Source organism: Salvelinus fontinalis, chromosome 13 (assembly GCF_029448725.1).
Source record: "Salvelinus fontinalis isolate EN_2023a chromosome 13, ASM2944872v1, whole genome shotgun sequence".
Classification (NCBI taxonomy): domain Eukaryota; kingdom Metazoa; phylum Chordata; class Actinopteri; order Salmoniformes; family Salmonidae; genus Salvelinus; species Salvelinus fontinalis.
Window position 1 is genome coordinate 26,813,363 of NC_074677.1, and position 65,260 is coordinate 26,878,622.

The window sequence follows — 65,260 nt, forward strand, 5'->3', positions numbered from 1 at the left end:
CATTTGCACTATGTTTCAGGGCTCTGTCTGCAGGTTCCTTACGAGCTGAATGAACGAGTCCGTGCACGCTTGTACCAGATATCTTTACTCTGAATAAACTGCCGCTTGTCATACAATCTACCACCTGTTCCGAATCCATCCTTGACCGACTCTCCCTTCTCCAATATCTCATTATCAACACAACTTTAGTCTGTTCTACAACAGCTTTGTGCCTGTCTGTGTCTTAGTCAGGACAGTTCATCCCATGTGTCCCGGTGGGTCTATGATGGAAGTGGAGGAGACAAGATGGCCATGACTGTCACTGCCAGTACAACCGTCTTGTGAATGTTGTTGATATTAGAGGTAGGCCTTAAATCAAAATTGGAAACTAAGACATCTGGCTTCTTTACTGTCTAGCAAACTGTATCAGAGCATAAAGTGTAGCAGAACAATACTCAGATATGGTTCTCCCAAGCCATAAGACTGTTGATGAAAACTGGACTGACTCTTTGCTGCTATGGCACCTACTGTACTGTACTTAATATACTGTAGTCATCTACTTATTTCATTGTATTGTGCACACTACGCTGTATTCCTGCTCAAATGACAACTTTGATTTAGATTTCATTTGATCTAGTTTACCATAACCCTGTTCACTCTTTTGTTATTGTAAGAATATTCAAAGATAAATACACAACACATAGGTCAAGAGGGAATTAATTATCAATGGAAATAGTTGTTTTTCTGTAATGGGGAACTGAAGATTAATGGGTCAGGGACACGGGAGGAAATTTAGTCCAGGACTCATAGCTATATGTGGCAAGTTCTCATTGATCCAAATTGTCTATTCATTGAGCCTGAAATTAAATGGGATACTTGTTATTTGGCACAATTTTACTGCAAGGAATTCTAATTGATCAACCACAGGCTAGGGTTGGATCTTTGTTCGGGGGAGAAAACTATGAGGACAGGGAAGAAGGACCATCTACTTCCCAGCATAACAATTATGATTTATGATTTATTTATTTATTTTTATTTGACCTTTATTTAACCAGGTAGGCCAGTTGAGAACAAGTTCTCATTTACATTTGCGACCTGGCCAAGATAAAGCAAAGCAGTGCGACAAAAACTACAACACAGAGTTACACATGGGATAAACAAATGTACAGTCAATAACACAATATAAAAATCTGTATACAGTGTGTGCAAATGAAGTAAGGAGGTAAGGCAATAAATAGGCCAATAGTGGTGAAGTAATTACAATTTAGCAATTTACACTGGAGTGATATACTGTATGTGCAGATGAGGATGTGCAAGTAGAAATACTGGTGTGCAAAAGAGCAGAAAAACAAATATGGGGATGAGATAGGTAGTTGGTTGGATGGGCTATTTACAGATGGGCTGTGTAGACCTGCAGCGATCGGTAAGCTGCTCTGACAGCTGACGCTTAAAGTTAGTGAGGGAAATATAAGTCCCCAACTTAAGTGATATTTGCAATTCGTCCCAGTCTTTGGCAGCAGAGAACTAGAAGGAAAGGTGGCCAAAGAGGTGTTGGCTTTGGGGATGACCAGTGAGATATACCTGCTGGAGCGCGTGCTACGGGTGGGTGTTGTTATCATTGATCATCCTTGAGATGTTTCTACAACTTGATTGGAGTCCACATGTGGTACATTTAATTGCTTGGACATGGTTTGAAAAGGCACACAGTTGACAGTGCATTGTCAGAGCAAAAACCAAGCCATGAGGTCGAAGGAATTGTCCGTAGAGCTCCGAGACAGGATTGTGTTGAGGCACAGATCTGGGGAAGGATACCAAAAAAACTCTGCAGTATTGAAGGTCCCCAAGAACACAGTGGCCTTCATTATTCTTAAATAGCAGAAGTTTGTAACCAACAAGACTCTTCCTAGAGCTGGCCAGACGGAAGCCACTCCTCGGTAAAAGGCACATGACAGCCAGCTTGGAGTTTGCCAAAAGGCACCTAAAGGACTCTCAGACCATGAGAAACAAGATTCTCTGGTCTGATGAAACCAACATTGAACTCTTTGGCCTGAATGCCAAGCGTCACGTCTGGAGGAAACCTGGCACCATCCCTACGGTGAAACATGGTGGTGGCAGCATCATACTGTGGGGATGTTTTTCAGTGCCAGGGACTGGGAGACTAGTCAGGATCGAGGGAAAGATGGGCGTTGCTATGGTGACCAGTGAACTGAGATAAGGCAGAGCTTTACCTAGCAAAGACTTGTAGATGACCTGGAGCCAGTGGGTTTGGCGACGAATATGTAGCGAGGACCAACCAACAAGAGCATACAGGTTGAAGTGGTGGGTAATATATGGGGCTTTGGTGAAATAAACGGATGGTACTGTGATAGACTGCATCCCATTTGCTGACCGGAGTGTTGGAGGCTATTTTGTAAATGACATCGCCGAATTCAAGGATCGGTAGAATAGTCAGTTTTACGAGGGTATGTTTGGCAGCATGAGTGAAGGATGTTTTATTGCGAAATAGGAAGCCGATTCTAGATTTAATTTTGGATTGGAGATGCTTAATGTGAGTCTGGAAGGAGAGTTTACAGTCTAGCCAGACACCTAGGTATTTGTAGTTGTCCACATATTCTAAGTCAGAACCGTCCAGAGTAGTGATGCTGGTCGGGCAGGCGGTTGCGGGTAGCGATTAGTTGAAGAGCATGTATTTAGTATTACTAACATTTAAAAGCAGTAGGAGACCACGGAAGGAGTGTTGTATGGCGTTGAAGCTCGTTTGTAGGTTTGTTAACACAGTGTCCAAAGAAGGGCCATAAATATATTTAATGATGTTACGTTCCCAAGTTTCTGTGTTGTTTTGGGTTTGTATGTGTGTATTTCAGGAAATGGCTTCCTGGATTCCAAGCAGCTGATTGGTCGGTCCCATCGATGATTGGAGCTCTGAACCCTCCCGCTCGTCAGGGGAAAACAGCTGTTTTCAATTACCAACTCCTTCTCCAGCTGGATAAAAGCCAGTGTTCCTTTGTCAGGAGAAGAGAGAGCTTCTTTGATGTCCTGTTTTGGTTCTTGCTTAGTAACACTTTTATTGAAAGTATTTTGTTGCTGCTATTTCTGAGGTATGTGTATGCCTAAAGGACTGTGTTTTCGATTATTGAAATTGTTTACTTTGTTAGTAATTATTCTGTTTTTGTTCACAGGGGGGAAAAGTACCTTGAGTGCTTAGACAAGAGGCCTGCGGGCGTACATAACCTGTAGTATTTACTGTCTATGCACACTATGTAAGACCTGGGTGGCCCACACCCTGTATTTTGGTTAGCGTGCCAGGAGGTGCTAAAAGGTTAGGTGGGTAGGCAGGTAAGGTAGGAGAGGGGGCTCTTTAACTTGAACTTTCTTTGCTTTGGTTCCTTCCAGACCCTTTTCCCCACATCAGTGTTAAGGAAAAATTCCCTGTAAACGGTAATATTCTCTGCCTCTGGCATCCTTACCCCGCACCTATAATCACATACCTCTTTCACTCCACGGGGAGTTGAGTGTAGCAGGGTGTTGCGTTCCCCCCTCCAAGAGGCGTACGTAACAAATTAATAAATATAGTTTCTCCTTCTGATTTGCTTTGGGGTCTGTTATTGAAGAATAACATCAACTGCTAACATTATGATGAAAATATGGAGTCATTTTGAAAGTTCATAAGACATGCATCGGATGTGATGTTTAGCAATGCAATCTAAGAAATTGAATGTCCTCATTTCAGGAAGAGCTCATGATGTCTGGGTGCAGCTGTGAGCTGGAACCTGTCACCCTGGTCTGCCGCAAACAGTTTCAGTGGACATCCTGCGCCAGTTTGCAGCCCTGCAGCTGGAGTCTGGTGTGTCTTTGAGAGTGATTACCTTGGCTTTCCGAAAAATCTAATACATGCTGGAAGTTATTGTATTTTAAGTTGGAAATCAAACCATACATGCAAGTGTTTTTTACTATGAGGAGTAGTTAATCTCCACAGTTGAGCTCTCCCAGAAGCTCACAAATGGGTCATCCCTAATTTTGTAGAATTAATTTGCCTCATTGCTTTAGAAAAAACGTCATCAAATTATTGCAGCTGATGCACTATTTAGGTTCCCCATGAAAATATTGTCGGCTACCGGAATTGACTGCTTTGTAGGAGGAGCATCAGACATTTTGAAGAAGGGGCTGTGTCTCTCAATCGGTTAGTTTCACTAGCCCTCTTCTGTGACTTGTGTGACGTTTTTTCACTCATGCTTATACACTTTATTTTACAGGGGTACCCAGAATTTCAAGCCGGGGATGCGCTGCGATCCAAAACCCAGAAACTGGATATAACTGGTGTGTTTTGGCTGGCGTGCAGGCACGTGCATCCACTGAAGTTCCTGAACCTGAGGAGAGAAGTATGTGGATGGATGCTTCAGATTTATAGCTGATGTATTTTAGTTATATATGACATTGTCTTCAATGACTGATGTTGAACTGACTTTTCCGACTCGCAAATGCTGTTCCTGCTGGGGGGCCTGCGAGGAATGTAGGGACTGAACATCACATTTCTTCACTATGACATTGCTTGCTAGCTGAAGCCTCATTTACAGGTTAAATTGCTAGGTTAATCTAGGTTAGCTATAATAATACATTAGATAATGTATTGAAATTTTAACCACCACAATGTAAGTTTCATGAATTGCTTGATACGGTTTTATGAATAGCTTGAATCGGCTTCCGCCATACCTGCTTTGTAATCATGAGTAATGTTTTACACAAAAGAACTAAAAAGAACTGTTACACTAAATTATTTTCACATTTAGATAAACAGTCCCGATCTGAAGGTTGGACACCACATTTTCAGTCCAGGACTTTCATGCCATGCTCATAATGCTGACTGTCAGGTAATTAAACCTTTTATTTATCATTTATTCTGTTAAACACCACTTTAGTTGCAGAAAATTACGCTAAGTGTTAAGAAACAGTTGTAATTTGTCTTAGTCCCTTAATTAATCATCACCCATTCTAATGCTCATTGGTTTCTGATTGTACATTAAGTTTCAGGTCACTGATGATACCAAGTATTTGACTGGTAGTGGGCTTACTAACGGATAACAGATGGAGCGGTTGTGGTCCAACCTTAGAACATTTGGGAAGAGCACAAAAGAGATACCATCTCATCGCATTGATGCCCTCACCGATGCCTTCTAAAATGCTGCCAAGGTCAGAGAGAAACAAGATATAAACGTTAACAGGAAATCAGTTAGGTATTGAGATGACACAGGATTGTGTTAATATCATTTTGCAAAAATAAACGCGGATGTATTTTAAACAATCTGTTCAACTTCATGTGTTATAGCACTGGCAATACACCTCTGTCAGCAGAAGGCCATGAAGGAGAAAACCAGGAGAAGTTGGTGTGGCTAGACAGCATTCCAGGTTAGATTCCATGTGTTTTGCGCATAATTTGTTTGTGTAAGGATCCTTTTCTGCCCATTCGGTCAGATGAATTGGAAGCATGGCTTCAGTAGCTGGAGGCAAGTCTTTCTTCTACAGAGCTCCTCTTTATGAAATGGTTTGCCAATGTGATAGAATCAGACTGTCTCAACCTTCAAGTATAGACTGAAGACTTCAATCTTCTGTCAGTCCTATGATTGAGTCTGGCCCATGGGTGAAAGGAAAGGTACCAGCAAAGGACGTTGTGGGGGCTAGTACAAGCCCACCCTACATCAGTTATAGGTGCTGTGAGGTTAAGAATTGTCTCCTGTCCTTCCAAACCTAAGTCGGTCACATTAACGATTACCTTTCAGCCATTCAAATCATCTACCTTCTCGGTGCCATTCTTGTATCTTTAACACTGGCACTCATCAGAAGTTAAAGTGAACCGAGGTGGGTTGGCCGAGTACTTCAATCTGGCCATCCCAATCCCTGTACAGTTATTTGCTTTCCTAGGGAATTGTTTAATGTTTACCTTAAATCCTACATCTTGATCTTCTTTGACTCCTTATTTTGTTAGTCAATCATCAGTGAATTATATAGTTTATCTTTTACTTCTTATTAATGACAATGGCGTCATATAATTAGTCCTGACAGGTGGTGGATTTGGATGTATCAGAAAGGTTTCAAAGACTAGGATGCAGCTCAGAGCCCCTACTCTTCCCAAAAACAGCCAACCCTCTCCTGCCCTTAGTCGGTCTGCTAGGTACCACCCCATACTCACACTTCTAGGAGCACACACAGTGATGAACGGTCGGGATAGGAAATCTTCGTTTAAGGAGGTAACCCCCGGACCCTGTTGGTTCTCGGTTCTTCTCCAAACTGTGTGATCAGTAGTGCTTATATGGGTACATACCTTCTTGCAGTGGGTAATGTGGACCCAAGTGACTCTCTCAGCTATTCTAATGGCAAAGGCGGTGGTTTAACAGAATCTGGTATGGGCCTTCCCAACGGGGCTGCTTCCCGTCTATTCTCCTCAGGGACTGGATCCACCCCCAGTCTCCTGGTTGGATTGAGTGAATCACCTTCTGTCATTCACCCATTGAACACAATCTTGGACATACGGGTTTGGTTACCAGAAAGTCTTCTCATGGGTTCTGCTAGTATATCTTCAACTTCTGTCTACATGTTCTGGTCCCTAACTCTGGCATTTTATTTGTTCTACCTGATTAGCTAAAATGTCATCCATTATTTAAAGACATATATCCTAGTAAACCAACTCTAGGGATAATATCTTGAGCTAATATTTTAGCTTATTTATAAAAAAAAAAAAAATGGCACTAGGCCCTCATCCCTCCGGTTGATACCTGGCTCCGCCCATGTATCAATCTTGCATCTAAACAATGACTTAGGTAAAATAGAGAGGTTCCCTTTGCCAAATTTCTCTTGTCAACAGCCCCCATCTAACTTCCTTAACTGGGGCTCGAAGCTGACTCCCTCAGTAATTCTGTGTCTATGCTAACTTCCTCCTTCAAGTGAGACTGTGTGGCTTTCCGCCAGCCCTTTTTGCTTCCTCTTCTGCCTTTCTGTTCCCAATGCTGACGTAGTCAGTGCCTTTCGTATGTGCTTCGCATTTACAAATCGCTACCTTCTCTGGTAATAAGACTGCTTCTAGCAAATTCAAAATTAGCTGCGCATGTGTAATGGGTTTACCTGCCGTAGTGATCATACCCCTGTTTCTCCACTGAGCTGCAAATATATGGACGCTGTTAAAAGCATAAGCACTATCAGTATGTATCGTAATGCATTTACCCTTCCCCAATTCCCAAGCCCTGGTAAGGGCAACAATTTCAGCTTGTTGAGCAGAGTAATTTTTTGGTAATGCTCCAGCTTCCAACACCTCAGTAAGAGTCACTATTGCATAACCAGTGGCATTTGAGCCATCTGGGTTCTTTCTAGAAGACCCATCAACAAACATAGTAATTTCAGCATCTGGCAAAGGCAAATCAGTTAGATCTGGTCTGGGGAGAACTACTTTCTCCGTCTCTGCTACATAGTCATAAACTGATTCTCTGCCTCCCTTGTCCATATAATTTTGTCTTTTGCTGCCATAGATCAAATCACTAAGTATCCCTGCAAAGTGTGGGACCCATGCCCTACAATAGTTTATCATTCCCAGAAAACTCAATGATTCTGGATCACCACAGATGCCATATCCCTGTCAACTTTCTACTTATTTAAATAATCTAATAATTAAATAAAGCCAAAACGAATGCTAAACATAGCATATGTTTTCTGTACTATTGAAATCTCTCCTTCGGGAGTCCACTGTATTTTATCTAACAATAACATGGACTAATCTTAAATCAGTCTCATCAATAATTTGATATATGTTGCATTATCTAAACAATGACTTAGGTAATATTAGTAAATTATCCTTATGTCTGACCTTATCATGTATGAGCGCCCCTTTCATTCTCCTCTTCTCCCTGGGGCGTTCGTTCATGTCTATCCTGTATCAATTCTCTGTCAAGTGCCTTGTCTACTTTAAGAGTTATTTGTGCTGCTTTGTATGGTCTTAGATATACAGTGGGGCAAAAGTATTTAGTCAGCCACCAATTGTGCAAGTTCTCCCACTTAAAGATGATGCCTGTAATTTTCATCATAGGTACACTTCAACTATGACAGACAAAATGAGAAAAAAAAATCCAGAAAATCACGTAGGATTTTTAATGAATTTATTTGTAAATTATGGTGGAAAATAAGTATTTGGTCAACAACAAAAGATTATCTCAATACTTTGTTATATACCCTTTGTTGGCAATGACAGAGGTCAAACGTTTTCTGTAAGTCTTCACAAGGTTTTCACACACTGTTGCTGGTATTTTGGCCCATTCCTCCATGCAGATCTCCTCTAGAGCAGTGATGTTTTGGGGCTGTTGCTGGGCAACATGGTCTTTCAACTCCCTCCAAAGATTTTCTATGGGGTTGAGATCTGGAGACTGGCTAGGCCACTCCAGGACCTTGAAATGCTTCTTACGAAGCCACTCCTTCGTTGCCCGGGCGGTGTGTTTGGGATCAGTGTCATGCTAAAAGACCCAGCCACGTTTAATCTTCAATGCCCTTGCTGATGGAAGGAGGTTTTCACTCAATCTCACGATACATGGCCCCATTCATTCTTTCCTTTACACGGATCAGTCTTCCTGGTCCCTTTGCAGAAAAAAAGCCCCAAAGCATGATGTTTCCACCCCCATGCTTCACAGTAGGTATGGTGTTCTTTGGATGCAACTCAGCATTCTTTGTCCTCCAAACACGACGAGTTGAGTTTTTACCAATATTTTGGTTTCATCTGACCATATGACATTCTCCCAATCTTCTTCTGGATCATCCAAATGCTCTCTAGCAAACTTCAGATGGGCCTGGACATGTACTGGCTTAAGAGAGGCCTGTAATTGGCCTGGACATGTACTTATTCAGAATACTGTGGTAGTGGTGTCGTCACTTACTCTTGAATTTGCAGACATGTTGCTGTGCGTTTTGTTGCCAACCTTACTTTACTAGCTGACAACTTTACGTTTTTTTTTTTCTTTTTAATTACCGTTTATTTTTCGTTTTTCCATAAACTTTTTTCCCTCATTCAACTTTTTCACTCCGGACGCTTTATCTGGACATGGTTCGTCAGCACTTTCAACAGCCGACGTTAAGTAGTAACATTAACATGATGTCTTCTAATTGCAGTCGCTGTACTCATAATATACAGGAGAACGATCGCCTTACGGCGAGGATAGCTGTGCTGCAAGCCCAGCTTCAGACGCAATCGTTAGGCAAGGGTAATTTCAGTGTAGGAAAGGATGAAACAGCGTCTGTGCCACCAGTAAGTACAGATAGTAACGTTAGTATAAATCCCCCCGCACAGTCCCCGCAGCCGGACAACTTTCTCATGGCTTCTGGAGGGAAATGCTGTAGGAATGCTCAACTGGTGTCGCTCATTCAGCCGACAAACTTTCAACCGGTTTTCCCCATTAAGTAGCGAGTCTGAGGCCGAGTCTTCTCTTGTCTCTACTCCTCCCGTTACGGGGTCTGAGACGCCGAAGGCTCCCACCATTAGCTCTGACAAATTGAAAACCCTAGTCATTGGCGACTCCATTACCCGCAGTATTAGACTTAAAACGAGTCACCCAGCAATCATACACTGTTTACCAGGGGGCAGGGCTACCGACGTTAAGGCTAATATGAAGATGGTGCTGGCTAAAGCTAAAACTGGCGAGTATGGAGATATTGTTATCCACGTCGGCACCGACAATGTTAGGATGAAACAGTCAGAGGTCACCAAGCGCAACATAGCTTCAGCGTGTAAATCAGCTAGAAAGATGTCGGCATCGAGTAATTCTCTGGCCCCCTCCCAGTTAGGGGGATTGATGAGCTCTACAGCAGAGTCTCACAACTCAATCGCTGGTTAAACTGTTTTCTGCCCCTCCCAAAAGATAGAATTTGTAGATAATTGGCCCTCTTTCTGGGACTCACCCACAAACAGGACCAAGCCTGACCTGCTGAGGAGTGACGGACTCCATCCTAGCTGGAGGGGTGCTCTCATCTTATCTACCAACATAGACAGGGCTCTAACTCCTCTAGCTCCACAATGAAATAGGGTGCAGGCCAGGCAACAGGCTGTTAGCCAACCTGCCAGCTTAGTGGAGTCTGCCACTAGCATAGTCAGTGTAGTCAGCTCAGCCATCCCCATTGACTGTCTGTGCCTCGACCTAGGTTGGGCAAAACTAAACATGGCGGTGTTCGCCTTATCAATCTCACTAGGATAAAGACCTCCTCCATTCCTGCCATTATTGAAAGATATTGTGACATCTCACATCTCAAAATGGGGCTACTTAATGTTAGATCCCTCACTTCAGTTATTGTCAATGAACTAATCACTGATCATAATCTTGATGTGATTGGCCAGACTGAAACATGGCTTAAGCCTGATGAATTTACTGTGTTAAATGAGGCCTCTCCTCCTGGTTACACTAGTGACCATATCCCCCGTGCATCCCGCAAAGGCGGAGGTGTTGCTAACATTTACGATAGCAAATTTCAATCTACAAAAAAAAATGACTTTCGTGTTTTGAGCTTCTAGTCATGAAATCTATGCAGCCTACTCAATCATTTTATAGCTACTGTTTACAGGCCTCCTGGGCCATATACAGCGTTCCTCACTGAGTAACCTGAATTCCTATCGGACCTTGTAGTCATAGCAGATCATATTCTAATTTTTGGTGATTTTAATATTCAAATGGAGAAGTCCACAGACCCACTCCAAAAGGCTTTCGGAGCCATCATCGACCCAGTGGGTTTTGTCCAACATGTCTCTGGACCCACTCACTGCAGTCATACTCTGGACCTAGTTTTGTCCCATGGAATAAATGTTGTAGATCTTAATGTTTTTCCTCATAATCCTGGACTATCGGACCACCATTTTATTATGTTTGCAATCGCAACAAATAATCTGCTCAGACCCCAACCAAGGAGTATCAAAAGTAGTGCTATAAATTCTCAGACAACACAAAAATTCCTTGATGCCCTTCCAGACTCCTTCTGCCTACCCAAGGACAAAAATCAGTTAACTTCTTTCCACTAGGGGGGTGCCATTTCGACATAGCACATTGGTATCCAAATTAACCTGCCTCGTACTCAATTCTTGCTCGTACAATATGCATATTATTATTACTATTGGATAGAAAACACTTGTTTCTAAAACCGTTTGAATTATATCTGTTGGTGAAACAGAACTCGACTTAGAGCAATTTTCCTATGTGTATGTCAGAGTGCAGAATTTTGCTGGCTGTTCCCAGACCTGTGTATTAATTTGCTTGTCCTCTATTGGTTGAGATGCACTGCATACGCCTTCCCCTGGTTGTTAGCGAATAGGGAGAGTTGAAATGGAGTTTCTACATAGGTCCCAAAGTTGATAAATTGATTGGAATCGAGGTGTCCACCCTTTTGGATCTTTGCACTGACGCAGAAAGGGTCTTGGCATGTCTTTTTAGAAGCTCTGGTTTTAGAAACTAGATATATCCGGCTCTGTTTTTATTCGATATAGGCTTTAAAGACATCATAATCTTGTTATTTTAAACCGATTTATATCAGTTTGTCAGTATATTGCGATTTTCGGGCATTTCATTTTCTGACGTTGTATTGAGTTGGGTATCTCTCTCTCGAATGCCATTGTGTACTGCTAATTGCAACGTGGAAGGAAACATTCTCCAACCCAGCAACGATTATTTTGGCCAACGGACACCTTTCCCAAGATTCTGATGGGAGTTCAGCTAATAGTAAGTACTATTTATGCTGATAATTCGTTCTGTTGAAAAAGTAAAATGCATAAGATGCCATTATTTGCCGTGTAGCCTTGCGTTATCACAGCCTGTATTGCACCCTGTACTGCGCAGTAAGGTTAATTTTAAAAATGTAATTCAGCGATTGCATTAAGAACTAATTTGTCTTTCAATTGCTGTCCACCCTGTATTTTTTTTTTTAGTCAAGTTTATGATTATTTATTGATTAGACTAGGTGACTCTCCAAGATGGCGCCCGAAATTTTCTGGGCAGCTTGGCAACTTTTCTCATTGTATAAGCACGAATTGTGCCGCTAAATATGCACATTTTCGAACAAACTCTATATGCATTGTGTAATATGATGTTACAGGACTGTCATCTGAAGAATTCTGAGAAGGTTAGTGAAAATTAATATATTTTGGTGGTAAATACGTTATCGCTATGTTTGGCTGGAATCAATGCTGTTTGGTTTGCTACTGTGCTAAGCTAATATAACGCTATATTGTGTTTTCGCTGTAAAACACTTTGAAAATGTGAAATATTGTCTGGATTCACAAGATCTGTGTCTCTCAATTGCTGTACGCTGTGTATTTTTAAGAAATGTTTTATGATGAGTAATTATGTAATACATGTTGTGATGGTGGCTGCAATGGTAAACTATGATTTATACCTAAAATATGCAAATTCTTCTAACAAAACATATGCTATACAATAAATAAGTTATCAGACTGTCATCTGATGAATTTGTTTCTTGGTTAGTGGCTATTTATATCTTTATTTGGTCGAATTTGTGATAGCTACTGATGCAGTAAGAAAATGGTGGAGTAAAAAAAGTGGTGTCTTTTGCTAACGTGGTTAGCTAATAGATTTACATATTTTGTCTTCCCTGTAAAACATTTTAAAATTCAGAAATGATGGCTTGATTACCTAGATTATCTTTCATCTGGTGTCTTGGACTTGTGATTTAATCATATTTAGATGCTACTATTTACTTGTGACGCTATGCTAGTCAGGTTTTTTTTACTGGTGGGGGTGCTCCCGGACCCGGGTTTCTGAGGAAGTAGAGGTGAACCACCTAACTGAGGAACTCAATTTAACCTTGCGCAATACCATAGATGCAGTTGCACCCCTAAAAAGAAAAACATTTGTCATAAGAAACTAGCTCCCTGGTATACAGAAAATAACCGAGCTCTGAAGCAAGCTTCCAGAAAATTAAATGGCGCCACACCAAACTGGAAGTCTTCCGACTAGCTTGGAAAGACGGTACCGTGCAGTATCGAAGAGCCCTCACTGCTGCTCGATCATCCTACTTTTCCAACTTAATTGAGGAAAATAAGAACAATCCAAAATTTATTTTTGATACTGTTGCAAAGCTAACTAAATAGCAGCATTCCCCAAGAGAGGATGGCTTTCACTTCAGCAGTAATAAATTCATGAACTTCTTTGAGGAAAAGATCATGATCATTAGAAAGCAAATTACGGGCTCTTTAAATCTGCGTATTCCTCCAGGGCTTAGCTGTCCTGGATCTGCACAGCTCTGCCAGGGCCTGGGATCGGGAGAGACACTTAAGTGTTTTAGTAGTATATCTCTTGACACAATGATGAAAATAATCATGGCCTCTAAACCTTCAAGCTGCATACTGGATCCTAATCCAACTAAACTACTTAAAGAGCTGCTTCATGTGCTCGGCCCTCCTATGTTGAACATAATAAACGGCTCTCTATCCACCGGATGTGTACCAAACTCACTAAAAGTGGCAGTAAAAAAGCCTCTCTTGAAAAGGCCAAACTTTGACAAAGAAAATATAATAAACTATCGTCCTATATCGAATCCTCCATTCCTCTCAAACATTTTTGAAAAAGCTGTTGCACAGCAACTCACTGCCTTCCTGAAGACAAACAAGGTATATGAAATGCTTCAGTCTGGTTTTAGACCCCATCATAGCACTGAGACTGCACTTGAAGGTGGTAAATTACCTTTTAATGGCGTCAGACCGAGGCTCTGCATCTGTCCTCGTGCTACTAGACCTTAGTGCTGCCTTTGACACCATCGATCACCACATTCTTTTGGAGAGACTGGAAACCCAAATTGGCCTACACGGACAAGTTCTGGCCTGGTTTAGATCTTATCTGTCGGAAAGATATCAGTTTGTCTCTGTGAATGGTTTGTCAGAGGACAAACCAACTGTACATTTCAGTGTTCCTCAAGGTTCCGTTTTAGGACCCCTATTGTTTTCACTATATATTTTACCTCTTGGGGATGTCATTTGAAAACATAATGTTAACTTTCACTGCTATGCGGCTGACACAGCTGTACATTTCAATGAAACATGGTGAAGCCCCAAAATTGCCCTCGCTAGAAGCCTGTGTTTCAGACATAAGGAAGTGGATGGCTGCAAACTTTTTACTTTTAAACTCGGACAAAACAGATGCTTGTTCTAGGTCCCAAGAAACAAAGATCTTCTGTTAAATCTGACAATCTTGATGGTTGTAAAGTCGTCTCAAATAAAACTGAAGGACCTCGGCGTTACTCTGGACCCTGATCTCTCTTTTGACGAACATATCAAGACTGTTTCAAGGACAGCTTTTTTCCATCTACGTAACATTGCGAAAATCTGAAATTTTCTGTCAAAATGATGCAGAAAAATTAATCCATGCATTTGTTACTTCTAGGTTAGACTACTGCAATGCTCTACTTTCCGGCTACCCGGATAAAGCACTAAATAAACTTCAGTTAGTGCTAAATACGGCTGCTAGAATCCTGACTAGAACCAAGAAATTTGATCATATTACTCCAGTGTTAACTTACCTACACTGGCTTCCTGTTAAGGCAAGGGCTGATTTCAAGGTTTTACTGTTAACCTATAAAGCGTTACATGGGCTTGCTCCTACCTATCTTTCCGATTTGGTCCTGCCGTACATACCTACACGTACACTACGGTCACAAGACGCAGGCCTCATTGTCCCTAGAATTTCTAAGCAAACAGCTGGAGGCAGGGCTTTCTCCTATAGAGCTCCATTTTTATGGAATGGTCTGCCTACCCATGTGAGAGACGCAGACTCTGTCTCAACCTTTAAGTCTTTACTGAAGACTCATCTCTTCAGTGGGTCATATGATTGAGTGTAGTCTGGCCCAGGAGTGTGAAGGTGAATGGAAAGGCTCTGGAGCAATGAACAGCCCTTGCTGTCTCTGCCTGGCCGGTTCCTCCCTCTCCACTGGGATTCTCTGCCTCTAACCCTATTACAGGGGCTGAGTCACTGGCTTACTGGTTCTCTCTCATGCTGTCCCTAGGAGGGGTGCGTCACTTGAGTGGGTTGAGTTACTGACGTGATCTTCCTGTCTGGGTTGGCGCCCCCCCCCTTGGTTTGTGCTGTGGTGGAGATCTTTGTGGGCTATACTCGGCCTTGTCTCAGGATTGTAAGTTGGTGGTTGAAGGTATCCCTCTAGTGGTACGGGGGCTGTGCTTTGGCAAAGTGGGTGGGCTTATATCCTTCCTGTTTGGCCCTGTCCGGGGGTATCATCTGATGGGGCCACAGTGTCTCCTGACCCCTCCTGTCTCAGCCTCCAGTATTTATGCTGCAGTAGTTTGTCGGGGGGCTAGGGTCAGTTGGTTATATCTGGAGTACTTCTCCTGTCTTATCCGGCGTCCTGTGTGAATTTAAGTATGCTCTCTCTAATTCTCTCTTTCTCTCTCACGGAGGACCTGAGCCCTAGGACCATACGTCAGGACTACCGGGCATGACTCCTTGCTGTCCCCAGTCCACCTGGCCTTGCTGCTATTCCAGTTTCAACTGTTCTGCCTGCGGTTATGGAACCCCTACCTGTCCCAGACCTGCTGTTTTCAACTCTTAATGATCGGCTATGAAAAGCCAACTGACATTTATTCCTGATTTATTATTTGACCATGCTTGTCACTTATGAACATCTTGGCCATGTTCTGTTATCTCCACCCGGCACAGCCAGAAGAGGACTGGCCACCCCTCATAGCCTGGTTCCTCTCGGTTTCTTCCTAGGTTTTGGTCTTTCTAGGGAGTTTTTCCTAGCCACCGTGCTTCTACACCTGCATTGCTTGCTGTTTGGTGTTTTAGGCTGGGTTTCTGTACAGCACCTCGAGATACTAGCTGATGTACCAAGGCGTTACTGATGGTAGGCTTTGTTACTTTGGTCCCAGCTCTCTGCAGGTCATTCATTAGGTCCCCCCGTGTGGTTCTGGGATTTTTGCTCACCGTTCTTGTGATCATTTTGACCCCACGGGGTGAGATCTTGCGTGGAGCCCCAGATCGAGGGAGATTATCAGTGGTCTTGTATGTCTTCCATTTCCTAATAATTGCTCCCACAGTTGATTTCTTCAAACCAAGCTGCTTACCTATTGCAGATTCAGTCTTCCCAGCTTGGTGCAGGTCTACAATTTTGTTTCTGATGTCGTTTGACAGCTCTTTGGTCTTGGCCATAGTGGAGTTTGGAGTGTGACTGTTTGAGGTTGTGGACAGGTGTCTTTTATACTGATAACAAGTTCAAACAGGTGCCATTAATACAGGCAACGAGTGGAGGACAGAGGAGCCTCTTAAAGAAGAAGTTACAGGTCTGTGAACCAGAAATCTTGCTTGTTTGTAGGTGACCAAATACTTATTTTCCACCATAATTTGCAAATAAATTCATTAAAAATCCTACAATGTGATTTTCTGGGGAAAAAAATCTAATTTTGTCTGTCATAGTTGAAGTGTACCTATGATGAAAATTACAGGCCTCTCTCATCTTTTTAAGTGGGAGAACTTGCACAATTGGTGGCTGACTAAATACTTTTTTGCCCTACTGTATATGTGCTTGTCTATGTAAACGGTAACCTTTCTCTCCTTTCTTATTTCACAGGCACTGGTCAATGCTACTATTTCGACCTGCTGTGTCAAATAATTTCTGGGCAATGTTTCCATGTTTAACACCTTAGTTCCTGAAACCAACTAAGTTTTCATTCCCCCTTTTGTCACCCCCCCCAGTAACCGTGATCCAGTCTGTCACGCCTATCTTGCTGATTTCCTGGCCCCCCTTCCCCACCTTCTCCTCTCTGCTCCCAAACCTTCAAGGTCTCAGCAGTGCGGTGAGGGCTCCTCCTTCTGCCCTTTCTCCTGTCTGTCGCACTTTCTCATAAGTGTCAATTATATGGGTTGTTGCCAAATCTTGACTAAGTGTCTTACTGTCTGAACTCATAGATTTGGAAAATTACCTGTATGGTGGCCATCAAGTAATTACATAACCTTACATAACCTTAATCAACCTATCTTTGTGTTCTCAATATTTCGGAATCACCACAGATGTCATAGAACTATAAACTCATTCATAATGATCAATTACTCAATTTACCTTAAAATCAGTATCCCAAATGACCTCTAATTCATTATCCAAATGGCCCTCCCATGAGGTTGATCAGACCACAAGGGAAAGCCATGATAGAGGTCAAGAGTCATACCACCCTTTTACAGTTGTTTTCCATACTATATTAGACAAATTGAAGAAAAACCATCAAACAATTTCTTACATGTTGTATCCCAGGTTCCCAGTACATTCCCTTATCAAAAGAATTCACCTGTTTAATGAACTCAAATAAAACTTCTCATTCCACATGTGTGTACCCCTTTTAGATATCGTGTCTCTAGGAAAATGGAAATCTCCTCATAGGCTAAAAACAAACATATCCAGGCCTTTGCAATTTTGGTAGAAACATGCCTCTGTCTACTCGCTCCCTTCAAGATAACAGCCCGGAAAACATTTCCAAAGAAAAACAATGAAGCATTCCTTTTCCCAGAAAAACTACTTTGTCAGACTACCCGGACTCAGAAATCCAACCGTTGACTTCAACAAAACCTAATAATCATTCCATTGTACTTCTTCCAATCATTAGTTTTAAATTTCCTCAATGGTCATATGTGAAACCCATTCAGTCCGTTTACAGACAGTCTCCCAAAATTCTTAATAGGAATATCCTGCCATTAGATACCCACAACTGTGATTAACGTGCACTGTCCCTTTTAAAATTAACTAACCTGCAATCCCCTTCACCGACCGGACATGGCTCCACGTAATGGAAACAGATTATAATGTTTAGAATACGTTAACTTCAAATTCACTAATGTTACCTAAACAATCAAACCAAAAATCAATAACCAGAAACTATCACAAAAATTGTACGATTCAACTATTCAGACCTAAATCGCTTACAGCCAAATATAACCCAGCGCGCACAACCAACCAGTGATGCCCACCTAGCAATTTTGTTGCTAGATTTAGCATCTTTTCAGACTATCCTGACAAATTCAGCTACTTAAAAAAAAAAAAAAAAATTATTTGGAACTTTTAGCAACTTTTGAAAAGTGACTCAAAGCTATAATGCACGCATTTTTCCCTCAATGACACAAACAATTTTCTGTCACAACATCATTGCCTGGCTGCAAAAGTGCATTGAGTGACATCAGCAGCAGGCTCTCAGCCTGTGCCCAGGCAGCAGCAATTTCAGCGAATTGCTAATTATTGTTGGCTGACTGCAACAGCAGTAGTATGGGTTCGACAAGCCAAACCCAAGGAATATCGTTGGTCACGAATGTTTGATCTTGAACAGAACTTACAACATCAATCAAAATTTTACTGCCAGACCAACTCTCCTATTCCTGCCCCCTGGCTAAAACATACCCCATACTTAAACCGAGCTCCGCTTTAAGTCTATCGCAAGAGCAAAATCCATCTTTCTCCACTCCAAAATGTAAAAGTACCATGTACTTTGCTAAATTTATGACGTATGTCAGTCAATCCATAAGAAAAAACACATTGACGGGCACAACTTTATCGTTATTATTCAGAATTCATCAGGTTTAGGTAACTGTCTTTTCTATGATTCAGTCATTTAAATACGACTCCAGTCTCAGTACATTATTCCATCAGATCATTTAGGCAACATAACGTATTACATCGAAATCGCCTCGCTATTATTTTGAATGACTTAGTCTTTAAATTTAACAAACAAGCTATTAAAACATTCAGTTTATATCTTAAAGAAACACTAACAACCGTATCTTTCCGGGCAAAACATATAAATAGTTGAATTATAATCATAATGAATTTTAGTCCATCGGTGCATAGGCTGGGATATGAACCCGTTACTTCCCCTTCTGTTTAAAATCTTTCCAGCTCTTTCCCCAAGAGCAGCGATTTAAATATTCGACTCCTGTCTGTCCGCTCTCTCTCGATCTACAGCCCACTGTAAAACTACCGCTGTCCCCTGTCCTGGGGTCCCGTCTCCTTTTACAGCCGCCCAATCCTTTCCTACTACCCGTCTGACCTTCTTCTCTCATCCCCATATCTCTTATGTATCTACTTTTGTGATCTATGTGTGTGCTTTTTTACCGTTATCCAATTGCTATAGTTTTGTCCTGCACAATCTGTGTGTTTCTTTATGCTCACAATCTATGTGTATGCATTTCTATGATCTAGTCTTACACTCAATGTGTATGTGCTAACCTGCGTGTTTCTTCTTTCTGGAAACTTTATCTATAGAGGTGCATTTATTGGACATTAAATCTTACCTGTACAACTATAAGCTATTTCCCAGGGGTCGTAAAGTCCCAGTTAACAACCTCTTTTCTGTTGTGTCAAAGGACTTTTAAAGTTAATATCTTGTATCTTACTCCACTATATTAGGCTTCCCTGCAATTTCTAGAATCTATTTCAGTATTGGTTTTTGAATTGGTTGGGTTATCCTGTTCACATAGACGGTAATTCTATTTCACAAAGGCAAAACCCAGTTTATATCCTCGCTGTATATCAACCAGTTCATGAGGACTTTATTTAGGTATGTCTTTTGAATTTGATCTATGGCTAATACTACATGTTAATTAACCATTTAAGTTGTCCTATTCGTACAAAAATCCCTGTCCTATCTCGCAACACCTATTTAAATCCGGCTTTAACAAACCTTGCAGGCCGTCACAATGGTGGCCAGATCTATTAAGAGTTTTGTTTCATGGTAGTGCACATGTACCTCAGGTCATTGCGGACCTGCACAATTAGTTAACTATTGACGTACACAAAGTGTCGCTTGGTGATATCTTAAATCATTCCCCCAAATTTGTGAATAAAGATTACTGACCTTGTCTTGAAGACTGGGAAAAGCAATGTAGGTTGAATCTCGTCACCACCTCTGTCGTGTACCAGTTCACCACTGGCCTGAAATAAACCCTCAAGAGGTCAGGTCTTTGTCTTATGGATCCTGGATCCGCCCGTGCATGGTTTTCAGCAGTTCCTTGGGACGACAGAGGCAGGTATTGAGATCCGGCTTCGAAGGACCAATTGTCACGAGAATTTTGTTCTCAGTGTTCATAAACCCAATTATCAATTGCTCAGCCTGAAACCCAGTATTTGTAAGAAACTGGTTGGAATGATTCAGACGGAGGCCGTTACAATAGTCAGATAATTTATTTACGAGCACGCACTGCCTATCATTTCCTGTACATTGGTCTATATACCTCACATTTCATCATAAATGTCCCTCTCAGATACAATGGCAACATAGTTCACAAGTCTTCTCCTACTCACACGTTGTCTGCCACCTGTTAAACAATCTACTACAAGCCCAAGGTCTCTCCCCTCCCTGGGTGGGGAGACTTCCATCCCTGTTATCAGTTTCACAGTGGTCACGAGTTGCCTGCCACAGTTCCTTGCCTACTAACAGTCCCTCTTTCTTATGGACAAACATTCTTCATCAGACAGGATATTCTGTTAGTTATAATTCTACATGAAATGCATACACCATTTAGTTATTATTCATAAAATTCCCATAACAAAATACATTTGATTTGTTGATGAAATCCTTACTGTGGTTCCACTGACAATTTGATGTTTAAGTCAAATTCCTAACATTGTCTAAAATATTTCTCTCGCTTGTGAGTAGGGGTGTTTTGGTGACAGCGGCGGTCTTGAAGGCTGTCAAATTCCATGTGACCATTTAGTCACTGTAATTATGATTTTCCTAGTACTGATGGTCGTTAGTAGCCTACCAAACTTGCTAACTGCCTGGTACTCGGCACTCTATTGTCCCTCTAATCACTCTGACATCAATGCAAATGTAGTAAAAAATCTAATCAAACACTAAATGAGAGCCCATGAGCATGTTGTGCAACCTTTCTATGGGCTATGCATTTGCGCAAGAAAACAGAATGATGGCCTCTAATAAAAAGAGGGCCCATCAGCTTCAATAGGCTAGACCTACTATTTATTTCTCAACTAATATTAAGCACATTACTCATCTTTACAACAGGAGTATAGCCTACCTGGCTGGCATGAAAATGAACCACAGGAGAAGTACACACTACCCTCTGTATTGCCTTGCAGGCAGAGGCCGAGCAGTTGCCATACCAGGCAGTGATGCAACCATTCAGGATGCTCTCGATGGTGCAGTTGTAGAACCTTTTTGAGGGTCTGAGGACCCATGCCAAATCAATTCAGTCTCCTGAGGGGGAATAGGCTTTGTCGTGCCCTCTTCACGACTGTCTTGGTGTGTTTGGACCATGATAGTTTGTTGGTCATGTGGACACCAATGAACTTAGTTTCCTATTTTTGCAAAACAATACACTTTTCTTTAGGCTTGTGATATGCTAATGTACTGTAGTTCTATAGTTATACTGACAACATCCACTGGTATGACTTAGTCAGTGTTTGAGCACTGTCTTCCTTTCATGTGATTTTTTTTATTTTTTATCTTGCACCAGGAGATGGCAGTCCATAATCAAAGTGGAATACAAGTCCAATTTATATGTTGGTAAGTGCCAACTGTTCATCTTCTTGAAATCTTACACATACACAACCTCTTGTTAGAATCATCTCTAAAAGTATGACAAATTGCCCACGTGTGCCCTAAATAGCATGATTGAATTTCTAATGTAAATTGTTTTAGCAGAAGGTATGGAAAAAGTGATGGTGATGATCATCAAAGGGTGTATCGTGCATTTTAATCACATCCTGACAGTTTAAAATTTAAGTCAATGGAAATGTCTTGATAAATCCCAATAGGGATGTAATTTTAGATACCTGAAAAATGCTTTTCTTCACTTCAGTGGCTGAGTGATTTATGCAATTGTAATGCAGAAGTTATTATAGATAAACAAATGGAAACTGAAATCTCTTTTCTGATGTTTGACATTTAAATGCAATTTCCGGAATGAAATTCCACTCACTCACTTATCCCCTTCTCCCTCTCTTCAGTGGAATCATTCTCCAAAAAGGGGAAGTACCTGAAACGTATCCGTTTCCATGGCAGAGGAATGTTTGCGATCATGGATAAAGTTTACTGTCACTACTTTGTCAAGCTGGTGGAAGGGCTCCCAGCTAAGGTGGAACAGAAGACAAGCTGTTCCAGTCGCACCATTATCCACGCACTATAGGGCAACTAATAAACTCTGTTTGTGATTTGATATTTGTTGTAAATAAATAATGTATTATATTTGCTTTATTGTTTTTATGATTCTGGCTGTTCTCATTTAGGATTGATTATGCTGGAAAATCATCCAGCTATTGAGACAGGCATGTTTTGTGTTGCAAGATTTCTTTTGATTACATCCAGCAGTTGTGGAGTAAAAAAAAAAAGTTGTGTTACATATACCAGATAGGTGCACTGAAATGTATTGTTTTACAGGGTCAGCTATAGTAGTAAGGTGCCCCAGGAGCAAATTAGGGATAAAGTGCTTTGCTCAAGGACACCACCAGATTTCAACCAGTAATTTAACTCCATTTTGCAGTAGCTTGGAGGTAATTGAACTAAATTCAAATCTTGGTAGAGTTTTCAGTAGTTCATTACTTTGTTGTATGTAGTGGTGTAGCTAGCTACTGGAACTACACACATTTTTTTGGGGGGCAAGAATAAAATTGCATATGGGTGAAGTAGGCAATCATTTCCTTTTGGGCATCAGACCTGCCTAATTTTTAATAGTCATTCTGTTAACTCTGAATTCAGATGTTATCTGAGATTTATAGTCAATGACATTTCATATTTGAATATGATTTATCAATAAGTAGTTTGGATGTAGTAAACTACTTTTTCAAAGTAACAGTACTTCAGTTAAGTAAACATTATTTTTCTTAGGGGTAGGTTTCATGTAGCTTAAAGTAACTGTCCAGTGAAATTCTCACTTTTTTTAAAGTTCATATTCTCTTAACTCATATGCAGATAATGTTTTTCACTTGTCCTATACTTGTATTTGTGGCCAAACCATAAATTAGGGAAAAACACTTAAACCCCCACCTCAAACTTATCTCAGACTTTTAAAAAGTATTGCTATTTGTTTCAGAGCTGGTCATGGGTGCACCTCTGCAACGCTCAAGGTCCTAAACGATATAACCGCCATCGATAAGAGACATTACTGTGCAGCTGTATTCATCAACCTGGCCAAGGCTTTTGACTCTGTCAATCACCACATTCTTATTGGCAGACTCAACAGCCTTGGTTTCTCAAAATGATTGCCTCGCCTGGTTCACCAACTGCTTCTCTGATCGATTTGACACACACAAACTCTGAGGGCCTGTTTTCCGGACCTCTGGCAGTCTCTATGGGGGTGCCACAGGGTTCAATTCCCGGGCCGACTCTCTTCTCTGTATACATCAATGTCGCTCTTGCTGCTAGTGATTCTCAGATCCACCTCTACGCAGACGACACCATCTGTATACTTCTGGCCCTTTAGACACAGTGTTAAGTCAGATTATATATATTTTTTAAAATAACGTGCCTCAACGTAAACAGACATTTTCTCTGGCCCCTGATCGTAGAATATGCATATAATTTACAGATTAGGATAGAAAACACTCCAAAGTTTCCAAAACTGTCAAAATATTGTCTGACAATAAGAATACTTATTCTGCAAGCAAAAACCTGAGAATGTAACCCGGAAGTGATATGTATTTTTTACAAATCTGTGTTCCCTGGCCCGTCTAACCTCCATTTAAAGGGGTATCAACCAGATTCCTTTTCCAATGGCTTCCTCAGGCTGTGACCAGGCTTTAGACATAGTTTCAGGCTTTTATTTTGAAAAATGAACACGTTTTTTCAAAACTAGTCAAGTGTCCTCCGAATATTTCCTGCACGCGTGGGAGGAGCTCACCATTTTCCGTTTGTCTCTTATTGAATAGGTTATGCTCCGGTTGAAATATTAGCGATTATGTTTGTTAAAGACAACCTGATGATTGATTATAAACATTTGAAATGTTTCTACGACCAGTTCGGATACTTTTTGGAATTTGTCGAACGGAACACGGCTTTTGTTTTCTCAACATAATGCGCAACCCAAATGGTGTTTTTTTGTGAGAAAAGTAATATTTATCAAACAAAAAGATTTGTTGTGTAACTGGGAGTCTCGTGAGTGGAAACATTCGAAGATAATCAAAGGTAAGCGATTCATTTTATTGCTTTTCTTACTTTCGTGACCAAGCTAACCAAGCTAATATAAGGCTAAGCTATTGTAGCATTGAAAGCTATACTCACAAAAGCTTGGATTTCTTTCGCTGTAAAATATATTTTCAAAATCTGACACGATAGGTGGATTGACAACAAGCTAAGCTGTGTTTTGGTATATTTCACTTGTGATTGCATGATTATAAATATTTTTAGTAATATTTTTTCATCTGATATGTTTGGAAATTTTCATCTTCCTTTCAGGACCGGAACGAGGCTGTAGTTTTCTCATCATAACGCGCAACCCAAATGGCCTCCAGACGAGGTTAGTTAACAGCCATTATGGCCTGTTTGGCCATAATGACCATCATTATGTTTGGAGGGAAAAGGGGGAAGCTTGCAAACTGAAAAACACCATCCCAACCATGAAGCACGGGGGTGGCAGCATCATGTTGTGGGGGTGCTTTCTGCAGGAGGGACTGGTGCACTTCACAAAATAGATGGCATCATGAGCCAGGAAGATTATGGGGATATATTGAAGCAACATCTCAAGACATCAGTCAGAAAAAAGCTTGGTCGCAAATGGGTCTTCCAAATGAACAATGACCCCAAGCATACTTTCAAAGTTGTGGCAAAATGGCTTAAGGACAACAAAGTCAAGGTATTGGAGTAGCCATCACAAAGCCCTGACCTCAATCCTATAGAAAATTTGTGGGCAGAACTGAAAAATGTGTGAGAGCAAGGAGGCCTACAAACCTGACTCACTTACACCATCTCTGTCTGGAGGAATTGGCCAAAATTCACCCAACTTATTGTGGGAAGCTTGTGGAAGACTACCCGAAACGTTTGACCCAAGGTAAACAATTTAAAGGCAATACTACCAAATACTAATTGAGTGTTTGTAAACTTCTGACCCACTGGGAATGTGATGAAAGAAATAAAAGCTGAAATAAATCATTCTCTCTACTATTATTCTGACATTTCACATTCTTAAAATAAAGTGGTGATCCTAACTAACCTCACAGGGAATTTTTACTTGGATTAAATGTCAGGAATTGTGAAAAACTGAGTTTAAATGTATTTGGCTGAGGTGTATGTAAACTTCCGACTTCAACTGTATGTGTGTATGTTATTTTATACTAATACAATTGCTCAGAGAAAGATATTTTGTTTAACCAGTAATGTATTTTTTATAAAAAAGATAGTGGTCAACATTATTGCCACCCCTGATTTAAATACCTTATAATACCTCACCTTGCGATTATAACGACACTCAGTCTTTTTCTAAAACGTTTTACGAGATTGGAAAACACATTCGGAGGGATACCAACAGCTGTTAGACCATTCTCCATACAGAATCTTTCCAGATCCTTGATATCCTTCGTCTGCACTTATGGACTGGCCTTTTACATTCAAACCACAGGTTTTCAATGGGGTTCATGGCCATTGCAAAATGTTGATTTTGTGGTAAATTAACAATTTCTTTGGGATTATTGTCTTGACAACCAAGTTTTTGACTAAAATGTCCTGGTACTGGGTAAAGTTGATGATGCCTTTGAATAGAGCTCTACTTTCATGTCATCCATGTCATCCAACAAGTCTAAAAGCTTGGAGTTTGCTAAGTAGCATTGGCACTTAGAATGGAACCGGTGGTATGGTCAGGTGACATGGAAATGTAGCTCTTTGGCCATGCACACCAGTGGTGGATTTGACGTCGAAATAAGGATGCATAAACAGAAAATAACCCCATACCTACAGTCAAATATGAAGGTGAATCTTTGATGTTATGGAGCTATTTTACTTCCACTGGACCCAACTGTATATCTTTTTGTATTAAATGAAGTGCATTAATAAGGTAGACAGGTGAGTTGGTGCTGCATTGCCATTATTTTTTACAAATTGTCAGAGACCAAACTATTCTATACTTTTACAATCTAGCAACTGTAATGCAAGCTCAAAACTCCATTTAACTTTCATCATTCATACAGGTAGCCTAGTGGGTAGAGTGGGGTGACAGGTAGGCTAGTGGTTAGAGCATTGGGCCAGTAACTGAAAGGTTGCTAGATCAAATCCCTGCGCTGACAAGGTAAAAATCTGCTGTTCTGTTCCTGAACAAGGCAGTTAACCCACTGTTCCTAGGCTATCATTGTAAATAAGAGTTTGTTCTTAACTGACTTGTCTAATAAAATACATTTTAAAAAGCATTTTTTTCTGGGATAGGGTAAACTTTGCTTATTTATCATAATGAGAAAATAGACAGCACTACGACATTGCATCACTATGTTTTGACCTGTGCAAAGCACTGCTGAATTCCCTCAACCACAGCATCAACACGAAAACCTTGTCAGAAGGCACATCACCACGGCTGAATAGACATTTTAGTTTGCCTACAACAACTCTGCGAATCCAAAATCCAAATACCCTTCAAGTCGGGGTTCCCCTGATGGTTTCTGGTTTTGGATGACAACAGTAACCAAGCCATCTCCCCATGTGTAATCCTGTAACACCAGCTCCCATTTCTATGCTCCATTTACTTCTAGATCTGCGACTGTTATGAGTGTGGACAGGGCTGTCCTTTGGGCCTGACTGCATTTACAAAACGGTGCAACTTGACAATGCTTTAAAAAGCAGCAGTAAAGAAGAAGCAGTCTAGGATTGGCATGATGTTTTCTCCAGGGGAGCACTGTGCTGTATCTTGATCTGCATCCAAAGGAATACTTTTTTTCTCTTTCTGTTTCCCACTACCATGCATTGACGTTTACATTTTGACTTTTTCAACCCATCATCACCACTCTCCATTATTCTGTGACAAAATTGGTAACAGTTCCCGTGTATATTATCAGTTTTATATTAAGGTTACCCCATCTTGTAAAGGTCACAGGTTGGGGAGCAGTCTGGGAGGAGGAAAGGCTTGGAACTGGGTCACTGCTGTTCCTAATTGCCCTATTTCCCCACTTCTTATGTTACAGATCTGGCCAGCCTGTCTGTTCTGTCTGTCACTTCATCCTGCCAAAGCCCATGTCGGCTCCGAATGGCTTTGAGTGTATTTAAAAATAAAATGCCATCTCCTGGCCCCAATTTCAGCAGACAAGTGCCCTCAATTTCAGGTTAGAGCCCATGACTATCCCATCGTTTCCCAGAGCACAGAACTCATCAGAGCCAGCAAAAGCATAGCAGCTGTTCTTTCTTTTAATGTTTATTTTTTCTCCCCAATCACACCTTAGTAGAGCACAGCACAATCACAGACATGCATACACTAGAGGTTTTTATGTACCGTATGCAGTATAACAAATGCTGCCATTATTGACACATTTGCAGAAAGTGATTATTTACTTTCTCCGCCCAAATATGATGACTCCCAGCATCTCAGTTGTTGCATAAGAAGGATTTTTATCCCCCAATTGTCTGGAGACAAGCTGGCTAGTGTAATGCCTCACCCAATTAGCTGATATTGTACAGATGATTGCCTCCAATCAGCGACACGGAAATATACAATTGCTGTGAAAAATGTTACCCAAAGCTTTTGCAGCTGTCAAGAAAGACCAATAACCCTGAAGGGTTGTGTTAAGGAAACCATCTTGTCTATCAGCTCTGAACAAGTAAAGGGGATGTTAGATGAATTCTCGCTGTGAAATGAAAACACTGATTCATCACTAGACGAGCATAGCAATTAGACAATGATCTGAGTGAGCTGATTGAGGTAGAATGATACTATAACATTAGCAATGTGTCATTCCTTACATTGGAATGTATGGCAGCAACATTGTCACATGAACAAGGCAGGCTGAGTGTGCATCAGCCACATGCCATGAGTTTGGTTTCAGGTTTTAAACAGCATACTGATTAACCAGTGTTAATCAGTGTGTTTTGCTACATGAGGGGGTTGTGAAATGATTCACATTCATTTTGATCTACATGTGAAGGAACTTGATGAATAAGACATTGGATTGCTCGGCCAACTTCCTGTTCAGAAATAAGTATTCACCTCTGATGTGACTGGGTATGGTCTCTTCTGTGCTTGTTACTATGAGGTCCCAGGATAGATCCAATGATTAAAGATTAAAGACATTCAATAATGCAACATTTCAACCATATGCTCCATAGCCAATGAGTCAACTAGATGTGTGATTTGCCAAGAGAGATGGTTGTGAAAGACATAAAATGTCCTGATTTGAGAAAGCCCTCTATTGTTCATCATGTGAAGCCGTGCATTGAGAAAAGGTCATGTAAAGATTTCTTCTCACTTCTTGGGTGAAGTATTCTCTCTAGATAGAATGTTATTTTCTTGCAGTGGGTTTGTGTTACTGTTAATATGATAGTAGTAGTGGTTTAGGTTGGAATATAGGTTGGAATATTTTGTGCAGCCACAAAATGATGTTAGCTCCTAAATTAAATCCATTGCAGACACCAGCGGCAGCTCACACGGCCATGCAGCCTGCACAGGATGTTTTGCCCTTGAGACAAAGCAACAACAGAATCAGACACAACCACGTTCATTGCATCCTGGACTTGAGCTAGTCTGAAGGCTTCAATAAAACAATATTCACATCTGTCGCTGAATATACTTGCTTACAGAGCGTCCTCATCACGTTGGCAATTTCCTGGGTGGGGTCTGGCTTTTTTACCTGCTGAATCATGAATGCATCCTTAAAATAGGTATTTTGTTGTTTCCATCATGAATGCGTCTTTGTAATAGATAATCACTGCAGGATCAGCAAGGAGGACATTTGGGGCATTAGTTCTGTTCCTAGAATAAGTTTAGAAGTTTAGTATAGAAGATCTTTGTAAATGCCAGCCTAGTTTATAGTTATAGATTTGCATTAACATACTTATTTTTGCAGTAAGGTTTCAGTGGTTTTATAATATAATAGGAGGCTTTCTGCAACACAATGGATTCATGCTGTGATAATCATAATGAAGGAAGCCAGTTTGCCTAATAGTCACTGCTTGTCTCTAGGTGTCACTGTTGTGTTGCTCCTAAATACACTTAGCACTAAATTATGCAAAGATACAACAGCACCAGAAAAATTTGTTGGAATATGTTTCTCTTGATTGAATGGAGCACATGCCCACAATTTATATTCCGGGCAGATAAAATCCAATATCATGTTTAAATTGAGCAGCTATTGAGAGGCACAAATCCAATCCTATTGTTATGCATGTTACAATTTCAATATTTAAATTGGTTACACGCGACCTTATCATCTTAGAATGAACGGGATTGCTGAATAATGTAATGACAGAATTTGTTTAATACTGTGTCATCCTATCATTGCTATAGTTACTAGTATTACAAAGGTAATTGCTAAACAGTATGCTGCTATGCAGTTGTGGGGATGGCACCGTATGGGTAGAGAGGGGACATATTCAAAATAGACTTTCCTTACCATCTTCCACCTCAACCGTACAGTTTGCATTAATTATAGTTATGCTATACAGCTCCACGGTTTATTGGTCTGTCCGGTCTACCTATGACCGCGGGTCCCGACTTAAAACATATTTATATATATTTTTGGGGAACTCAGTCAGGCTTTCAACTTTCTGCTGTTGAGAGTTGCAATAGTAGAATGCACAAGGTGCAATTTCTAAATTTAGTAGTGCAAGGGCAGTTTTCCTCTAGTTATCACATTCACTGACAGACTTTAGAGAGCTATTTATTACCTGACAAAAATGTCCAGTTGATCAACTAGTCCATGTTAGCTAGGTAAATTAGGCTAACCAGCTATCTAAATATTGTAGTTATCATGGCCGGATTACGTGACCAGGGACCTCGACACCCATTGATTTTTTTGAGTCACTAAGGTATCATATGAACACACATAAGACATGCCAAAATGTGCAGAATTGCAGGAAATTAGCTTTAAAGCTGAAAGTGGAGGTTTGCTACTACTCCGAGTTGCAAATAAATTAAAACATCTATCTGGAGCTTTGCCACCTAGGAAATTTGTGTCACTGGACCTTCTCAAATAGTATTTGAGTAGCCCTGCCCTATAAGATGAATCAGTGCCAGAGTCAGAGCACCTCCTAGTGTACAGTACTTACTACCTGCTGTGGGGAAAGTCACCTAATACATGTCTCTATAGGGATCCGGGGCATTCTGTCCATAAAACGAGCCATAAACACATATACAATCAGGGCTCTCCATGCGACAGGTCACAGCCAGCCTCCCACCTTACCTACCCTATACCATACCTTCATGCCTGAAGTCTTTCAAACTGTAAACTTTAACTCTGTATCCAGCAAAAACATTTTTTTATTAACAAAGAACTGTGTAACTCTATCCATTTTTATTAACAAAGAACATTGCACCTCTTTCCAGATAATGAAATATTGATTTGGAAATGTATTGTAAGCCTGTGAAAGCTTTTAAAGTGCTTAGTGCTTTTGCTCGGAGCCAACGTCATCTATTATTTTTCAGTGGTGTACGTTCTAAAACTAGAAATTGATAATGTCCCCCTGGCACAAATTCTTTTTGATTTATTGTTTGAATGATTAGTGTCATCACTTCGTTTAAGGGGAACACAGCATCTCAATTTCCCGGAAATGTTAATAAAAGAATTATCTGAGTGCCAGTCAAGATTTTTAAATGGAAATGGCAGTGGGACATCAGGCACCCAGGGATGTTCAAATATGAATGTCATCTGTGGTTCTATGCCAATAACCAAAATAATTTGGATTTACATGTATCCAAAATCTTTTGAACCATTGAAGTCCCTTTGAAATATACAGATTTGGGTCAAACCAGTCAGGCACAAATGGGAAATTCCATTTTATAGAGAGTAACTTTACTTGATTGCAGTCAGAGGTAAACATACTAACATTATAAGATCACATACCCTATATATCCCCACTGTCCACATGCCCATACAGTGTGTGTAAGAGAGGATTGTAAACTCAGCAAAAAAAGAAACGTCCTCTCACTGTCAACTTCGCTTATTTTCAGCAAACTTAACATGTGTAAATATTTGTATGAACATAAGATTCAACAACTAAGACAAACTGAACAAGTACCACAGACATGTGACTAACAGAAATGGAATAATGTGTCCCTGAAAAAAGGGGGGGGGTCAAAATCAAAAGTAACAGTCAGTATCTGGTGTGGCCACCAGCTGCATTAAGTACTGCAGTGCATCTCCTCCTCGTGGACTGCACCAGATTTGCCAGTTCTTGCTGTGAGATGTTACCCCACTCTTCCACCAAGGCACCTGCAAGTTCCCGGACATTTCTGGGGGAATGGCCCTAGCCCTCACCCTCAGATCCAACAGGTCCCAGACGTGCTCAGTGGGATTGAGATCCGGGCTCTTCGCTGGCCATGGCAGAACACTGACATTCCTGTCTTGCAGGAAATCACGCACAGAACGGCAGTATGGCTGGTGGCATTGTCATGCTGGAGGGTCATGTCAGGTTGAGCCTGCAGGAAGGGTACCACATGAGGGAGGAGGATGTCTTCCCTGTAACGCATAGCGTTGAGATTGCCTGCCATGACAACAAGCTCAGTTCGATGATGCTGTGACACACTGCCCCAGACCATGACGGACCCTCCACCTCCAAATCGCTACAGAGTACAGGCCTCGGTGTAACGCTCGTTTCTTCGACAATAAACGCGGATCCGACCATCACCCCTGGTGAGACAAAACCGCGACTCGTCAGTGAAGAGCATTTCTTACCAGTCCTGTCTGGTCCAGTGACAGTGGGTTTGTGGCCATAGTCGAAATTGTTGCTGGTGATGTCTGGTGAGGACTTGCCTTACAACAGGCCTACAAGCCCTCAGTCCAGCCTCTCTCAGCCTATTGCGGACAGTCTGAGCAATGATGGAGGGATTGTGCGTTCCTGGTGTAATTTGGGCAGTTGTTGTTGCCATCCTGTACCTGTCCCGCAGGTGTGATGTTCGAATGTATCGATCCTGTGCAGGTGTTGTTACAAGTGGTTTGCCACTGCGAGGACGATCAGCTGTCCATCCTGTCTCCCTGGAGCGCTGTCTTAGGCGTCTCACAGTACGGACATTGCAATTTATTGCCCTGGCCACATCTGCAGTCCTCATGCCTCCTTGCAGCATGCCTAAGGCATGTTTACCCAGATGAGCAGGGACTTTGGGCATCTTTCTTTTTGTGTTTTTCAGAGTCAGTAGAAAGGCCTCTTTAGTGTCCTAAGTTTTCATAACTGTGACCTTAATTTCCTACTGTCTGTAAGCTGTTAGTGTCTTAATGACCGTTCCACAGGTGCATGTTCGTTAATTGTTTATGGTTCATTGAACACACATGGGATACAGTGTTTAAACCCTTTACAATGAAGATTTGTGAAGTAATTTTTATTTTAAGAATTATTTTTGAAAGACAGGGTCCTGAAAAAGGGACGTTTCTTTTTTTGCTGAGTTTATCTAAGAGAGGAGCTGTGACTCTGCCATGCTGTAATGCTCTGCTCCGCTGTGGCGCTGCATTCCCACTAGTAATTAACTTCTCTCTGTCTCTGACCCTTCTTTAGGTTCCAGCAAATTAAAGTCAGGGCTGCCTGTCACTCTCCCAAAACAAATGCCCAACCCAGGCCACAGTTCATCAGGCTCCTAAATGATGAAACAACCCAGCCACTGTGCCTGCACTAATCTCTGCTCTAATTCAATGATAACTATCAACTGTTTAAGCACACCACCATGCTCCAGATTGTTTGTGAATAATTAGTCAGATCCTTTTGCTCGATTCATTTTATTGGCATATTATTCACTGTCCTCTGGCGATAGCTTGGCACTGCAGGTGTGTGGTTTCATTCATTTGAATCTTGATTGATTTGGAAATGTTGCACAAGTTTGGTTGAGGGGTTGGTTTGTTGCGCATCTTGGTATGTTTTCTTACTTAAGAAGATAAATTAAGCTCCTTTTTTTGCAGATTGTGGTGCAGATTCCACGTGCTATCAGACATCGAGAACACAGGCTGCTAATGGTGTTGTGGTGGTGGTTTTTGTTGTTGGACCAGACCAAGGTTAACTGGAGAGCGGGCTCTGGCTTGAAATAGAGTCAACTTTACAATCATTCTTTTCAATTGCATTGAACCTTAGTGAAAACAGTGAACACTTACTATGACAAGAGTTGTGACATGATCGGGACCTGTGTAATGGAAAATGTAAGATAAACCCTCAATCTGGCAGGTTCTCCCCTTCCTCTTAAGATTAAACTGGATTGTTACAATTATGGCTAGAAAGAGACCATTTCTTGCCCCAAAGAAAGCATGCTTGGCCATTGTGTAGTCACATAACACACATGTGCATTAAACATAGTATACCCTCTATAAAGCGTGTTATTTGTCGTTCCACACCAATTTGCTTAAATTGGACTCCAATGGTCATGAGATTTCAGTCTAATTACTTGCATTATATGGCTCTGGAGAGTGTGTGATTCAGAAGCAATGGTTGGGCCATGCTGCTAAGGTGCTGAGGTTTGACTAGGAGGGGAGAGGAGCCGTGTTGCAGGGCCCATGAGGATCGTTAATGGTTCTGATTACTGAACCCAAGGTTGGAAAAATCCACAAGGTGATATATATTTTTCTGACACACTCTGCCTAGTGAACATCACCAAAGACATACGTTATAAATAGAGCAGTAAAACACATAGCTTTGCAAACTGGTTTTGCACTGCAAGGTAGAGGGGTCATAAAGGTTTATATTAGATTACAATGGTGTTTGACATTATCGATACTGGATTTACATTCACAGGCTTACATGTTATTCTCTGTGCAAGAATATAGTTAAACAAACCAACTCTCTCTCCCTCTTTGTGTGCCTGTCGTACACAATATTCTGACAAACAGTGAACTATGAAACTATGGTCTTACATCTGAATCTGTATGAACTCATGTCCTCTCCAATATGTCTCACAATCATCACATCCTACATCTGCCTTGTAGTAACTCTTTGTCAGCAAAGTCCAGTATCTCAGTGGATTGATGGAATCCTATCCTCAGTCTTGATTGGATGGCTGTTGATTGATCAGTGACAAAGCAGACTACAGTGGTATTATATCCAGGTGAGTAATGGCAAGGTAAGGAAAGCCACATCTCAACCATCTTCATCATGTAATGTGGCCCATGTCTAGGAATGTGGAGCCTCTCTTAGCCTGGCTGTGATAATGAATCTGTGGCCCTCAGCACTTGACCCAGGCTGTAGGTGCTAATGGTAATTTGTCTACCCAGGCCTTGACTGTCAACCAGGTCCCTGGGCGAAAACCTCCCTGGTCTTTGTGGTTGAATCTGTGTTTCAAATTCACTGCTCGACTGAGGGACTTTACAGCTAATTGTATGTGTGGGGTACAGAGATGAGGTAGTCATTCAAAAATCATGTTAAACACTATTATTGCACACAGACACAGAGTCCATGCAACTTTTTATGTGACTCGTTGCAGATATGCCTTCTGGAATATGTGTACTTTCATGTGCCTTAATTACAACATTTTATGTGGTCTGTAAATACGAATAAAATTGTTAAATGCCTAGTCGGTTTAGCAACGGAAATAGACAGGAACCTTCCCACTAGCCATGTCACGGCTGTTGAAGGAAGAGGACCAGGGTGCAGCGTGGTAAGCGTACATATTCCTTTATTATTGGAAATGTCGACAAAAAAACAATAAACACTACAAAACAAACCGTGAAGCTAAAGGCTATGTGCCATAAACAAAGTCAACTTCCCACAAAGACAGGTGGGAAAAAGGGCTACCTAAGTATGGTTCTCAATCAGAGACAACGATAGACAACTGTCCCTGATTGAGAACCCTACCCGGCCAAAACATAGAAATACAAATAATAGAACATTGAATACCCACCCCAACTCACACCCTGACCAAACCAAAATAGAAACATAAAAAAGGATCTCTAAGGTCAGGGCGTGACAGTACCCCCCCCAAAGGTGCAGACTTCGGCCGCAAAACCTGAACCTATAGGGGAGGGTCTGGGTGGGCATCTATCCGCGGTGGCGGCTCAGATGCGGGATGCAGACCCCACTCCACCCCCAAGAAGGCAAGAAGCCTCCAGTGATGATCCATGGCACGAAGCCTCCAGTGATGCTCCATGGAAAGAAGCCTCCAGTGATGATCCATGGCAAGAAGCCTCCAGTGATGATCCATGGTAAGAAGCCTCCAGTGATGATCCATGGCAAGAAGCCTCCAGTGATGATCCATGGCACGAAGCCTCCAGTGATGATCCATGGCACAAAGCCTCCAGTGATGATTCATGGCAAGAAGCCTCCAGTGATGATCCATGGCAAGAAGCCTCCAGTGATGATCCATGTCAAGAAGCCTCCAGTGATGATCCATGTCCTTGGCAGAGGCACCAGATACACTGGGCCGTGGAGGCGCACTGGATGTCTCGAGCTTAGAGCCTGCACAACCCGTCCTGGCTGGGTGGTTATCTTTACCCTGCAAATGTGAGCGCTGGCACAGGACGCACTGGGCTGTGCAGACGTACCGGAGACACAGTGCGCAGAGCCGGCACAGGATATACTGGGCCGAGGAGGTGCACTGGAGGTCTGGAGAGCAGGGCTGGCACAACCCGTCCTGGCTGGATGCTCACCCTAGCCCGGCAGATGCGGGGAGCTGGAATGTAGCGCACCGGGCTAAGAACGCGCACTGGAGACACCGTGCGCTCCGCCGCATAACACGGTGCCTGACCAGTACTACGCTTGCCACGGTAAACACGGGGAGTTGGCTCAGCTCTCCAACCTGACTTAGCCAAACTCCCCGTGTGCCCCCTCCCACATTTTGGGAGGGGGGCTGCCTCTCGGGCTTCCTTGCCAGCCGTGTTCTCTCGTAAAGCTGCCGCTCTGCTTTCGCTGCCTCCAGTTCCTACCGTGGATGGCGATACTCCCCAGCCTGCCTCCAGGGTCCATTACCGTCCAGGATTTCCTCCCAAGTCCATGAATCCTGAACACGCTGCTCCTCAGCACGCTCCTTGGTCCGTTGGTGGTGGGAAGTTCTGTCACGGCTGTTGAAGGAAGAGGACCAAGGTGCAGCGTGGTAAGTGTACATATTCCTTTATTATTGGAAATGCCGACAAAAAAACAATAAACACTACAAAACAAACCGTGAAGCTAAAGGCTATGTGCCATAAACAAAGTCAACTTCCCACAAAAACAGGTGGGAAAAAGGGCTACCTAAGTATGGTTCTCAATCAGAGACAACGATAGACAGCTGTCCCTGATTGAGAACCCTACCCGGCCAAAACATAGAAATACAAATAATAGAACATTGAATACCCACCCCAACTCACACCCTGACCAAACCAAAATAGAAACATAAAAAAGGATCTCTAAGGTAAGGGCGTGACAGTACCCCCCCCAAAGGTGCGGACTCCGGCCGCAAAACCTGAACCTATAGGGGAGGGTCTGGGTGGGCATCTATCCGCGGTGGCGGCTCAGATGCGGGACGGGATGCGGGACGCAGACCCCGCTCCACCACTCGCTCCACCACCCCACTTTGGTGGCGGAGGAGAACCCTACCCGGCCAAAACATAGAAATACAAATAATAGAACATTGAATACCCACCCCAACTCACACCCTGACCAAACCAAAATAGAGACATAAAAAAGGATCTCTAAGGTCAGGGCGTGACAAGCCATGATTGGCTAAGATAATGGATGGGCTGGACATGCCGAGAGATGAGTTCGGATTGGTCTGCCATGTAGCAGGCTTCTGTCTATAACAAAGTGCTGCTCAGTATGTATAGGTAATCCTTTCTAACACAGCTTTTTTGAAAGACATCATGAATAACTGCAACGTGTTGCTCTCCACTTTCTGGAGAACGGAGTTTTGAAATCAGTGGAATGCCCGGTGGAAGCAGAGTATGATAGCTAAAGAGGTGAAGAAGATTCTGGCGTTTGATTGCAAATATGTGGAGGGAGTTGAAAAGAGAACATACAGAAGGCTGTTGTAAGACCTTTAAACAGGTCAACATTCACAAGGCCGCAGGGCTAGATGGATTACCAGGATGTGTACTCCGAGCATGCACTGACCAACTGGCATGTGTCATCACTGACATTTTCAACCTCTCCCTGTCTGAGTCTGTAATACCAACATGTTTCAAGCAGACCACCATAGTCCCTGTGCCCAAGAACAGTAAGGTAACCTGCCTAAATGACTACCGACCTGTAGCACTTATGTCTGTAGCCATGAAGTGCTTTGAAAGGCTGGTCATGGCTCACATCAACGCCATTATCCCAAAAACCCTAGACCCACTCCAATTTGAATACCGTCCTAACAGATCCACAGATGATGCAATCTCTATTGCCCTCCACACTGCCATTTCCCACCTGGACAAAAGGAACACCTATGTGAGAATGCTATTCATTGACTACAGCTCAGCGTTCAACACTATAGTGCCCTCAAAGTTCATCACTAAGCTAAGGACCCTGGGACAAAACCCCTCCCTCTGCAACTGGATCCTGGACTTCTTGACGGGCCGCCCCAGGTGGTAAGCGTAGGTAACAACACATCTGCCACGCTGATCATCAACACGGGGGCCCCTCAGGGGTGCGTGCTCATTCCCGTCCTGTACTCCCTGTTCACTCATGACTGCACGGCCAGGCTCGACTCCAACACCATCATTCAGTTTGCCGATGACACAACAGTGGTAGGCCTGATCACGACAATGATGAGACAGCCTATAAGGAGGAGGTCAGAGATCAAATTATCTAAGTTAAGACGTTGTCAGCTGTATGATTTAGTCATTATTTGAACTGGCTAGCTAACTTAACATTAGCTAGCTAACAAGCTAGAAACGAACCAAAACATTGTTTAGAAATGTGCTTTTAGATGCCTGGTTTGCTAGATTGACACTAAATGTATTTTTAAACGGATGGATTTATTGGTGTACTCCAGGTGTACTCCAATACTCCAGTTATGCTATTTTGGTCCACCAAGCTGCTGATGTCATGCATGTGACTCCTTAAAGAGATGGGTGGGGCAAAGTCTTAAGAGGGTGTGAACGATGCTGAATGGCTATAGACTAAGAAGAGCTCTCCAATACGTGTACCAAAACATTAAAAGGGCAGTTTTCTCAAAAGTCGGGTCACAATTTTATCAACTTTCAAAGCAGAATCACTTTCCCATTGTTCGTCAACTGTAGTGTATGACATACCATTTTCTAGCTCTGAGTCTGTACTTTTATCCAATGTAAAAAACACAATTTCAAATTTTGCTACATAAGACCGAATCGAGACGGTCGATCACAAATGTGGAAAAAGTTAAGGAGTGTGACTACTTTCTGAAGACACTGTACATTACTAATTCTACTCAACTAACTTGATCTTCATCTCTATTTTGCAGTGGTGGGCCGTCAGGGCCTGCAAGGCCTTCTCTGCTGGCCTAAACATCATCAGAATATATATATTTTTTTTAAAATATATTTTCCCACAAATATGTATTAAATTATTAGGATATATCCCAGAGTAAGAGTTATACTCTTCATTTCATAGCTGTCCTCTTGGTTGCACTGCTTCCAGCCCCAGGTTGAGATTTGGAGGGCTGGTCTTTATGTTAGATCTTTTATCCAATCATATTCAGCCATCATGTGTTGCCAGGGGTCTAAAATCTGCCCTCAGGCCTTCAGAATCAACAGTGCGGGCGCTTGTAGCTTATAGTGAATGGAAATTAAAATTTAGTGTCAACCAATCAGCTTCAGAGTTGGCTATTGTACGCCTGCTGGCTGGCTCCAGTGTTACACAGGAGCCAGCTAGCAGGCGTAGTGCATGCACGTCTTTTGATTGGATTACCAATATTGAGAGGCAGGTCCTATGGAGATCTAGGAAACTGAATTTGATAAACAAATTAATTTGCGTACTACTAAGCTGTTTTTTCAACCCACAATGGCGGAAGGAGGAGAAGATACCGATTTGGTCGAGGATATAATTATAACGCCATTCTCAAGACGAACTTTTCAACAAAAGTTAGACATTGTAAGGAGAGGTCGCCCAACGCCACAAAGCCTGTTACAGGCGGGAAAGGGCTTCGTTCGCTCGCCACTTTCAAAGTTTCAACTACGAGCGCTGTCAATGGCTCACAGGCTCCTTGGCTCCGAGAAGCACTGCAAACTGTACTGCTGGGAATGCCTATTATTTGCAAGTGATCGATTTGGTGTTTGGAGCCACACTGGCTTTGCAAACTTGAGTTGTCTAACCAAGGCAGCAACGAGACACCAAAGTACGGCTGGGCACTAACAAGCAATGGTGCTTTTGAAAACTTTTGGGGACACCGGAGTGGATCTACAGCTCAAAGAACAAGCGCGCAAGGGCAACGGAGCTGCACAATGAAAAGGTGAAGGGAAATATTGAAAAGACTCATTGATTGTGTCATGTTTTTGGGTAAACACTGTTTACACAAAAATGTAAATTTGTCAATTTCAAGGTGACGCAACGCCTGGTTATACTGCGTTTCTGTCTAAATGTATAGTGTCTAGAGCCATGGCATCATAATGATGGTAATAAGAGGTGGATTAATTCGGGTGGGACTGTGTAGTACCTCACTGAAGGCCCAGGCCCCAGGCCCACGGCACGCCACTGCTATTTTGTCATAACGCCAGAATGAGGTCTTTCAATGTTGCCCAATCCTTGACCCTGTGTGGTTATGTTGTTGTTATCCTAGCTTGCTATTACCAGTATATATTCACATAGCCTATGACTGTGGAAACAAACATATTTACATGTGTAACAGTATAACTTTAGTCCGTCCCCTCGCCTCGACCCAGGGACCCTCTGCACACATCAACAACTGACACCCACGAAGCATCGTTACCCATCGCTCCACAGAATCCGCGGCCCTTGCAGAGCAAGGGGAACCACTACTTGCAGAGCAAGTGACGTCACCGACAGAAACGCTGCTAGCGCGCACCACCGCTACCTAGCTAGCCATTTCACATCGGTTACATTCACCCCCCTTTCGACCTCCTCTTTTTCCGCAGCAACCAGTGATCCGGGTCAACAGCATCAATGTAACAGTATAACTTTATGGCCGTCCCCTCGCCTCGGGCGCGAACCAGGGACCCTCTGCACACATCAACAACGGTCGCCCACGAAGCATCGTTACCCATCGCTCCACAAAGGCCGCGGCTTTTGCAGAGCAAGGGGAACCACTACTTCAAGTCTCAGAGCAAGTGACGTCACCGACAGAAACCGCTGCTAGCGCGCACCACCGCTACCTAGCTAGCCATTTCACATCGGTTACACATGGTTATATAACTTTTTAAGAGCTGTTACCCCTGAGACAAGTGGTGTGTGTAAGTGGTGTTAATGTTTAGTATGTTTACTTTCTTCATGGGTCAGTATGTGCTTTTTACTCAATAAATGTAGACTCCAGACTTTGTTCAATACAGCCACAGTGACTTGACGTTTAATTACAGTGGCATGTTCAATAGTCCCACAGTGGCATGTTCAATAGTCCCCCAGTGACCTTTCTGAATGCCACCTACACTATATACTCAGCTTTGGAGAATTGGAGATACTGTAGATCAGTTGCATAGAATGTATTTACATGTTTTATGCTCTGTACTTGTCAGTGTTCCAAACGGAACATTATTTGTCTTTTTACCTAAACATGCAAACACTATCAGATATAATTCATAGCAAGCAGTGCACTGGAATGACATTCAGATGAACTGAAATGACATTCACTCTCATGGGATGGTATGCCAAAAATAACTAACTGAAAGTCACACCTCCAATAAGCCACAGATATGACTGTATTGAGGCATATGTCACTGTGCTTCTACCATGCCACTGCCTACTTCATTTAGCAAATAATACAGTTCATAATCCAGTGCCTTTATCGCGGTCAATACACCTATATTTCTGCTTTAATTAGCTTAAGAAATGAAAGAGTTTCTCCCAGCCTGACTGCAAAAATGTGTAGAATAGCATGAGATTAGCTATAAAATTGCAATTTTTTTCTCTTTGCTCCATGGAAAAATATGAGGGAAGTTAGCTGTTTTCACACATTTTTAGTTTTTTTTAAATGTCATTTTTTTGGGCCCGCACAAAATTCTGCTGGCTCACCCACCAACACATTTCTGGCTTCACTACTGCTGTAGATGAGAATGCTTCGTTTTGGTTTGTAAGCAGCACCCACCGACTGTTATTAAATCAGGTTTCACAGGCCACTTGGTAGGTCACTCGTTGTATGTTACAAAGCAAAGGATATCAGAACAAAAACGGATGTGCATTGATTTCTGGAGGTTTTGTCTGCTGGCATTACAGGCAGTCTAAACAGCGTTGGCACTTCTAGTCATCCTGTGGTGGTTGAAGCCCCATTCGAATGCCCACAGGACAAGAGGCTGTCACAAGCGGTTTAAGCTGCTGTGCAAAACAGGCTCAGCTTTAATCTGCTTTAATGTACTCTCATGTGCTTGTGGTGACTCCAAGATGCAGACAAGCCAATCATCCGAAATCTCTATCAAACACATTGTGTTGTTCCTTGGTTTTCTCTCTGGCTCTCCTTAGGCTATGTAGGCCAATGAGTCGATCACTGAGTCACTGTAGATTAATAGCAGGACGCTGACTTTGGATTTAATGTGAGTTGAAGTCTATGGGTTGATCATTTCAGGGCAGTTAGTTTTGTCACAAGGATATCCTTATCATCATCCTCCTTGCTAGATGTATTTGCATTGATTGATGCACAAGATCTGTTAGCTAGCAATCCAAACTCTGTAGCCATACTGCTATATCCCCCTTTTGTACCTTTAGCAAGGCTAGAATACATCAGCATTACAGAAATGTGCCTATTATGAATATCTCCAAGGAGGGCTACATTAAATACTTGGCCTGTTTTGAAAACCTATTGCCATGGCTGTCAGAGACAATTCTTATGTTAATGCTTCTAAATCTGATCGTTATGACTCTCGAAATCTTTAAATTGGTCTGACTTCACTTTAGACAGCCACTCAAAAGCCTTTTGGAGGCCTATTTGCACAATAGCGTCCGAAGGATTCCAGGCACTTTGGAGTTAGCTGGGAGTGATAAAGTATGGCAAGGTGAATCGACTGAATTACAATACATTCCACAGAGTACATAAAGTTCTTGTTCACTCATGGATTTCACCGTTGTGTCGAAATTCAACTCTCATTCCACTGAACTGCCGAAGAAGGCATCTCTATTTAAATCCAAATCAACAAACAAAGAAGTTACATTGTTTTCTCGTCTCTTCATGTCTATGGTTGATTTCTTAAGCGTTTTAGCGACGTCGAGCATTTCTGCCTGTGGAATTTCATAGAAAAGCTATTTCACTTTGCATTCCTCCGACTCAAGGTTACGGTTCTATTTAAGGCCTGTTTTTCCATAAATCAGGGGATAATGTAATTGGCTGAGATCGTGGCATGGAGACTATTAATTCGCCTGGCTCCTCCAGAGGCACTTAAAGTGGCATTACTAACACTCCAAATGTATTATCTCAATCAGTTGACTTGCTGGAGCTCACTGAAAGGGGATAAATAACACAACGGAAGGAGGCGAGAGAGAGAGCCACTCACATTCCACTGAGGCCCTCTCTCTCCCTCCATTGCAGCTGCGTTAAAATGAGATGAATGCCTTTATCTTGCCTACAAGTACCATAAAGTATTCGGCTCTCAGAGAGCCCTCTGAACATAAACTGTGGTAATGTACATGTGAACTCGGCAACCAAATCACTGCTCTCCGGGTGCCATTATTCACCTCAGCGTTGCTGGAACACAAGCCCACAGTGTAGAGGGGCTATTTCTCACCACCATCATAATGTTCGGATATAATCTCAACTCTGGAGCATGTTAAATTATGGCATCCCGATCCTAGCCTGCTTTTCTTCCCCACCTTCCATGCTTCTCTCTGGGGAAATAGAGCTGAAATAGGCAAAAGTCATGGTTAGAGGGAACTCATAGTCAGACAGTTTTAATGCAAAGTCTGATGAACCTTCTTGGGGCGCTGGACACTTCCCCTTCATTATCATTCATCCATCACTAATATAATAATAACAATATAAGCCATTTAGCAGATGCTTTTATCCAAAGCGACTTACAGTCATGTGTGCATACTTTTTAAGGGTAGGTAGCTCAACTACCAACCAAGCCACCCATCAACAAAAAATACAAATACGTTCTTCTCTGTAAGTATTTGGTGGTAAATATCTGGAGTATCATTATAATTCTGGCTAATACATATTCTGTCTACAAACTCTTTGCATTTTAACTTCTTGGTCTCAGTGATTGAGTAGTAGAGATTTGGAAGGCTTGCTGTGTTAGAGGTAAAGATGCCACTCAATCACAGTGTTTTAACTTAACAAATTGTGGTGTACATTCATCAGTATTAGCCAACTGCCAGACAGTACACACACATTTAATCATCAGTGTTAAATGTAGTTAAACGCTGTAGGAAATGGTTTGAGAAACGGTCTATAGTTCATTCTCTCAAACAAAACATGGCTATGTCTCTCCATTTAGATTAAGCAATTTAACTGATTGCAATTACACACTGTCAAGGGCTTTGATATAATTTTGATTGAATAACCATTTTAATTCAATATCCACTTACAATTTTTTTCTCCACTTTATACTGTATGGTAGAAGTCAGTTGCAATTTTTGTTACCCAACACTTTCTTCTCTTGCCTCTGCAGCATCACTTCTACCTCATAGCAAAACAACAGTATAAATATGTACCGGTACTATAACAGAAAGGCTTTTCTCTTTGGTTTAGCGGTAGCCAATCGTAATAAAACATGACATGAATCTTGTTACCGCAAGGGGTAGGAAAAGCTTCAGGATACAATTAAAAAAGACACATTGTGGCCTGTTTAATCTGCTGGTTTATCCTCCAAGTTCTCAGGTTAGTGACCTATGTCCACAGGCACAGTTACTAGAGAGGAGAAACATTGTGTTAATATTTGATACAGCACAAAAGCCTACACAATACTAATTATGTTTTAAAAATGTTCCAAAATTAGTAAAATTATGTTTTTTGTTTAATCCTGCAGTATGAGTTCAATCCGAAGTAATCTGTTTTACAACCATGTCCCTGTGCTTATGAACATTGCATTTCTGTTCAGTGATACCATAACTGTCCTTAGGCTTGAGAACTCATTGACTTAGAGTATGTACAGTGAGTCTTTTAGCAATCGAGATCATCTCAATACTGACATTTGTGACAGAGAGCCTCGGCTCTCCTTCCACAAGCGAGGAATGGGAATTTGTCATTCCAAGTGGATATCATGAGAAAATCAATGAATCGTTGCTGGAGGGGTTGATTGAGGTTGTATAATTACTCTGTGTCTTTGGAAGGGAGAGGGATCTGTGAACTTTGAGAATTGCTTTGGGACCTTCCTGCATCCTCTCAACATATCCATTTACAGTCAAGGCAAATGTCTTATTGCTGCAGGCAAAGTCCACCTGAGCAAGGTGCAACAGCTTCTCCTAGCAAGAATGAACATGACACCTGAAAGAAAACCTAGTCCCTTAGAGACAAAGTCTTTTTTTCTTGCAATAAACAAGGATTATAAAGTTAATTTGAATTTACTTATTCCTTATCTCCATTTGTCTCTCTCTCTGTAACCCTGCATTGCAGATATTCATTTGTTGATATTCATCTCTGTAATGGCCAACTGTATTCTTGTCATATTCCTGAGCCATGTCTCACTTGGTGGAGGCCGCAGCTGGCTGAACCGTATTGATGGGCAACAGGGTCTCAGGCAGGAGGGGGCAGACATCTTGTTCTCTGAGCGTGATACATCCTTTCGCTTTGAATAATGAAGTCGGGGAGGTGGACAGCAGCCACCCTTTGTTATTCCAGAGTAAATGTGTCTCTCGCAGCGAGTCCCTGTGATGGCTCACACAAGACAGATGTCATGGTGCTGGTGGCATGGTTAGAGAGAGCTAGCTAGAGTGCCTGAAGAATGACTTAGATATATTCATTAAAAAGCTGTCATCAAAGAATGGCTGGTATGTATTAATGAAGATCTCTCATCTATTTCTTACAAGAAAGACTTAGAATAGCACAATAAATGACATAGGGTTATTATTTTTGTCACACTTCAAAGTGTTTCTTTTACAGACCAGGGCCAAGTGGAAACTATCAGATTCTACATTGTCAATGCTGTAGGAAAAGTTGTTGGAATCATGGCCTTTAATGGAGGGAAATTGTGATGTAGAACAGTGTTATTTGTGTATTTGTAGTAAGGCACTACTGACATCAGAAACTGTTTTGATTTACTGTGAGGGTTATCATAATGTTGCCTGTAGGAATCCCTGTTATGACTAACATCTTCTAGTACATATTCATTTCATTGGCTCCCCTTTCAGCCAATTGTCACCTCCTCAACGTCACATGGATCCATGGTAACGTTCTAATCCAGGTGAGGTGACATTACCATGTCTACACTACCCTGACATTACCATTACATGAGATGATATTACCCTGTCCTAATATGGCTGCCTGTCATGCCCTGACCATAGAGAGCCTTTTAATTCTCTATTTTGGTTAGGTCGGGTGTGACTAGGGTGGGTAATCTGGGTTGTTTTATTTCTATGTTGGCCTGGTATGGTTCCCAATCAGAGGCAGCTGTTTATCGTTGTCTGATTGGGGATCATATTTAGGCAGCCATTTGCCAACAGTTTTTTTGTGGGATCTTGTTTTGAGTTATTGCATGTGGCACCTCTGATGTCAAGGTTCGTTGTTTGTTTCTTTTTGTTTGGAAGTTTCGCGTAAATAAATATGTGGAACTTTAATCACGCTGCGCCTTGGTCCGTCTCTCCACACAACCGTGACACTGCCTCTCTTCCAACCCACTAACCATTCTTTCTGTTCACTGTGAAGGTAGCCATAAATGATATTTCCTGCCAGGGGTTTGACCTCCGCACACCTGTGTGTGAATACACTGTTCCCGCAGCTGGGCAATTTTCTCATGGTTCCTGGAAAGAAATGCTTTCAGCATGCTCAACCAGTGTTGCTCATTCAACTGATAGAAACTTTCAACCGGTTTTCCCTACTAAACAATGAGTCGGAGTCAGAGCCCGAGCCTTCTCAGGTCTCTCTTCCACCTGTTACGGGATCTAAGCCGCCAAAGCCTCCCACCATTAGCTATGGCAAATTGAAAACCCTAGTCCTTGGCAACTCCCTTAACCACAATGTTACACTTAAAAAGAATCATGCATTGTTTACAAGGGGGCAGGGCTACCGACGTAAAGGCTAATACTGAAGATGGTGCTGGCTGAGGCTAAAATTGGCGAGTGTAGATGGTATAGGGATATTTTATCCATGCCGGCTCCAACGATGTTAGGTTGAGGTCACGAAGCGCAACATAACGTCAGCGTATAATTTAGCTTGAAAGACGTGTTGGCATCATGGCCCCCTCTCAGTTAGGGGGAGTGATGAGCTCTATAGGATCTGGATCTATAGGATCTGGATCTAGTTTTGTCCTGTGGAATAAATATTGTGGATCTAAATGTTTTTCCTCAGAACCCTGAACTATTTGACCACCATCTCATTAAATTTGCAATCGCAAAACAAATAATCTGTTCAGACCCCAACCAAGTATTATCAAAAGCTGCGCTATAAATTCTCGGACAACTCAAAGATTCCTACCTGCTCTTTCAGATTCCTTCCACCTACCCAAGGATGTTGGAGTACAAAATCTGTTAACCACCAAACCGAGGATCTAAATTTAACCCTGCATAATACTCAAGATGCAGTTGCATCTCTAAAAACAAAAAATATTTGTCACAAGAAATTAGCTCCCTGGTAAACAGAAAATACTAGAGCCCTGAAGCAAGCTTCTACAAAATTGGAAGGGAAATGGCGCTCCACCAAACTGGAAGTCTTCCGACTAGCTTGGAAAGACCGTACCATGCAATATTGAGAACTCACTGCTGCTCGATCAGCCTATTTTTCCAACTTAATAATGAATTAAAACAATACGAAATATTTGTTTTATACTGTCGCAAAGCTAACTAAAAAGCAACATTCCTCATGAGTGGATGGCCTTCACTTCAGCAGTGATGAATTCATTAACTTATTCAAAGAAAAGTAAATTGCGGACTCCTCTTTGAATCTGTGTAATTCTCCCCAAACTCAGTTGCCCTGAGTCTGCACAGAACTGTAGACTCAGTGGATCAAGGGAGACATTAATTTTATTTTTTATCTGTCGACACATTTACAAAAATAATAATGGCCTCTAAACCTTCCAGCTGACTACTGGACCCTATTCCAAAGAAACTACTGAAAGAGCTACTTCCTGTGCTTGGCCCTCCTAAGGTGCCTTGCAAAAGTATTCATCCACCTTGGAGTTTTTCCTATTTTGTTGCATTACAACCTGCAATTTAAATTGATTTTTATTTGGATTTCATGTAATGGATATTCACTTCACCAAGTTGGACTATTTTGTGTAAGGGAAAAAATACCTTGTTAAATGTATTTATTTTTTAAATAAAAAACCCCCGGAAAAGTGGTGTGTGCATATGTATTCACTCCCTTTGCTATGAAGCCCCTAAATAAGATCTGGTGCAACCAATTACCTTCAGAAGTCTGCAACACCACTAAGCAAGGGGCACCACTAAGCAAGCGGCACCATGAAGACCAAGGAGCTCTCCAAACAGGTCAGGGTTGGGTTATAAAAAAAATCAGAAACTTTGAACATCCCACGGAGCACCATTAAATCCATTATTAAAAAATGAAAAGAATATGGCACCACAACAAACCTTCCAAGAGAGGGCCGCCCACCAAAATTCACGGACCAGGCAAGGAGAGCATTAATCAGAGAGGCAACAAAGTGACCAAAGATAACCATGAAGGAGCTGCAAAGCTCCACAGCGGAGATTGTAGTAACTGTCCATAGGACCACTTTAAGCCGTACACTCCACAGAACTGGGCTTTACGGAAGAGTGGCCAGAAAAAAGCCATTGCTTAAAGAAAAAAATAAGCAAACACATTTGGCGTTCGCCAAAAGGCATGTGGGAGAAGGTACTCTGGTCAGATGAGACTAAAATGTAGATTTTTGGCCATCAAGGAAAACGCTATGTCTGACGTAAACCCAACACCTCTCATCACCCCGAGGACAACATCCCCACAGTGAAGCACGGTGTTGGCATCATGCTGTGGGGATGTTTTTCACCGGCAGGGACTGGGAAACTGGTCAGAATTGAAGGAATGATGACAATTCCAGGTTGTAAGGCAACAAAATAGGAAAAATGCCAAGGGTAGAAAGTTGGTGATCTGTTGATATCCCTCTAGTGGCGTGGGGGTGTTCTTTGGCAAAGTGGGAGGGGTTATATCCTGCCTAGTTGGCCCTATCCGGGGGTCTTGTCGGACAGGGCCACAGTGTCCCCCGACTCCCCCTGTCTCAGCCTCCAGTATCTATGCGGCAATAGGGGGTGTGCCGGGGGGCTAGGGTCAGTACGTCTTATATGGTGAAATTCTCCTGCCTTATCTGGTGTCCTGTGTGAATTTAAGTATGCCCCCACCCTCCCCCCACCCACCGCACCTGCTGTCTCGACCTTTGAATGCTCGGCTATGAAAAGTCAACTGACATTTACTCCTGAAATGCTGACCTGTTGTACCTCTATAACCACTGTGATTATTATTTGACCCTGCTGGTCATCTATGAACATTTGAACATCTTGAAGAACGATCTGGCCTAAATGGACTGGCTATCCCTCAGAGCCTGGTTCCTTTCTATGTTTCTTCCTAGGTTCCTGCCTTTCTGGAGAGTTTTTCCAAGCCACCGCGCTTCTACATCTGCTTTGATTGCTATTTGGGGTTTTAGGCTGGGTTTCTGTATAAGCACATTTGATTTGATTTAAATGCTCATTTAATCACAGCCTAACAGCGTCCATACGTCTCTTAGAAAGATAAATAGAGAAACAGCTGATGACAACCTTTGACTTTGAGAGTGGAGGGACATAAATCCTAACAGGTTGTTTTTCCTCACTCGGAGGAGTCGGCCACCGATAAGTGCATTATGTGAGGGGTACCGAGCAGTCAGGACTGGGCTGACATATTGAATGTAACCAGATGTTGAAGTGTCCTTGGTTTTAACTTGCCACCTCGTCTGCCTTAAGGATCAATCAGTTCCTTGTGGGTTATAGATAGAATGCGAGGCTGTAAATTAACCTGACCAGGGTATTAACTTGGATTGATTCATTTGTTTTGAAATTGGTTGTCACAGTGCTCATAACAGAACAATGCGTAGGGGAGACAGGGGGTTGGTTGTCACAGTGCTCATAACTGAACATGTATGAACAACATGGCTGATCACTAAGGAAATGGGCACACAATTCTCACTTCATAGCACCATTCAGATTATAGGCAACCCTTGTGACAACCAGCCCCTGTCTCCTCTACATGTTCAGGTTGAATAGTTGGTTTTGGGGAAAAAGGCTTTGTTTGCTCTGTGGTAATTGATGCTTCACTTTATTTTAGCTAAAATATTGTGGTTGAGATGAAATTTTGATAAGCGTTGTGTTGCATAACTTGTAAATTAAAAACATTTAGGGATCAAGTTAATCAGATCTCAACACACTAAATAAAGATGTTAGGGCCATACTTGCAATCATAAGTAACCATTTAGTTAGATGAGTTCTCCAGCTCAAAATGGGAATCAGCCATTTAAAATAGTTGATTTTCTTGCATGCGACAGAACACTAAGTTGTAGCTTGTCGCATCCGATAACATGGCACACGTTAGCCCTATGCTAACTTCAAAAGGTGGCACTGATTTATATCCTGGCATAACTGCATCAGCCAATTAAAATAGTAGTTGGACTTGTTCCATCACTTGTTCATCGATGGAAGCGTCCTTAACATACCTAAGTCTAACAGCACGCTCTGATCATCAAAGCAACTATCATGTGTATTTGACTGACTGGTGCCTGGTCCACGTAATTGTCACAGATTGTGGCAAACATTCAAATCTCACAAGAGTTCCACCCCCCTCTTTGAAATGTGATTTACATGTACTGTGTTAGTCTGTTCAAAACGACGCCTACAGCCAACAGCATGAAAATGAAGATTTAATTAATTTAATAAGTAGGTACAACACCTCTTTCTTCAGCCTTGCACACAAACAAACTGCCATTGCCTAATAATCATACGCTACAGTGCATTCGGAAAGTGTTCAGACCATTTAACTTTTTCCACATTTTGTTAAGTTACAGCATTATTTTAAAATTGATTAAATCGTTTTTTCCCCCTTCATCAATCTACACACAATATCCTGTAATGACAAAGCAAAAACAGGTTTATAGAAACTTTTGCTAATTTATAAACCCCCCCTGAATATCACATTTAAATAAGTATTCAGACTTTCAACTCAGTACTTTGTTGAAGCACCTTTGGCAGCAATTACAGCCTCGAGTCTTCTAGGATATGACGCTACAAGCTTGGTACACCTGTGTTTGATGAGTTTCTCCTATTCTTCTCTGCACATCCTCTCAAGCTCTGTCAGGTTTGATGGGGAGCGTCGCTGCACAGCTATTTTCAGGTCTCTCCAGAGATGTTAGATCAGGTTGAACTCCGGGCTCTGGCTGGGCCACTCAAGGACATTCAGAGACTTGTCCTGAAGCCGCTCCTGTCTTGGCTGTGTGCTTAGGGCCATTGTCCTGTTGAACGGTGAACCTTCGCCCCAGTATGAGGTCATGAGCACTCTGGAGCAGGTTTTCATCAAGTATCCCTCTGTACTTTGCTATGTTCATCTTTCCCTCAATCCTGACTAGTCTCCCAGTCCCTGCCTCTGAAAATGATCCCCACAGCATGATGCTGACACCACCATGCTTCACCGTAGCGATTGTGCCAGGTTTCCTCTAGACGTGACGCGTTCAATCATGGTTTCATCAGACCAGAGAATCTTGTTTCTCATGGTCTGAGAGTCCTTTAGGGGCATTTTGGCAAACTCCAAGAGGGCTGTGATGTGCCTTTTACTGAGGAGTGGCTTCCGTCTGGCCACTCTACCATAAAAGCCTGATTGGTGGAGTGCTGCAGAGATGGTTGTCCTTCTGGAAGGTTCTCCCATCTCCACAGAGGAACTATGGAGCTCTGTCAGAGTGATCATTGGGTCAGAGTGAGAGTGATCACCTCCCTGTCAGAGTGATCACCTCCCTGACCATGGCCCTTCTCCCCCGATTGCTCAGGTTGGCCGGGCAGCCAGCTCTAGGAAGAGTCTTGGTGGTTACAAACTTCTTCCATTTAAGAATGCTGGAGCCCACTGTGTTCTTGGGGACCTTCAATGCTGCACACGTGTTTTGGTATCCACCCCTAGATTTGTGACTCAACACAATCCTTTCTCGGAGCTCTATGTACAATTCCTTTGACCTCATGGCTTGGTTTTTGTCCAATCAATTGAATGTACCACAGGTGGACTCCAATCAAGTTGTAGAAACATCTCAAGGATGATCAATGGAAACAGGATGCACCTGAGCTCAATTTCCATTCTCATAGCAAAGGGTCTGAATACTGTAAATAAGGTATCGGTTTGCAATTTTTAATACATTTGCAAAAAATTCTAAAAACCTGTCTGAGTTTTTGCACAACCAAAGAATTTGTGCAAAAACTGTCAGAAACCATCTCAAGGAAGCTCATCTTCATGCTCGTCGTCCTCACCAGGGTTTTGACTTGACTGCAGTTCGGCGTCGTAACCAACTTTAGTGGGCAAATGCTCACCTTCGATGGCCACTGGCATGCTGGAGAAGTGTGCTCTTCACGGACTAATCTGGGTTTCAACTGTACCTGGCAGATGGCAGACAACGTGTATGGCATCGTGTGTGCAAGCGGTTTGCTGTTGTCAACATTGTGAGCAGAGTGCCCCATGGTGTCAGTGGGGTTATGATATGGGCAATTGCGTTTTATCGATGACAATTAGAATGCACATAGATACCTTGACTAGATCCTGAGGTCCATTGTCGTGCCATTCATTCGCTACCATCACCTCATGTTTCAGCATGATAATGCAGGGTCCCATGTTGCAAGGATCAGTGGCACGGTGGGCTAAGACACTGCATGAGGCATCACTGCAGTACCTGGTTCAAATTCAGGCTGCATCACATCTGGCTGTGATTGGGAGTCCCATAGGGCGGCACACAATTGGCCCAGCGTCGTCCGGGTTTGGCCGGGGTAGGCCGTCATTGTAAATAAGAATGTGTTCTTAACTGACTTGCCTAGTAGAGTAAAGGTTAAATAAAAAATAAAATCAGTAATTCCTGGTTCTTCCATGGCCTGCATACTCACGAGACATGTCACCCATTGGGCCTGTTTGGATTGCTCTGGGTTGACGTGTACGACAGCGTGTTCCAGTTTCTGCCAATATCCAACAACTTTTCACAGCTATTGAAGAGGAGTGGGACAACATTCCACAGGCCGCAATCAATAGCCTGATCAACTCTATGTGAAGGAGATGTGTCACGCTGCATGAGGCAACATCACAACTGTGTCTACATCACATCTGTTCCGGTAACGTCCATCTCTCTCATGGTATTAACACAGAAGAGATGGACTGTTGCGGCTTTGTACTTGATGTAGTTAAGGTAGTCAAGCGCAGGAGAGCAGAGATGTCAAATTAGCGTCTTTAATAGACAAGTCCAAAAATGGGTCAGGTACAATACCAATAAACGCCCAAGACATAGGTACACACAGTCACTCACGGAAGGAGAAAAACAACGCTCCTTACTTATCCTACAACACTGTACACAAGTGAATAAACTGAGGAAAACATCAACGAGCAACATGAAAATAATCCCGCACAAACCTTAGTGGGAAACAGGGGTAAATATACACACAGTAATTAAAGCAAATGAAAACCAGGTGTGAATGAACCATAGACAAAACAAACGGAAAAAGAAAAATGGATCGGTGATGGCTAGTAGGCCGGCGACGCCGACCGCCGAGCACCGCCCGAACAAGGAGAGGAACTACCTTCGGTGGAAATCGTGACATGGACGTTCTGCACCTTCACTTCTATTACTTGCAAGCTTCATTCTTTGTGCTTTAATTTCGAGATTTGCTACACATAATTATGTGTATGTCTCTGTCCAGTTTTGAAGAGAGTGTGTAAACTGGTGAGACATACGAGAACATTTACATCCCTTCAATGTGATTGTATTCAAACAAGCACACCAAAAACAACAGCTGAAGGGAGATGTCACGGATGTCACGGAATTTGAACACCCATGCTGATATCAATGAAACATGGAGAAAGATTTGGGACCTGTTTGTTCGCAATCTGAAAAGGGTGAGAGAGACGAGGAGTCGGGCAGCTGCTGTCGATTGTCCGACAACTGAATTGGCTTCTCGTTCACATGGACTTCGTCAGACAGACACCAGTAATATAACCAGATACGGTATACACTTTTGACATGCAGCCGAGTCCTTTTGTACATTGTGCATGTTTGTAACCATATGTTTACAGACCTAGTTAGAACGTGAGATTTGCTCTTGTCTGGATGGGAGACATTTTGAGTGGGAAATATTCCGCGACTGTGTTATCATACTCGTTAGCAGGGCTAGTTCAAACATCTGAAAACAGACGCTGTGGTGTGTGTGTGTGCTAATTAGATCGAGATGTTTTTGAAATCAGTGCTTTTGAGTAAGCACTTTAACTCAAAGGAGCCCATGGAGATATTTTAATATTGCTTGCAATGTATTCTAATGTATTCCCCATCTGATTGTAGGTGTTACAGGAGATGGTGTTCTGAACAGCCCAGACACAGAGCTGAGCCCTGAGGGCCCATCTACAGGTGGTTCATTGCACCTTTGTTCATCTCTCTCCCCGGTTTGGTTCATCACCTCCCCGGCCCCGGCCCCTCTCACCAACACCCAACCCACCATTCAGGCGCAACCTTTGGACACAAACATTATGCGTTCTGATCAATGTCTCCCATTTGTCAGGGAAATGACAATGTACAGTACTTTCACAAGACCATCGATCAGTGCACTGTCTGCTCTCGAATGAGACAGAGCACAGTCTCACCCCAAAAACGGATGTTTTTAAAATATTTATTATTTCCTAATTCACATTTCACTGGTGTTTACTTTGTGTTTTTTCTCTTATTTACCCTTTCATCACACTTGTCACCTGTGTATTACGTTCCTAAATAAATATCTAAAAAGGTCTGCAAATGCATTTGTGGTTATTTATACTTGTGGCAAAGGTGAATGTCTTGAGGGTCCAGCTTCATTGTCTACAGCTAGACAGCCATTCTCTCAGAAGCACACTACATGACCAAAGGTATGTGGACACCTGTTCGTCGAACATCTCATTCCAAAATCATGGGCATTAATATGGAGTTGGTCCCCCTTTTCTGCTACTGTATAACAGCCTACACTCTTCTGGGAAGGCTTTCCACTAGATGTTGGAACATTGCTGCGGGGACTTGCTTCCATTCAGCCACAAGAGCATTAGTAAGGCATGGGGGCATTGTCATGCTGAAACAGGAAAGGGCCTTCCCCAAACTGTTGCCACAAAGTTGGAAGCCCAGAATCGTCTAGAAAGTCATTGTATGCTGTAGCGTTAAGATTTCCCTTCACTGGAACTAAGGGGCCTAACCTGAACCATGAAAAACAGCCCCAGACCAATATTCCTCCTCCACCAAACTTTACAGTTGGCACTATGCATTCAGGCAGGTAGTGTTCTCCAGGCATCAGCCAAACCCAGATTCATCCGTTGGACTGCCAGATGGTGAAACGGGATTCATCACTCCAGAAAACGCTTTTCCACTGCTCCAGAGTCCAATGGCGGCGAGCTTTATACCACTCCAGCCAATGCTTGGCATTGCGCGTGGTGATCTTAGGCTTGTGTGCGGCTGCTTGGCCATGGAAACCCATTGCATGAAGCTCCCGATGAACAGTTATTGTGCTGACCTTGCTTCCAGATGCATGTTGAAAGTCACTGAGCTCTTCAGTTTATTTATTTATTTTACCGTTATTTTACCAGGTAAGTTGACTGAGAACACGTTCTCATTTGCAGCAACGACCTGGGGAATAGTTACAGGGGAGAGGAGGGGGATGAATGAGCCAATTGTAAACTGGGGATTATTAGGTGACCATGATGGTTTGAGGGCCAGATTGGGAATTTAGCCAGGACACCGGGGTTAACACCCCTACTCTTACGATAAGTGCCATGGGATCTTTAATGACGTCAGAGAGTCAGGACACCCGTTTAACGTCCCATCCGAAAGACGGCACCCTACACAGGGCAGTGTCCCCAATCACTGCCCTGGGGCATTGGGATATTATTTTTAGACCAGAGGAAAGAGTGCCTCCTACTGGCCCTCCAACACCACTTCCAGCAGCATCTGGTCTCCCATCCAGGGACTGACCAGGACCAACCCTGCTTAGCATCAGAAGCAAGCCAACAGTGGTATGCAGGGTGGTATGCTGCTGGCTAGCAAGGTCATTCTACTGCCAGTGTTTGTTTATGGAGATTGCATGGCTGTGTGCTCCATTCTATAACACCTGTCAGCAACGGGTGTGGCTAAAATAGCCAAATCTACTAATTTGAAGGAGTGTCCATATACTTTGTATATATAGTGTACCATAGCAGAAAAGTCCCCATTGAAAGGCCACTACACATAACATAAAGTTATTTAAATGTCTTGAGGTCTAACCTCCAAAAAATATGATAAACTAAAACAACAAGGATGAAGTGGCTACCATTATGGTAGTCTTTATTGTGATTTGTAAAGTGTGAATAAGAAAAACAGCAAAAACAAGTGTTTATCTCACAACAACAATCTTAAACGGTCATCAGCCAAAGGAAGAGTATATAATTTATGTGTGCACATTTCCAAACCACATTTGAGCATTTACTGTAGGGTGCCACGCGTGATAGTAGGATCCTGGAAGTCACTTGGTTAGCTGGTGTGAGGAAGTAGTCCTTGAGGTTGTTGCTCACGTCTATAGCATCTTTGGTTGCTTTGTATGCTTACATGTTTCTTGGGTCTGGGAAGCTGGTGTCTCATGCACCGCCTGTCTCCACCTTTCTGGATGCAGGTCCCCAGTGAGTGTGGAGTGGTCAACAAACGTGGGGTGGATGTACTGTGTTGATGACTGTGTTGTCAATGTCTGTAGTACAAAGTTAATTGTGGAGGGCCACGCAGGCCTTCACAATGGTCTGATCTTCATCTAAGTCACAACAATAGACAAACACAGTGTGCTTAAAGTAATAACACACAAATTATTGTATTTTTCTTGTCTATATTGAATATATAATTTAAACATTCACAGTGGAAAAAGTATGTGAACCCCTAGGCTAATGACTTCTCCAAAAGCTAATTGGAGTCAGGAGTTAGCTAACCTGGAGTCCAAACAATGAGACGAGATTAGAGACATTGGTTAGAGCTGACCTGCTCTATAAAAATAATAACAAAATTTGAGTTTGCTATCACAAGAAGCATTGCCTGATGTGAACCATGCCTCGAACAAAAGAGATCTCAGAAGATTAAGAATTGTTCACTTGCATAAAGCTGGAATGGGTTACAAAGTATCTCTAAAAGCCTTGATGTTTGTCAGTACACGGTAAGACAAGTTGTCTAAAAATTGAGAAAGTTCAGCACTGTTGCTACTCTCCCTAGGAGTGGCCGTCCTGCAAAGATGACTGCTAGCGCACAGCGCAGAATGCTCAATGAGGTTAAGAAGATTCATAGAGTGTAATCAAAAGACTTACCGAAATCTCTGGAACATGCTAACATCGCTATTGACGAGTCTTCGATACGTAAAACACTGAACAAGAATGGTGTTCATGGGAGGACACCCCGGAAGAAGCCACTGCTGTCCAAAAAACCCATTGCTGCACGTCTGAAGTTCGCAAAATATGTTCCACAGCTCTACTGGCAAGATATTCTGTGGACAGATGAAACTAAAGTTGAGTTGTTTGGAAGGAACACAGAGAAAAAAAGGCACAGCACACCAACATACTAAACCTCATCCCAATTGTAAAGTATAGTGGAGGGAGCGTCATGGTTTGGGGCTGCTTTGCTGCCTCAGGGCCTGGACAGCTTGCTATCATCAGCAGAAAAATGAATTCCCAAGTTTATCAAGACATTTTGCAGGAGAATGTAAGGCTATCTGTCCGTCAATTGAAGCTCAACAGAAGTTGGGGGGGTGCAACAGGACAGCGACCCGGAACACAGAAGTAAATCAACAGCACAATGGCTTTAACTGAAGAAAATTTGCCTTCTGGAGTGGCTCAGTCAGAGTCCTGACCTCAACCCGATTGAGATGCTGTGGCATGACCTCAAGTGAGCGGTTCACACCAGACATCCTAAGAATATTGCTAAACTGAAACAGTTTCCTTACCGTTGTGCAGGTCTCATTCGCAACTACAGAAAACGTTTGTTTGAGGTTATTGCTGTCAAAGGAGTATCAACCAGTTATTAAATCCAAGGGATCACATACTTTTCCAACCCTGTACTGTGAATGTTTACATGGTGTGTTCAATAAAGACATGAAAACATATAATTGTTTGTGTGTTATTAGTTTAAGCAGACTGTGTTTGTCTATTATTGTGACTTAGATGAAGATACGATCGAAATGTATGACTATTTTATGCAGAAATCCAGGTAATTCTAAAGGACTCATATACTTTTTCTTGCCACTGTATAGTACATGTATTTAGCGTATCTTACTTGGATATGGTCGCATCGGGTTTACAATCAGAGGGAATGCTTCGTCTCCCACGAAGACATATGATCTCAGTGTTTGAGTCCCCCGGCAAGCACTAGAGCCTTGGTAGCGCCAACTGGCCTGCAAGGAGTTGGGAGCCGAACTTTCTCCCAACTATGCCCCCACGTTGATCATGGTGAAGCCCATTTTGCCACAGAGGGATAAGCAACAAAATCCTCCTTCAGGACAGGCCAGAGAGCTTGGCACACTTCTGAGGCAATGGCTCAAACTGTTGAGATTCCTCAGCGATACTTCGCTGTGTGCTGCCACACGCCAAACACCGAAGGGTCACAAACAGTTTACCTTCAACAATTACAGGCAAGCTGTGAGTTCTCTCGTGCGAGATGTGATGTGCAAGCCGCTGAAGCAAGTCGTTAAATTTAGCAATGGACATCCGAAAGTTTTGAAATGTCTTTCCTCGTCTATGCTTCTCATAGGTTGGAAAAGAGATGCGTATTCTCCATCATCCCCTCTTGTAGTGTTCAGTGGATAAACCTGCCATTTTCTCTGTTTTTTTCTTCCCTTCCTGAGTAGTAAGAGCAGTTCAAGCTCTTGCTGTTCAATCTCTATCAATTTCAAGTCAAAGAGAGACATGTTTGCTTCTGTGGCAAAAACAGAAGCGTTGTAAAGAATAGAACACCAGACTAGCCTGACATGTAGCTTGCCAGCTAGTATTGGAAAACACGCATATAACACTGTGTGTGTGTGTGTGTGTGTGTGTGTGTGTGTGTGTGTGTGTGTGTGTGTGTGTGTGTGTGTGTGTGTGTGTGTTCATACAATTGTGACTGACTGACTGTACATGAGTGTCATTGGAAGGGGCTATAGTGTTGTACAACATTTGGGGCAGGTGCCTATAATTGGCCTGTGAACGCGGGCCGCAGCTGGGAGAGAAAGGGCTAATGAAGAGAGTGGACAGGGAGGAGGACGGGTTCAAGAGCACCTCGCTGAAGATGGAGTGACAGAGGGCTGGCGATGACAGGGATTCGAGATGCGATGACAGGGATTCAGGATGATTAATTTGAGTGGCAGGCCAAGTGCTGGAGAGAGGGGCAGGACTGTCAGACGAGGTTATGACACAGTTAGTTTTTCTTTCAACAAGAATTTCTTCTTCTGAGTACACTGAGTAGTAGCGGCATAGTACCGTCACCCATAGACAGATATTGCTTATGTAAACATCACTCGAATGGCAATGCTGTTACTAGACGAATGCATCAGTTTACAATCTTATTGACTGCCTTGGTGAAACATAGAGAAGATGAAGACAGTTTAAACACATTCAAAAGAATGGATGCCCTTATTTATCTCATTTGTTGGCGTATCAGTCTTTTGGAACATTGTTATTTTCCCCCCTTCCACTGTCCTGACTTACTTTGAGAGTATATGTTTAACATGACTTGCATAACATAAAATCACTGTCCTATGCTGTAACTTGTTGGAAAGCCCAACAGATATTGGTATCTCCCAGCATGCCTTGCCCAGGCCCAGTTTGTGTGGGTGTGTGTATGTTGTTAAAGTGTGTTGAAAGACAAAGAGAATTTGCTTTGACTGGTGCCTGGGCTTTCATCTCTGAGATGTTTCTGCTTGATCCAGTCAAGAGGTGCGCCATGCATTTCAGATGCATTAATGCAAGATACCACTACACTTCAAGAGCAGAGGAGGGAGATCAATGCAACACTATTCATCATGACAATGGTGCCTGCATTTATGTTAAAGTTTTAAACAGCCCCTCCACATGAGGTGAGCCATGTTAGGATGTGTTGGGTTGCATACCTAGAAAGTCTGAGATGGCAGAAAGTGTGATAATTAACAATTTCACCTTATTTTAGCGCAGAATATCTGGAACAGTTTGTGGGGCACAGACACTGCAAAACACAGGCCAGGAATACTGATGTTGTCTTATATGGCACTTTTTCAATTGCCTTGCTACCCAAACTCTTTGCTCCGGCCAAACGCTACACCACGCCCACTGATGTTAGTTTCTTCTCCGCAATGAGTCTGGATCTTAGTACCTCCCCGACAATTTCTAGAATACAAACACATTCTAACCGTTCTGATTGGTCCCAGATGGGTTGGGCCAGAGCCAGAACACACGTGGGAAAAGCAGCATTTTGAAAGTGCGTCATTGCCTTTGATACTCTGATTGGTTAGAAATGATCTCTGATGACTTTGTTTTGTACACCAACCCTCATTTTGACATCACCACAACCGACTTCAATGATGGCAATCTCAGACTGAAGTATGTAGCGAACATTCAGTTTGAGTCGTCATGCAACTTTTTCAGTGGGCATGTTCAGCAAAAACAAGTAAAGAAGGATTAACTTTTCATTTGACCCATCACAGTCTGGTAGCCATGGGGAAGGTTACCTACTAGCTTTATGGGTGCACATACTGGCATTATTGACATTTAATGATATTAATAAGTGATGACACGTTACTGTAACATTACATTCATTAACATACACTGCTCAAAAAAATACAGGGAACACTTAAACAACACAATGTAACTCCAAGTCAATCACACTTCTGTGAAATCAAACTGTCCACTTAGGAAGCAACACTGATTGACAATACATTTCACATGCTGTTGTGCAAATGGAATAGACAAAAGGTGGAGATTATAAGCAATTAGCAAGACACCCCCAATAAAGGAGTGATTATGCAGGTGGTGACCACAGACCACTTCTCTTCCTATGCTTCCTGGCTGATGTTTTGGTCACTTTTGAATGCTGGCGGTGCTCTCACTCTAGTGGTAACATGAGACGGAGTCTACAACCCACACAAGTGGCTCAGGTAGTGCAGCTCATCCAGGATGTATCACTCTGCCATTTTCTAATTCATGCCCACCTCTGTCCTCCACTTTTCCTAAATAAGTCTACATAACACACTGCCGTTTTTAGAATTGTAATCTAACAGACAGAACTAGAGTTATAACCAGTTTTAGGGCATGTCATGTTTTGAATGGTTTTCCCCGTTGCCCCTCCTGGTGGTGGCATGTCCTCCCGACAGACAGTTAAATGAGCCGTGCCCAGTTGATAATCCAACCGATAATTGCCTCGAAACTGAACCTAAACTTTACAGAAACTAATTTCACCTATATCAACAACAGATTCAATTAATTAATGTAAGTATGATGGGGGAAAACGGGGGAGAATGAGTTGATGAGCGAGGGGAAGTGAACGATGCATAATTATGTAATCACCAATTGTGAATGAAGAACAGGACGGGGCATTCTATTGTATTGGTATATTCTAATTATTATCTCAAAATGGTATGTACCCTATATCAGTCCACCAAATCCAAGCAGTTTTATCAGTCTACTCTGGCATACTTGGAGTACACAGTGAGAGCGTGCATAATTTACAATGGCAAGAAGACCAAGACGAATGGATACACATACTGCGTTAGGGCTGCTACAAGATCTGAATGAAAACGACTCAGATGGTGGGGAAAAAATGTAACATGACATCTCTGATTATTTTGCTGATTCTGAGTGTGAACCTACACCTCTGAGGACTAAGCTCAAAAAAGAAAGAACGATGCGCTCTGAGCAGGTGCCCATGCCACCACCAAATGAAACATAAGACAGAAGAGAGGAAGGGACAGCACCCATTTGGAGACAACCTGCTGGCTACTCGCGTACGTTCAGATCGGGGTCTGGTGGTTCCATCCTCCCGCACTCCCTCTCCGATACCCATGGAGTTGGGAGGGGAGGTGCGCAGGGAGACCGGAGGGGGTTCACGCTCGTGTACCATCTGTGGCCGCAGAGGTCACACTGCCGATCGATGCCGGGTTGGTTCCTCTGGGAAGCGAGGCAGCAGGCAGGGCGCTCTGGCGTCACCCCAGGTGAGCCGGCACCACGCTCACACAGAGTCCTCTGTTGTTCATATGTTTGTGTCTGTCACGTTCCCTGAGTTTTCCCCGCATTCCCAGCATAAGGCGCTCGTCGATTCAGACGCGTCTGGGAATTTTATTGATAGAGCTTTAGTCTATAGTTTAGGGATCCCCATCGTTCCCGTGGATGTGCCCTTCCCCGTTCACGCTTTAGATAGTCGACCATTAGGGTCAGGGTTGATTAGGAAGGTCACCGCGCCTTTGGGCATGGTGACGCAGGGGCGTCATACGGAGAGAATTAGTCTCTTCCTCATTGACTCTCCTGAGTTTCCCGTGGTGCTGGGCCTACCCTGGTTAGCTTGTCATAACCCCACTGTTTCTTGGCCACAGAGGGCTCTCACGGGGTGGTCGCGAGATTGCTCAGGTAGGTGTTTAGGGGTTTCCGTTGGTGCTACAACAGTGGAGAGTCCAGACCAGGTCTCCACCGTGCGCATCCCCCCTGAATATGCCAATTTGGCTCTCGCCTTCTCCAAAAAGAAGGCGACTCAATTACCACCTCATCGACGGGGCGATAGACCTCCTGGTAGATGCTGCACTTCCCAGGAGTCACATGTATCCCCTCTCACAGGCGGAGACGGAGGCTATGGAAACATATGTCTGTGAATCCCTGCATCAGGGGTACATTCGGTCCTCCACTTCACCCGCCTCCTCGAGTTTCTTTTTTGTGAAGAAGAAGGAGGGGGGATTCGCCCGTGTATTGACTATCGGGGTCTGAATCAGACCCGCTACCCCTCATAGCCACAGCGATAGCGTCAATGCACGGGGCACGCTTCTTCACCAAACTAGATCTCAGGAGCGCTTACAGGAGCGCTTACAATCTGGTGCGTATCCCAGAGCTATCAGTACCACCTCTGGGCACTATGAGTACCTCGTCATGCCGTACGGGTTGATGAATGCGCCATCAGTCTTCCAAGCCTTTGCAGACGAGATTTTCAGGGACCTGCACGGGCAGGGTGTAGTGGTGTATATTGATAACATTTTGATATACTCCGCGACACGCGCTGAGCATGTGTCCCTGGTGCGCAGAGTGCTTGGTCGCCTGTTGGAGCATGACCTCTATGTCAAGGCTGACAAATGCCTGTTCTTCCAACAGTCCGTCTCCTTCCTAGGGTATCGCATTTCCACTTCAGGGGTGGAGATGGAGAGTGACCGCATGTCAGCCATGCGTAATTGGCCGACTCCCACCAAGGTAAAGGAGGTGCAGCGGTCCTTAGGGTTTGCCAACTACTACCGGACGTTTATCCAGGGTTTTGGTCAGGTGGCGGCTCCCATTACCTCACTGCTGAAGGGGGGCCCGGTGCGCTTGCAGTGGTCAGCTGAAGCGGACAGGGCTTTTAGTCACCTGAGGGCTCTGTTTACCTCCTGCTCCCGTGTTGGTCCATCCAGATCCCTCTTTGGCGTTCATAGTGGAGGTGGACGCGTACGAGGTTGGGATAGGAGCGGTGCTCTCTCAGCCCTCGGGTACGCCACCAAAGCTCCGCCCCTGAGCCTTTTTCTCGAAGAAGCTCAGCACAGCGGAGCGAAACTATGATGTGGGGGACCGGGAGCTGTTGTCAAGGCCTTGAAGGCGTGGAGACATTGGCTTGAGGGGGCTAAACACCCTTTTCTCATCTGGGCTGACCACCGCAATCTGGAGTACATCCAGGTGGCGAGGAGACTGAACCCTCGCCAGGCAAGGTGGGCCATGTTTTTCACTTCACCGCTGGACGCGGACATTGAGCAGGCATTGCGTACAGAGCCCGCTCCCCTTCAGTGTCCCACTGGGCGTCTGTACACTCCGTCTGCTGTCCGCGACGGTCTAATCTATTGGGCCCATACGTCACCCTCCTCTGATCATCCTGGTATTGGTTGGACGGTGCGCTGTCTTAGTGGGAAGTACTGGTGGCCCACTTTAGCTAAGGACGTGAGGGTTTATGTTAACTCCTGCTCGGTGTGCGCCCAGTGCAAGGCTCCTAGACACCTGCGCAGAGGTAAGTTACAACCCTTACCCGTTCCACAACGGCCATGGTCGCACCTGTTGGTGGATTTCCTGACTGATCTTCCTCCTTCACAGGGTAACACCACGACCCTGGCCGTTGTGGATCGTTTTTCTAAGTCCTGTCGTCTCTTTGCCAGGTCTCCCTACGGCCCTACAGACTGCGGAGGCTCTATTTACACACATCTTCTGGCACTACGGGGTGCCTGAGGATATAGTATCTGATCGGGGTCCCCAGTTCACGTCGAGGGTCTGGAGGGCTTTCATTGAACGTCTGGGGGTCTCGGTCAGCCTTACCTCAGGTTTTCACCCCGAGAGTAATGGGCAGGTGGAGAGAGTTAACCAGGATGTGGGTAGGTTTTTGAGGTCTTATTGCCAGGACCGGCCGGGGGATGGGCAGCGTTCGTGCCCTGGGCAGAGATGGCCCAGAACTCGCTCCGCCACTCCTCCACTAATCTTTCTCCCTTCCAGTGTGTTTTGGGGTATCAGCCGGTTCTGGCTCCTTGGCATCAGAGTCAGACCGAGGTTCCTGCGGTGGACGACTGGTTCCGGCAGAGGAAACATGGGACGCCGCCCATGTCTCTCTTCAGCGCGCCGTAGTGAGGCCGCAGTGAGGCCCCGGTGTTCGCACCGGTCTGGCTCTCAATCCGAAACCTGCCCCTCCGCCTGCCCTGCCCGGAAGTTGGGTCCATGGTTTGTGGGGCCATTTAAAGTCCTGAGGAGAGTGAACGAGGTATGTTACAGGTTACAGCTTCCCCCCGATTACCGCATTAAACCCTCGTTTCATGTGTCTCTCCTCAGGCCGGTGGTGGCTGGCCCGCTCCAGGAGTCTGAGGTGCGGGAGGTTCCTCCGCCCCCTCTGGACATCGAGGGTGCTCCGGCGTACTCTGTTCGTTCCAAACTGGATTCGAGACGTTGGGCGAGGGGCCTTCAGTACCTCGTGGACTGGGAGGGGTATGGTCCGGAGGAGAGATGCTGGGTTCCGGTGGAGGACGTGTTGGATCCTTCTATGCTGCGAGATTTCCACCGTCTCCATCCGGATCGCCCTGCGCCTCGCCCTCCGGGTCGTCCCCGAGGTCGGTGCTGATGCGCAGCTGGAGCCGCGCGTCGGGGGGGGGGGTACTGTCACGACTTCCGCCCAAGTTGGTCCCTCTCCTTGTTCGGGCGGTGTTGGCGGTTGACGTCACCGACCTTCTAGCCATCACTGATCCATTTTTCATTTTCCATTGGTTTTGTCTCATCTTCCTTCACACATGGTTCCAATACCATCAATTACATGTTGTGTATTTAACCCTCTGTTTCCCCTCATGTCCTTGTTGGAGATTGTTTTGTTGTAGGTTATGTGCAAGTCATGTGTCGGTGTGCTACGGGTTTTGTACCCACTTATATAATTTTTTGTATATTTTGGTTTTGGAGTTTTATGAGCACTTATTAAACGACTCCGTTTATACCAAGATCGTTTTCCTTCGCCTGACTTCCCTGCCACCGACACGCACCCATTACACTAGTGTTAAAATAAACTTCCTTTGGATTCATTTTTTGACTATCTGTTTTTTCCATGTATGAATCTACTATTCAATGTGTTTCTATGGGCTAATAGCAGTAAGACAAAAATAAAAGTTTAATCAAATCATTTT

The 65,260-nt window shown here is 43.1% G+C and overlaps 1 long non-coding RNA gene across 1 annotated transcript; it reads left to right on the forward strand.

Annotated features, from left to right (window-relative positions):
• The first annotated feature begins 4,134 nt into the window (after window positions 1-4,134).
• Window positions 4,135-22,237, forward strand: LOC129868334 (uncharacterized). The gene is made up of 6 exons (XR_008761749.1): window positions 4,135-4,358; window positions 4,767-4,847; window positions 5,002-5,166; window positions 5,303-5,382; window positions 21,462-21,511; window positions 21,955-22,237. It is a non-coding gene; the product is annotated as an uncharacterized LOC129868334 (long non-coding RNA).
• Window positions 22,238-65,260: the final 43,023 nt, after the last annotated feature.